Raw genomic sequence first — 65,239 nt, 5'->3', positions numbered from 1 at the left:
CGGGTATACCCCGCTTCATCAAGCAGCTCAGCAAGGTCACATTATGATTATTAATCTTCTATTACGCCATAAAGCGAATCCAAATGCTTTAACAAAAGTAAGTCTTAAATTTTATTATCAAGCTGCTAATTTACCGCTTTTTTAAGAATGTTTTATAAAATTATTGTGTTGCAAAATGTTATATATTAAATGTTTTTTATATGTGGACAGTTCTTTTTATTAGAAACATATCCAAGCCTTTTCCAGGTAATAGTAATTAATATATATATTTATGGTAATCGCCGGCCAAGCATGTATCGGTGCTAGTTACAGCCAGGGTTTAAAAAGCTACGGTACTGCCGTAGTATTTCGTTTTGCTGTTGCTACCACTAAGGTATAATTAAATAGTCAAGGAGAAAGCCGTGGAAAAAAACTATATAGTTTTAGCTTTAGGGTAATTCTTTAATTACTTTACAATTATTAAAAGTTACAAAAAACAAGACCACATAGGTCGAATGTTGTATGATTCTCCGAAATTCCATTAAAAGATAACTAGTGAGGTATTTAATAATATATCATATATATGTTATATATATTATATATGTATCTATCATATTATTACGTTATTTCATTATTAATTAATTCATTTTCCTTAATTTAGGACGGGAACACTGCTCTAAACATTGCAAGTAACATGGGATACGTAACTGTAATGGAATCCCTTAAAATTGTTACTTCAACATCCGTTATTAATTCAAATATTGGTGCGATTGAAGAGAAATTCAAGGTAATGGCTCCAGAGGTTATGCATGAAACTTTACTTTCCGATTCCGATGACGAAACTGGTGATGATCTTTTGGACCATAATCATTACAAATACATGGCAACTGATGATTTAAAAGCCCATTACGGCCAGGATCACAAAAACTTCGATACTACAAACACTGACCACGATCTAACTGACGTTCCAGTACTAATTGAGAAAGGTAAATTATTCTATTTATGTATATCTATTTATTTCTGACCCCACCTTATATTTGACAAACAAAATGTTGCCGTCGACAACAACAATTATCGATTGGCAGGGGGGTAAGTACGTCGACAAAAGCTATCGCAAAGGTTGACATAATGTAAATAATACAATTTAATGCAGTAAAAAAGTAATTGCGAAAATCGGAATTAAAACTGTATAAAGGTGGCAACTCTAGGTTTTCTCAAGCCCTCCTATTTCTGCCTTCTGGCTTCAAAACCAGCAATTGTAAATATAAAAGATGGCAAAAATTGTGTGTTTTCGCACATAAAACTAAATTTATTTCAATAATGAGCTTTAGGAAGTGAGGAACATTATAGTCGAATGAAGAAGTTATAGATAACTAGATAGAACATTGTAGTCTTTACCATTTTGAAGACTGTTGGGTAGCAGTTCGGGTCTTTTGGTGGCGGAGCGAATTTTGTTTTTTTGTTTATAGCTAAGTAATAAAATGATAAAAAAAAATCAACACAATGTTTATAAGTGAGGGAGTGACAGTTTTGAACGGCTTATGACCGCTGTTAAAAATATTTGGTCAACACAGTTATTAGCAGCTTCTCTAGAGCGGTAAAGTAAAGTTGTTTCCTCTATAAACATGGTTTATAATAATGACATTGTCAGATAAATAATTAAATATATGTTTATGTACGTAATGTAATGTACGTAATATTGTGTAAAACATGAACAGTGTTAATTCTTGTTTTACATATCAATATAATTTTGTATAATTGAAAACTTCTATTTTATTCATTCAAGAAATACTACCCAATGACGTTAAATATAATAAATCATCAGAAATGGGACACAAACCCGATAACGTCGTTATTGTCCGATCCCAAGTTCATTTAGGGTAAGCTTAAACATGGCAGTTTTAGGGATAATCACATAAAATGATTTTCTTTGATTAGGTTTCTAGTATCGTTCTTGGTAGATGCACGTGGTGGATCCATGCGCGGATATCGGCACAGTGGTGTGCGCATTATCGTTCCTCCAAAGGCCTGCGCTGAACCAACCCGAATTACTTGTCGTTATGTTAAGCCGCAAAGGGTAGTCAACCCTCCACCTTTAATGGAGGGTGAAGCACTCGTAAGTCGCATTTTGGAAATGTCACCTGTTGATGGAGTGTTTTTAAGGTAAAAATTAGAAAGATCTTTTACCAAACTTATTAATTTATTAATTTGTCTTGAAGTCCAATAACTTTAGAAGTTCCACACTATGGCACCATAAGAAAAAACGAGCGAGAAATTATTATACTGCGGTCCGACAATGGAGAAAGTTGGCGTGAGCATAGCTCATATAAAAACACCATAGATTTAAATCAAACCGAAGAATTTCATTCGGATCGCATCGTTCAGATTGTTACTCAAAATGTTCCACATTTTTTTGCCGTTGTATCGCGAATTCGTCAGGAGGTGCACGTTATTGGACCTGATGGTGGAACCGTTTTCTCTACAGCAGTGCCCCAGGTCAAAGCTATATTTCCGCCTCATGCGTTAACTAAAAAAATTCGAGTCGGTCTTCAGGCACAGCCAGTAGACTTGGCCGAATGTTCTAAGCTGCTCGGTCAAGGGGTTGCTGTCTCACCCGTAGTCACTGTTGAGCCACGCAGACGAAAATTTCACAAAGCTATTACGTTAAGCATTCCAGCTCCAAAAGCCTGTACCAATAGTATGGTTAATGCATGTTATGGAAATGGAAATTCAAGTTCGCCTACTCTTCGACTTTTGTGTTCCATTACTGGTGGTCAAACTCGAGCAACTTGGGAGGATGTTACTGGATCAACACCACTGTCATTTGTTAAAGACAGTATAACATTTACCACCACAGTTTCTGCCCGTTTTTGGTTAATGGATTGCCGTAATATCGTAGACGCAGGAAGAATGGCCACAGAACTTTATAGTCATTTGGCCAAAGTTCCTTTTCTTGTCAAGTTTGTAATATTTGCAAAACGAACTTCTAAAACGGAAGCAAAATTTTCAGTATTTTGCATGACGGATGATAAAGAGGATAAGACCCTTGAGCAACAAGAATATTTTACAGAAGTTGCAAAAAGCAGGGATATCGAAGTATTGCAGGATCAAACTATATATCTTGAATTTGCTGGTAACATTGTCCCCATTTTAAAAACCGGCGACCAGCTGTATACCAAGTTTCAAGCTTTTTGCGAAAACCGGCTTTCATTTAGTGCTCACATTAAAGATCAAGAATTTCCACAAGGTCGCATCTGCTTTATGACCGACCCGATGGCAGGTCCGGATGAAATGCCACTTAAGTCGCTTTGTAGTCTGAATGTATCAGTGGATTTTAAAACTATATCAAAGCATCTTGAAAGGGATAACCTGTATAGTCTAAACGATTGTTTAAAAGTGCATGGAAAATTAAATCCAAACGAAGATATTAGATTTGGTGTAAAAGAACAAAATATTAAAGGAATTGATATTGCTAAATCTGGTATAATGTCTAGTGACATCGAACTGATTCATAGGGCTGATGTAATATTAGGCGATATATGTAGCCATTTAGGAAGTGACTGGCCTCTGCTAGCCAATGTATTGGGTGTTTCCGAGTCCGATATAGAGCGTATTAAAACTGATTTGTCATTAGACGACAGCGTAAAGCAGAGCATGGTAATGTTAAAGCTATGGCTAGAACATGGTGGCATTTTCACGAGAAATGTACTAGCTGATGGGCTTTATAAAATTGGCCGCGCAGATATAGTGGAGAAAAGCATTAATAATGCACAGTTTGGCACTGATAACCCGGAACAGCGTTCGCCCACTGCCAGGACTGAAAACCTAGCCGATTATGAACAGCAATTCAAGCAGCCTACAGGTCCTTAGCCAGATCCTTCTCGAAGGAAGACGGTAAGTTTATTTTTAAATACAGAGACGATAATAAAGAAGTAAAGGCAAATTATGTTTAAAATATATAATATACTACAACGCAGGTGTCACAAGGAGTAAAAACCAATTAATCTTAACCTAAACTGAAAAATACTTATGCAAACCTAAACACTTGAGAACGAGGAGAAACAAATTTCAAAACCAGGTAATAAAAGGGTATGACAACATTAAGTCTTATTAAAATTAATATTATTTTATTTCAGGGAAATATGGATATACCTGACAAATGAATCAGCGGTAATCCTTATTCGAAATAGTCTATAATTCAATTAATCTACACTAAAGTCAACCGTATACTTTGTTTTTAAATATACGATTATATTCTTTTTGTTTGACTATCAAAAATGTTGGTCCAGTGTATTAGACTTTATATTCACATTGAAATTTTTAATAAAACTATATTAACCGTGTTAAAATCTAGGGTTAAATACTAATACCTATTAAATAAATTGTTAAATCATTTAAAGTTTTAAATTTCATTTAGTAATGCACATAGAGCAAAGAGGGGGAAGTTCCAGTTGTTGTTTTCATAGTTTCGTAGGATATTGGAAGTCAACAGATTTTCTAATTTTGTCGATAAATAGTTTTGTGGAAATTGTTATACTCGTTACTCGTAGAGTAAAAGGGTATACTAGATTCGTTGAAAAGTATGTAACAGGCAGAAGGAAGCGTTTCCGACCATATAAAGTATATATATTCTTGATCAGGATCAGTAGCCGAGTCGATCTGGCCATGTCCGTCTGTCCGTCCGTCTGTCTGTCCGTATGAACGTCGAGATCTCTGGAACTACAAAAGCTAGAAAGTTGAGATTAAGTATACAGACTCCAGGGACATAGACGCAGCGCAAGTTTGTCGATTCAGGTTGCCACGCCCACTCTAACGCCCACAAACCGCCCAAAACTGCCACGCCCACACTTTTGAAAAATGTTTTAATTTTTTTTCATTTTTGTATTGGTCTTGTAAATTTCTATCGATCTGCCAAAAAACTTGTTGCCACGCCCACTCTAAAGCCCACAAACCGCCCAAAACTGCTACGCCCAAAAACTGTCCTTCGCTTTTACACTAGCTGAGTAACGGGTATCAGATAGTCGGGGAACTCGACGATAGCGTTCTCTCTTGTTTTAAGATATTTTTAGGGGTAGTCAAATTTATAACTTTTATCGAACTTTTCTTAAATATATGTTGTGTATTGTATTCTGCACATTAACTAAAAGTTTTCGTTGTTCCCAATTAAAACAGCTGGCTGCCGTGGGTGGATTTTTAAGGTTCCTCGGTAGATCAAGTATTGTTCCGCGGTAGTGTTGGGGGCTATTTTAAAATATTTCTATTCGTTACTATATTTTACATTTTCGACAGTGCACATAGGGCCAGCGAGCCGATTTTTTGACGAAAATTCAAATTTTTCATAGAAAGTAAACCTGCTTTAATAATAAAATTTGAATATACTTCATCTAAAATTAATCAAAAGATTTTAGTTGTTTTGATGCATCTCTAAAATTTTGGCAGCCCTTCTAAGTCAGCTGCGAAACTAAAAAGCGCAGGAAAAATTTGGTTGACTTGCGAGCGTGCCAAAATTTTTGTGGTTTAACCAATTTTCACAAAAATTATGGAAAAGAAGGACCAAGGTATGTAGAATATTTGTTTTAAAAAAATTTCGTTCATATTTGTTAAAGTGTTTTTTTTTGTGTGCTTTTATTTGTGTTGTCCAAAAATAGAAAAAAGCTAACCTGCTAACCCGTCTATAACTAATTTTGTGCCAAAAAGTAATTATGTGTCATTATAGTGTATATAAACTAATTTTAAAAATCTTTTTTGCTCCTTTTTGCTCCGATGTGTATAATTCTGTATATAACAGCTTTGGTTGAGTTCGCCTATGAGCAACTGCTTCAAATCCAAAGCCGTCTACATCAAGACGAGTTGGACGCCCACCTAAGCTTCTAGCTGAATTTTTAGGTCTTGATGAATTCCTCATTGCATATTTGAGCAATATTTTAATTGCTATTTCTTGTGACCTACCAATTGACCCAACACAATTTAAAAAATATTACCAGAAACCATAACTCAATAGAAGTCCTTGTATCCATGGTTTCCAATATCGGCAACGGTCCATAAAGTGTTAATGCACGGCTACCAAATAATAGAAGCATCAAACTTTTCTCAGAGGCTCGCAACAAATACTATAAGAGTGACAGGAGCTTACATGCTCGAAAGAGTACACGGCAGAACAACATGGCAGACGTTTTCCACAGAGCAATGGATTCCTCAGATCCTCCAGCAAAATAAACTACGCCTACCAGCAGACGTAATCGAACTTTTGAAATTACCAAACTTGCTAAATTTTGTTGACATGAACAATAATAACAATGTTCCCGATTTTGATGCTAACAATAGTAATAGTGATTCAGATTCGGACTCTGAAAATTCGTTTTCAATAGATCTAGATGTAGAACACGACTTTTATGAACATTTTTACATGTAAAATACTTATTTATAGTCATTTTGAATGCATTGTTATTTTTTAGTTATTAATATTAAAGTTGTGATAAAATAATTCATTTAAAACATTTGCTGAATTTAACGAGTGAATTTAAGAATAAGAGGAAACCTATATCATATGGGCGGCTAGGGAAGGCGTGGTCAGATCGGTCTGAAATTTTATATGTACATATATGTATATGCATTTTATATGCATCGACACTATCATATGTACGAAATTTCAAGAACCTAGCTTTAAAACTTTAATTTTCGTCGAAAAATCGGCTCGCTGGCCCAATGTGCAGTGATCGGATTTCCCTTTCAGTGAACTAAATTTTACTTATCTGCTAGAGATGTTTTATAAAAATTCCGTTTGTTATACCCGTTACTCGTAGACTTAAAGGGTATACTAGATTCGTTGAAAGGTATGTAACAGGAAGTATGTAACTTATTAGACAGGAAGCGTTTCCGACCATTTAAAATATATATTCTTGATCAGGATCAATTGCCAAGTCGATCTGGCCATATCCGTCTGTCCGTCCGTATGAACGTCGAGATCTCAGGAACTAGGAACTCAGGAACTACAAAAGCTAGAAAGTTGTTGATTCATGTTGCCACGCCCACAAACCGCCCAATACTGCCACGCCCACACTTTTGAAAAATAATTTGATATTCATTTTTGTATTGGTCTTGTAAATTTCTATTGATTTGCCAAAAAACTTTATGCAACGCCCACAAACCGCAACAAGCTGACACGCCCACACTTTTAAAAAATTTTTTGATATTTTTCATTTTTGTATTAGTCTTGTAAATTTCTATCAATTTGCCAAAAAACCACGCCCACAAACCGCCGAAAACTGTCAGTGTCACTAGCTGAGTAACGGGTATCAGATAGTCTGGAACTCGACTATAGCGTTCTCTCTTGTTTTTACACAAAGCACCTGAATGGCATGATTGTGCCTTGAGTAATATATGGAGTAAATAATGGAGCTTACGTTTAAGCAAATACAAATATATGTAAGCATAAAGCAGAATACTGTTGGGCAAAGCTACTAAGTTTCCGACGAGATAGTGTTCCAAAACAATATGGACAAACCAGCTGTCTTCGCCATTTTTATTCAAATAATTGAGAAGATAAATCTATGTTTCTTCCAATAAATGTATAAGATATGTCTTCCTGAATTGCATTTTCGTGTTTTTACCAGTCGAAGGTATTTATATAATAATTCTATGGCGTTTGTAATAATTAAAATTTGTCCGTAAAATTTTGTATTGGATCGGCTATTTTGGATAGTAGCAGTTCTCAAGTGTTGTAAATTGCTCCGTTGAGAGTTCCCAAAGACGAAAAGTTAATAAGTCCAATGTAACGTACCAAATTCTTATATGACGACGGCGTCAGCGGATCCTTCTGCTCCACCATATCTTGGCTTCGATAAGAAGGCTTCCCAACCTCTGATTCTCAGGAAAGTGGTCCTTTCATCGAACCTTTGGCTTTCACGGCTGGTTCCTAAAAATGTTCTAGTTGCGGCAGCCGATCCATGGCGGCTTATAAAATTTCTCATTTCAATGATTAAGGAACGACAAATGATTAACCATATCCAAGTGGATAGTCGTGGTGGTTAGACAAGTAAAAAGCGCGATCCACGCATATCTCCGTCGATGGCACCGTTGGAGAAACCTTAGGACCCACACAGTGGTCTCTAGCAAGCGTCCTGAACAAAAGCAGTGACACCGAAACTACCTCACGTAGCTCATCTCTAGCCGCCAGGTCTGTCGGGTAACAGTACAGCAATGGTAACTTCTCCTTAATACCAGTCCACTAAAAATACTTATTAGACAATTGGTCGTTCATGGCAATTTTCCGGGCTGGAAGAAAACTAGCACAAACCGGACCAGCAATAGTATAAATTTCTGTTACCCGTATGAGAAGCGCGTTGAACGACAGGGTCTGTAATCTGTATGAGCATACCCTAAAGTGTTTACAACAAAATGCTCGGAGCGACATTTCATAATCTCTGGGCGTCATCTCGCCCTCGGGTTGTACCTAATGAAACATCTTATTAATATCTGCGCAGCCTGCTCATTTCCTGAATCTCTTCGTGCCGTAGTATCCTAGTCTAGCGGAGTGTCTGGCCTTGTCCAATATTTTACTCAGGAGAAGCTTGCCAAATAACTCCTCTCTCAGGGTACCTATAGAAACGCTGCCTTTTGGCAATGCGCTCGTATTATTTCCCCCCAGCTACGCATCCACTGCTTTGGCCGCCCGCATCGGAAACTTAACCCTTAACTGTGGTTTGGTGGATGAGCAGTGACTTAAGGGAGTCACCCCTCTTAAGACATTGTTTGGGTTTTCTCTAGATTTGTACAAATATACGCCGTATCGGTCTCCGTGAACACACACTGGTGACCCTCAAACTCTGGAGGATTTGGCAGTGTGCGCGGTGTCCATCCGCACAACGGGCTTGGAGAAACTATCCTGTAGGACCCAGCTGGCAGTATGAGCACAATTTTGTTTTGAGGCGCAACTATGTACTCGATGCACTATGTCCGTAACGCAACTTGGTGTGAAATAAGTTAACCTTGCACATCTAGTGCCGGGTGTGAATTGTTGCATATAGTTCCACTCGATTGTGTCAATGTACAGGTCTATATACCCCTATACAAGTCGAGAGCACGATACACTTGTGCAAATAATAGAAACCGGATGATGAAAGTGGCTTTTTCCCGCTATACCGCACCAAAACAAGAAAATCCAGATATTGTAGAGTAAAATGTTATTCATACTGAACGTATGGGGGTTTCTTATTCTTCACTATATGATGTAAAAAAAATAATTTTATATTTGGCTTAAATTGGTACATCCTTTACTAACGGATGTCATGAATATTTTTTAAATAGCAATAAAATTGTTTAAAATTTTGTTTTGTTCCGTTTTACTAACCCGTCTATTTCTAGAAAACCTAATTGGTTTAATAAACAGTTGACGTTCCTAAGAAATGTGAGGTCCAGACATTAAGAAATTTAAAGATACGGTTTCGCAGTCTGTCTCTTGTAGATATATATTAAAAAATAGTCTGCTTAATGCTCAGTGTTACAAAAACTATTTAAACCGTTGTAAAATACAGTTCGCGGAGGATCCCAAGCGTAATATCACTTATTTCTGTGCTTTGTTATTTTCTGAAAATACGACGGTAGCATCGAATAACCTAATATCTATTCTTCTAGTTTGCTCTTTTGTCAGACTAAAGCGGGTTGACGATCTTGGTGTTCTTCTGGACCCAAAACAATTTTTTTTATTCATATCTGGCCCATTGCCAATAAGGGGATGTACTTGGCTTTATTATAAGGTGGTTAAATAAATGTGATGATCCTTACATGACTAAAACCTTATTAATTTCGCTAGTACTCGTAGAGTAAAAGGGTATACTAGATTCGTTGAAAAGTATGAATTTTTGGCGCGAGTCCCACGGCCACACCTCCCGCCCAATTTGCCGAGGGGCGCTCGGCTCGAATCGCGGAAAGATAGACGCAATATATGTAGAAGACAGTAAAGGACGAGGAAATATATATATACTAGTAAGATCTAAGAATTTGTTAAAAACATTAGCATTGATCGCTTTAAGAACGGCAGAGTCAGAATTAGAGATAATAGGATAGAATCTATTATAGTCAGAACCTAATACTCTGTAGGGATCATGCAACTCATAGTTAGATCTACATTGATTTAAAATTAGGGGTACGTAATTTCTAGTGAATCTGCTTGGAACAGTGAAATTTAGCCGACTAACCAAGTCGAGACTATCAACTTCACCAAGAATAAGGTTAAAAATAAAGACTGTTACAAGCATCGTTCTACGGTTACCTAAGGAGGGTAAGTTAATTAACATTAGTCTACTGGAATAAGAAGGTAATCTTAGGTTTGCATACCAATTAAGGCTCCGTAAGGCAAAAAGTAAAAAGTTCGTACTCGTAGAGTAAAAGGGTATACTAGATTTGTTAAAAAGTATGTAACAGGCATATAAAGTATATATATTCTTGATCAGGATGAATAGCCGAGTCGATCTGGCCATGTCCGTCTGTCCGTCCGTATGAATGCTGAGATCGATTCACGTTGCCACGCCCACAAACCGCCCAAAACTAGCACGCCCACACTTTTGAAAAATGTTTTGATATTTTTTCATTTTGTATTAGTCTTTTAAATTTCTGTCGATTTTCCCACTCCAACGCCCACAAACCGCCAAAAACTGTCAGTGTTGAAGGCTCTCCTGCGCACTTCCAATAGCTAAGAAACGGGTATCAGATAGTCGGGGAACTCGACTATCGCGTTCTTTCTTGTCTGGTGTATGCAGTTCACGCGGATCGCACTGAATATGTTATTAACTCTTTATTTTAGTAGATTTATGTTAAATAACGTACCTAGCCAACCGTAGAACGATGCTTGAAGTAGTCCTCATTTCTGATCTTATTCTTGGTAAAGCTGATCGTACCGACTTGGTTAGTCGGCTAGTCTGTACCAAGTAGATTAACTAGAAATTACGTTTAGCTAGTTTTAAATCACTGTAGGTCTAACTATTAGTTCCGTTCTGGATATAAAACTAGAATAAACCTAGTATCTCAAATTCTGCCGCTCTAATAGCGATAGAAACTAACTCTAATATCTTCCTTTTTCTTTACTGCTTGCCTATATGGCGTCTATTTTTATACCCGTTACTCGTAGAGTAAAAGGGTATACTAGATTCGTTGAAAAGTATGTAACAGGCAGAAGGAAGGGTTTCCGACCATATAAAGTATATATATTCTTGATCAGGACCAATAGCCGAGTCGATATGACCATGTCCGTCTGTCCGTCTGTCTGTCCGTCCGTATGAACGCTGTGATCTCAGGAACTACAAAAGCTACAAAGTTGAGATTAAGCATACAGACTCCAGAGACATAGACGCAGCGCAAGTTTGTCGATTCATGTTGCCACGCCCACTCTAACGCCCACAAACCGCCCAAAAATGCCACGCCCACACTTTTGAAAAATGTTTTGATATTTTTCCATTTTTGTATTGGTCTTTTAAATTTCTATCGATTTGTTAAAAAACTTTTTGCCACGCCCACTCTAACGCCCACAAACCGCCCAAAGCTGCTACGCCCACACTTTTGAAACATGTTTTGAAATTTTTTCATTTTTGTATTGGTCTTGTAAATTTCTATCGATTTGCCAAAAAACTTTTTGCCACGCCCACTCTAACGCCCACAAACCGCCAAAAACTGTGTTTAAGACTCTCCTTCTTCCTTCCACTAACTGAGTAACGGGTATCAGATAGTCGGGGAACTCGACTATAGCGTTCTCTCTTGTTTTTATATATGGCGGATTGACGGTGATTTCAACGTTTGTGATTTCTAATCTGCATACGAGTATATTGACTTTAGCATGTGCGGTCTTATGCTTTGCAGTCCCTTAAATTATAGTATAACAATATTTTTGGTGTAAAAATTGTTTCGGATATTTTTTGGTTTTTCAGGATTTAGACTTTCGCGACAAAACGCATCCCTGTTGCGTCATATATTCATTAACATTTCCCTTATTTTGATTAAATGAGACTTGACGGTATACCTAACTTAAAAATTCTTTTGGTACATACAAATTTCACAGTTTCAACATTATTTTTTTATTTTTCAGTATGTTTGCATTATTTTAATATTTCGTACATTAGTTATTACCTATATGTATACATTCTATTGCATTTAACTTATATTTGTGATTACCATTATCTTAATTTTAGAACTTTGTATATCTGTATAGGTTTACTACAACATTGTTAACCCTTTCTACTATCTAGACCTTGTCTTATCCTAAGAATCCATCAGTCGGTCGATAAATAATAATGATTATTGCGGTATTAGAAACGATAATTATGATAAAAATATAAATTTTTTTAGATCCATCCATAAAAGCAAAAAAATTTATATTTTTTCAACTATGAAAGGAATTTATATCTCCCAGAAAGTATATTTTACGAATATACAAATAAGTTCAAATATTCGTTGTGGGTCCACTTTATTGATTTAATGGGGTACTATTATTATAGTGTATTACTCGTGTTCATTCAAAGATTCTTAAAAAAGATAAGTTAACATCATAAAACTAGACATTTTGTAATTGTTCAATTAACTAATCAAACAAATAAAATTACGAAATCGTTTGAATAATAAACATAATTTTACAAACACAGGGGAAGCACGAAAGAAAACAACACTTTTTTCATCAATATAATATAATAAAACTTATGCTTTCAATTTTCATACATACATACATTACACATTTGTACTAAACCTAAACACTAAAGCTTTGTATAGCTATTTATGTATTGACAAATTTTCGGAGTAAACATATATAATATGTGTTGAACAGTCTTTTAAATTGGCAATGACCTTATTTATACATGGTTCTGATTAAATAATTAATACATTGTTTTGTTAGTTTGTTTATATAATCAGGACCACCAAACTACTGTAACACAGATTCTTAATGAATTAATATGTGTTTACGATTGTGCACTATACCTATGTATATATATATATAATGTATATGCATGTATATGTATGTATATAATAAATATATATATTTACACATAATTATATATGTAATCCTATAATCTTATGTAAATATGCGACTAGAGCCTTATATAAATCATCAATTAGATTTATCACAGCAGTATATTTGTTGAATTTCTGGTCTTGATGTTAATGTAATGTCCGATGATCTTTATTAATTTAACAAATATTTTTTCGATTCCATAATTTTAATTTTATTGGGGTCTCATTTTATAGCAGATTGTTTATAATACAATACAGCGATCGTTTTCTATACCACCAAACATATTTGTTGGGACCATACAAATACCGAATTATAATATATTTTTGTAAATTTCCAACAGTGGGAGATAAAGGAAAAAATTAAATTAGGACAATTTTTACTGCAACAAATTTTTTTTAAATGAAAACACTACTCAAATTAATAATTTGACTGAAAACATCTTGTTCTACTTTATGAAATTGCGTAATATCGAAATAAAATATAAATTTTCATTTATTATTTATTTGTTCGTATAATCGTAGTGAATATTTTTAGTTGGCAGTTTTGGGGTCGAAGGATTATACTATAACATGAATACAAAAGTGGCATTTATAAACGATTTTTAAAAAATTGTCAATACTTTTTTTTAGCTAAAATACATTTTTTGTTCAAAAAAGTTTTCTGCGGCCAAAACAGTGTCGGGGATAACGTAAGATAAACATTTCTGCTTGCAAAGTAAATATGGGAATGGGAATTATGATCACATAATAAAGTACATGCATATTGTGGGGTCAAAACTTTATTCTGTTAAGAATATTTTAAAAAGCAAAAAATCTAAAAAGAAATAAAAATATCGTAAACTATAAATTGTTCAATTAGGTTGAAATATAATAAATTGTCGGTAATATCATATTTAAATAAAAAACAAGAGAAAACGCTATAGTCGAGTTCCCCGACTATCTGATACCCGTTACTAAGCTAGTGGAAGTGCGAAGGAGAGTCTTCAACACTGATAGTTTTTGACAGTTTGTAGGCGTTAGAGTGGGCGTGGCAAAAATTTTTTTGGCAAATCGATAGAAGAAAAGATTTTTCAAAAGTGTGGACGTGGCCGTTTTAGGTGGTTTGTGGACGTTTGAGTGGGCGTGTCAACATGAATCAACATGACAAACTTGCGCTGCATCTATGTCTCTGGAGTCTGTATGCTTAATCTCAACTTTGTAGCTTTTGTAGTTCCTGAGATCTCGACGTTTATACGGACAGACAGACGGACGGACAGACGGACATGGCTAGATCGACTCGGCAATTGAAACCGATAAAAATTGACAAAAAAAATAATATAATTAAAAAAATAAAAATTTAATATTGGTTTGAAAGTTTTGAGCGGCTTATGGGCTTTAGAAGGGGTGTGATCACCATGTTTTTAGTTTACCAATAGAAACTGGCAAAATAAATAACAAAACAAAATATTTTTCAAAAGTGTGTTAGCTTTGGGAGGTTTGTGGGCGTAACAACATTCCGAAATAACTTTGTGCAGCGCAGGCGTCACTCAAATCTGTATATCTAATCTCCATTTGCAAGCTCTTATAGTTTCTGAGATCTCGACGTTCATGCGAACGGACAGACAATAACGGTTATGCGAATGCTAATTTTTAAATTACTAATGATCTCATTTATCAACGCCAACAAACCAATTTTTTTTTTTTTTTTGCATTATAAAACTAGTTAATTTATATATAAACTAACAAATTGTCTAAATCAAAACAAATTGTAAATGCCAGTAAACCACGTTTAAAGCAAATCTTCATGTGTTTTTTAGTTATAAAAAACTTTTTCAAAACACTTTTCAAGACTTTTTATAAAATTATTGTAGATGATGATGATAAAAAAAAATAAAGGCAACTTTTCAATTTGTTTCCTCTTATTTTCAAAACATGAAGGCATAAGACAATTTTAAACGTTTTTTAAATCTTTTTTAACTTTAAGAATTTAAAATATTGTATTATAAGAAATTTTAAAATATAATAGACGTATCATGTATTTACGTAGGCAAAAGAAAAAGCAATTAAGGAAAATATAAATACATTTTCTGCGTAATAATCAAATATATAAGGAAAATATTTAAAAACAAAAATAAAGGAATTTTTTTGTCAATGAAACTCTATATAGAGTTATTAAATATTTTCCTTATATATTTGTAAGAAAATTTAACAATACTGTTAATAACTTAAATAAAGAAAGGTTATTAAAGTCTATAAAAGCTCTCATTTATGTCTTTACTTTAGAGTATTGAGTACTCAGCATTTAAAAATTATAATATTCCTAAGATAAAATTTTGTTTACCATTTGTTCTATATTTTCGGTCTTACCTAATTAGCCTTATTTAAAATACAAGAGAAAACGCGATTTCCCCCACTACCACATACCCGTTAATCAGTTTAGTCAGTCCACTACCAGATACCCAGCAATCAGCTCAGGGTCAACATTTCAACATTTTGTTGACAATTCTATTGAAAATATAATTAAAAAATATTTTTTCAAAAATGTTTAACTGTTAATATATAGAAGTGTGGGTATGGCCAAAATATTTTGTATGTATATACAGAAACTGGCGAGTCAAATTTGGAAGCTTTGCGTGGTTTGTGGGCGTTAGATTAGGTGTCACTATATTCTCCATGCTAACACTTTCTTCTACTGTTACATATTATTCAACGAATCTAGTATACCCTATTACTCTACGAGTAGAGAGTATAATAATTAAGAATGCTCAAACTATAGCATATTATACTTTTCTTTAAATGTTTTTGTGAAATATGTTTTGTATGCGATGGATTTACATAAGGCTCTAGTATTATAGGATCAATAGGATTGTCGTCCCGGAAAACAAGATATGTATTTTAAGTACAGAGTACATATATAAACTAACACCCAAGTGTTTTGAAGATTTTTAATAATAAAACCTAAAAAATTTAAAATAACTAACACATTAAAAACATTTTATATATTAGTGAAATGTTTAACCGTGTACGACAAGCCCAATATTGAGGTTTAAAATACATTTGTACATTAAATAATTAAATGTGTAATAACTGAATGAAGACTAGTATAAAACTGCAACTATATGGATGCTCAGACCAAACTTACTGTTAAAATACTAGATAACTATTTTTTAAATTTTAGATGTGGTTTTTCATTAGAAGTTTAATTTTTACACGGAATAAAGGCTATCAGGTCTTATGGTCAATAAATTCGTATAGATTATCAGTACGTTCTATGTAAGAAAATACTTATTTACATTTAGTTTGTTATATATATTGTACACATATATTATGTAACGTTTAATTTAAAATAATAAAATATATTTTAATACATTTTTGTAATTAATCAAGGATGAATTCAAATTAAATATAAATGAATTCCCTTGTATGTAAGCAGTTACTATATTTTGCTTATAAAGATTAAACTGTTAAAATAAATAATAAATTGTTGTCTGCCGTTAACCAAAGAAAACGGTATCGAACTTGCTACGTGCAAAGGTATTTTAGAATGTATCTATTTAAAAACCATATTTTATCATTTCGTTTGGTATAGTTATGTTTTATAACCATCAGATTAAATATTTACCTTAAATGTTGTGGGATATTAAAAAATTATTTTACGGTAGAATAGTTTAAACAAACTGCTAGTATTAATTTGTGCAATTTATGTGTTCCTTTCAAATTAAATAAACATAAGACCAGAACTGAACCGACTTATTCGCCATGCTATATGTTGATTTATCTAACATCATTTATCTAAAAGTGAAATCATATACTTTGAAAATGTTACATTTTACCGTTTTATTTAGTTATTATTACAAGCAAGGTTCAATTTATAGTTTTAATGCAAATGGCGGCGTGTCCGGGTCATCCTACCACATTTTATACCGCCCACGGACTCTTTAGACAGGGTAACATTTTGTGGTCTTTATCTCCCCGAATCTAACAATATAATTTTAGTTTATTAGTAGCCATATTAAGCATAATTTAATCACTCATTGTCTTAGCATTCTATACATAATATAAATGTTTCAAAATATTAAAATGTCAAAATATATATGATACATTTTATTTAAATCCTGAGGCTAGACTCACGCTAGGGGGAAGAAGGGTGGCGTTATGATTTTAGACGTTAAAAAATGCTGCGTTCTTTAATAAAACAGTCAATAAATGACAAACCATCAAATTACCGACTAAAAGAGACTAAGTGATTTGTTAATCGTCGAAATCTGGTCTTCTCAGAGTTTTAATGCAGGAACTATTTATATTCACAACATGAAAAGTAAAAGAAAAAGTTAATTATAACAAAATTTAAAGCAAAATAAAAAGAAGTATACAAAATTGTTTTATTGATATAGCCATAGAGCTTTGAAGTCTATACCCCTAGATGAAAGTACTATTTGATGTGGTGTCAAATGCAATACAAGTGTTTATGTAACCTAATGTGTATTGTCTGTTTATTCTATTTGGCACGGCCTAACTTGAGATTTGACTCATGTTTCTTTATAGAAATATCTAAGGGTGGCTTCTTTTGGAGTCGTTTTTAAATATTTTTGTGCACAAATTATATGACTCAGTGTACTTTATTGTAATGTTTTTTATTAAAAAAACAAAAACCAAATATTGCGATGTAATTCGTGGCACTAGTTTTGATGGCCTCCTGTTTCATAAGATGGCTTTTGGCTCTCGAGAATAATAATTATTGCACGTATGTTTTAATATTAATTATTTTCTCACACATAAACAATAAAATTTTATGAATCAATTCTACAAATCCACTGCAATCCGTTATGAAACGCTAATAACGCCGTTATCGGAAGAGCCAGCACTAGAAGTCTTGCTAGATGCAATTGCCTGCGAATCAGATTCTTTATGGCATTCACTGCTATTTACAGAATGACTACTTACGGACAGCATTTTCTGCTCACTTCTATTGGGTTTTTCCGTACGGTTATTTAATTGGTGATGAAAATGTTGGTTTAAGCTGCTATTTAAAAGCGAGTGATTTGCGTGGTAGCCGTGCACTGCTACATGTTGAATAATGGATGTAGCAGCATGGGCAACTATAGTCTTTGACTCACTAGCTTCAATCATTTCAACATTTTGATATTCACGTCTTTTAGTCAACTGATTGATGCTAAGGGGATTATTAATATCTCGTGGGTTAGCACCAATAGGGTTTCGGGATGTGTTTGGCATTATAGAATTATTTAAACTACAGTTACCAATTGATGGCAATGAAAAGATAGGATTATTGCAAATTGTGGGATGAGGCTTAAAAAATGGTTCAGATTTACTGGTGCTAGTGCTAACTACTAGAGGACTTAACCCCATTCCCAAGTGACTAAAACGATTTCCAAGCATCATGGCTCGTTCCTGAGAGGAACCTGGACACGGGCCGGTCGTACACGTAACTGGCGAAACTGTACTTGACGTATTTGGGGTTGTACTTATGCTACTGGTTGAGCCACTGCTCGATCCCGAGTTTGACACCAATGTGGACCGTTGCTGTGCAGTTGTCTGGTCTGAGCTGACGATTAAAAGTGCATTAGAAGTAGCAGGAAATACAACATTGCTTGTCGAATTGGCATTCATGTTAAGTGGGCTCATTGTTGTCGATGGGCTCTGTAAACTGGACAATCCACTAAGACACCCAGGGCTGGGCATGGATTGATTTAGGGATTCTGAGTCGTCATCTTCTATTTTATTGGTTTCGTCGGCGCTTCCACAACTTCCTTCCAGTTTTTCATCATCGAAGTCATCTTCGTCGTCATCACTACCGTGTTCATCAAAAACACTCCCGTCCTCGGCGGGACCATTGTCGTTCAGGGATTCCATATAACGAATACATTTCTTTTTGCGCCTATGTGAAAACGAAAATGAAAAAAATGTAAGTTAAATATAAAAATTATGTTTATATATAATCAACAAACAGTGCCAAGTATTCGCATTCAGTATACAAATATTTAAATATTCATGCAGCAATGATTTCAGCCTCAAGAATTACAGAACAAATCAACAATTTTGTCTTAAAAACAGCATGCCTATATTGTTTTGTTTCCAGTTAAATCTTCTCTTCTTTATTACCGCCTCGCGAGTCAGGGAGTTTCTTGGCCGACGATCTTCCGCGACACCAACACAGTTAACGCCACAGTGTGGCGTCGGGTGCGGTGTGTGGTTTTAAATTACTTATTACAAATCCGACGAAAAAGAAGAGTATAGTTACAATACAGTTATAAGTAGCATACATAAAATTTTTAGTTCCCAACTCATTAGCAGTCATCTGATCCGATACATATATATTTAAATATTAATATATACATATTTGACTTCAAACTTTGTATAATCAAAGGTCTAATGACATAATTTTCAAGATATGAAATATAAATTTTTAATCATCCCTTCATACAATTGTAATTATTTTTGCACACCTTTTTTTTACTATCAAATTTTAATACATTTGTTAAAAAAAGAAAGAACCAATCATATACGCTAGAACAAAATGTTAGCAATTGTAGTTCCTGTTACTTTGCTACTATCTTTTGGAGCCATTTTGTTTTATTTTAAATATTTTCTGGATGTATATATAGATAATAAAATAAATTTACATTGATATTATGAAAGCGTTCTCTGTCCTTTTAGTAACCATAATAGCAGTACACAAATTACTCTGTTCGTAATTGTGTCAGTCCAAATGAATGTTAGAGATGAAGCCTACAGATTTTATTAGTCTACGCTGTGCAAGTAGGTTTTTACTTTTTCAAAAATGTTCGAATCTGACTATTCAGTAATAAGTTTTGATTATTTAAAGTCGATTTTAGGTGGCAAACTTGTGTGCAAAAATTAGAGACGGTGTATTAATGAATAAGTCAGTCGTCTAGTGTCATTTTTGTAACTAGCGTGTAATCAATTAACTTATAACTAAACTAATAGAATGCATACGCATTAGGAGAGTGTGCAATGTGCAAAAAAAGAAATGCATTTCCAAATGCTTCCTTTGTTTTTCAAAAGTATTTTGTCCAAGTACCATGGACTAAGAACTGTGGCAACAAGTAAACAAAAATGTACATTTTATTCCCTTTTTTATGGGTTTTTTTAACGAGCACAAAGGGCACGCAGCTTTTGAAATGAGTATATTTTGTATAGTTTATAGGTTTATAAGCTGAACAAATTTTGACTGACTTTTTTGACAATCAATAGTTGTTTTTTTAAAATATTTAGTCTTTATTAAGGTTCTGTTTCGACTAATTACAAAGTAGTCATTAAACATCCTTATTAGTTTATCATAAGGTAAAAGGAAACCAAATATAATCGGAATAATATCGTGACATATAAATTCATTAAAATGTTGTATACATTATTTAATGTCCATTAAATGTCTTACAAAAATTCACAAATATTACCACGTAGGGGATATGCTAGGATATGATAGGATCGTCCGGCTTTGCAGGATTATTTTAATGATTATTATTGTTATTATTATTATTAATTATTGATTTTCTAAATATTTTAGTTGATTATATATAACCAGGTTAAGAATCCAAAATCAAAAGCGACGAAACTATGAATTCTTCTCTATTATTTTCATTTAAATTTATCACATTCTACCGATATTTATAAAATTAAATAAAAAACCCGAGTTATTTCAAAAACAAAAACGTTCATTTTTGTTTACATTTGGGATATTTAATCCATACCGGGCCGACTATTACCTGCAATAAAACGACTTTTGGGAGTTTCATGTCGATAGCTTTAAAACTGAGAGATTAGTAGAGACGGACGGACGGACCAAGGGACGGCTTTATCGACACGGCTGCTGATACTAATTAAACTTCTGATTTAAATCAATAATACCATCTGCAGGGGTGTAAAAAAGAAATTAAAAACGTATACAGTGTTTTTAAATACAAGAAGGAACATTAAAGTACAAAAAAATTTCTGTAACTATAGTAATTATTTAAAATGGATGTAAGTCAATTTAAACGAACAATAACGATTTATGACCACCGGGTTTAAAAATTGTACTATTGGTTAAAAAAATATCAGAAGTTTGACCTTTAGATTATTAGATAGAAAAACTAACCATCATTAAAGATAAAAAACAAGAGAGAACGCTATAGTCGAGTTTCCCGACTATCTGATACCCGTTACTCAGCTAGTGCACTGCGAAGAAGAGTCTTCAACACTGACAGTTTTTGGCGGTTTGTGGGCGTTAGAGTGGGCGTGGCAAAAAGTTTTTTTGCAAATCGATAGAAATTTACAAGACTGATACAAAAATGAAAATATATTAAAACATTTTTCAAAAGTGTGGACGTGGCAGCTTTGGGCGGTTTGTGGGCGTGGCAAAGTTTTTTGCAAATCGATAAAAATTTACAAGACTGATACAAAAATGAAAAAATATTAAAACATTTTTCAAAAGTGTGGGCGTGGCAGTTTTGTGCGGTTTGTGGGCGTTAGAGTGGGCGTGGCAGCATGATTTGACAAACTTGCGCTGCGTCTATGTCCCGGGAGTCTTTATGCTTAATCTGAACTTTCTAGATTTTGTAGTTCTTGAGATCTCGACGTTCATACGGACAGACAGACGGACGGACAGACGGACATGGCCAAATCGACTCGGCTATTGATCCTGATCAAGAATATATATACTTTATATGGTCGGAAACGCTTCCTTCTGCCTGTTACATACTTTTCAACAAATCTAGTATACCCCTTTACTCTACGAGTAACGGGTATATATGTCTGCTTGAAATTATTTCGAAAGAAAACATTAAAGTTTTACAGTTTTGGAAAACATATTTGCAAACATTTTTTACAATAACAATTAACAGTTCAGCACTTTTTTAACATGTGCTCTAAATTAAACTCGAAGGAAATTTTCCCTTCGCATTATTTTGCCAAAGGCCCATCTGTATTTCTCAAATTATGTGTCACGACTGTCGTGCATGTCGGACGATATACAGTTTACAGATTACGTGGGGAAATTCATAGTAAGAATTTATTTACCCCATTATTTCTGGTGTAAGTCAAAAATGTAACTTAAAGACAATTAAATATTATAATTGTTACAACATTGAGAAATAGGAGTTGAAAGCAACTATGAGAAGCAAACAAAAATGCATCAAAAACAACACAAGTAAACTTAATAAAAACAATTTTGTATATTTCACACATTAAATAAATCAAATAACAATGAAGTCCAGTTTAAAAACGTATATCAGGGTTAAACAAAACTTATTAAATGCGCAAAAAAATAAAATATTTTATTGTATTGAATTATTTATTCTTTAATAACAAGGTGAGTACTTGATTATACCAGTAACTGATCACTTTCTATATATTTTGCCTCTGCTATGCCGGCTGGAGCCATAATAGTAATCCTCTGATGCTGTTAAATATATCGACACTAAGACGAACGGAGAAACAGAAAAGCTTGGCTAGATCTACTCGATAAGGCAAGAAGCAAATTATTTACATATTGTTATATATGGAAAGAAATTTTTTTATTTTCATTGGTCATCTTTAATTGAAGTCAGAAAAAACTTGATTAAATCTAGAAAAAAAATAATAATCATGCAATAGGTAAATGTATATAGACCTTTAAGGTTATATATACACAAACAAGAGCTAATTTGTAAACCCTGATATGCATTTATTTTAATTGTTTGAATTGTTATTTACGGGTTTGGATGTTGAAGCATTTTTAAGATGTTAAAACTGGTCATCATTTGTTTAGTTTATTGATTCCTGGGTCTTCAGATGTTTTTGTTCCGTTGCTGCTTTCATTTATTTGGATCTATAAATTTACATATGTCGGTGGTGCCTGAGGTGACAATTGTTGTGAACATGCGCTTGCTGCACCACCTCCTCCAGCTGTTACTGTTATTCCATTTAAAGATGCTACTGCGTTTCCATTACTGGTAGCCATCAATTGTACATGTGTATGAGAAGACGAGGTGGATGATGATGAGGAGGACGATGATGACGAGTTGGGCAACATTACCGTACCCCCACTTACAATAGGTGCCAGCATGCCAACACCAATGCTGTTGACTGCTACATTACTGGTGATGCCAACGCTGCTGCCATTGTTGCTTACGGATGAAATGACACCCAAATTGGGACTTAAATATAGGTCAGGTAAGAGTCAATAAAAAGTCGAAAACAATGTAATTAACCGTCATTATTAAAATGGGGAAGATATGTAATTAGAGACATCAACTATATACAATAAAATTTGATCACACAAATTATTTTACGTAAAAACTTATAAAATACACCTTATTTTTAACGCCCCTACTCGTGGATTATAAAAATAATAATAATAAACATATTTTGATGAGAAACAAAATATACAAGAAAATAATTCTGTTTGTCAATTTTATTTGCTTTAACCTGAACAACACTTTTAACTGCCACGTATATCACAAAGCTTTATAAAGTGCCATCTTCTCTAAAAGTAAAGTTTAGAACTCTCAATTCGTAAATTTAAGATTAAATCTGGCATTTTGTATTCCTATACCACAAAAACCTTTTTTTCATATATTATTTTACTGCTGCTTATTTTTTGAAGTGTGTTGTTTCTATGGTCAGCAGATAACACCAGATAAAATAAAGCTTCATGCGCCTACATTTTGGTTTGATTAACCAGGAACTGTACTTTTTACGTTAAATTGGCTAAACCTTGATTGTCATAAGCACATGCCATTGTAGTAACTTTACTAGTGCCACGAAAATAACGATTAAACAGAATATCGTCAAAATGAGTAAAATAAAACTGTATGTATTTTATTTGCAATCTAAATTTTAATGTGCCTCCCGCAGTTTTAAAACAAAAAAATAATATGTAAGAAAAACGAAATAATAAAAGTTCGATATTGAAGGTCTTAAAAAGTATTAAATAAAGTTGCATATCGTGCACTTAATAATAGTAGTCCTCTTGTTTGGACTAAATCATTTTATAGTAAATATAATGGTGTGTTTCTGAGATGTTGGTTCAGTGTGTTTTTATGTGGACGGTTTCATAATAGGTCTAATAGGTGCATAATCATTTTTTAGTTAGAGTATCTATCAGTTTATATAAACAAAATTCACGCAAGTCATAAAGAAATCGCAGTATTAAGGTTAATATTGTATTAAAATTGTTTTGGTAGGATATTTGGACTTCTAACTTTTGTAAAGCCCATTTTATTCGGCTCCGATTTAAGAGGGGGCGTGGCAATTTATGGAAACAAACTTGCGCTGCGTCTGTCACAGGACTCTGCATGCTAAATCTCTTGTATAGTTCCTGAGATCTCGACTTTTATACGGACGGACAGACAGACGGATGGAAATGGCCAGATCGACTCGGCTAGTGATTCTGATCTACAATATAAATATTTTATAGTGTCGGAAACGCTTCCTTCTACCTGTTACATACTTTTCAACGAATTTTATACATCTTTAACTTTACAAGTAACGGATATTAATACGGACATATATAAATTTATTGACTTGTAATAAGTGATTGTAATAGGAAAAAGGAAGAAGATAAGTTTGTGTGTTACTATCATTAAAAAACGCCTAAATATAAAAAAAAATATTGTATTTAATTTGCACGCCACCTTATTCATTGCATTATAAATTAAACATTTTATACAAACTTTATATATTCTTCATCAGTATCAACAGCTTGAGTTATGTTTAAAAAGTCTCATTATAATTTTTAATTTTTTTTGGTAAAATAAAAGTATATATAAAGTTTCTCTAAGGTCATAACCTAATCGACGGTACGTTAAGATAGATAACGACCTACGGGAAGGCGAATTTTAAAAATATTTTAGTTTATCTTAATCACTAAGACGTAAGTAACATATTTTTGTTATTAAATTAAAATTACTTGCGTGAATCTTGTAAATCCATTTGCAATAAAATGTAAAACAATGTACACAAAAATATATGTAAAACATACCTGCACGGCTTGCACCACTGATTCTGTTGATCCAATCCGAAACGAGCGCGGCATTTTTTCATATTATTACCTACGGAAATAAAGTCAATTGTAATATACCAATTAAGTAAAATATATATTAGTGAATACATTGTTAATGCTTTGTTAGATATATGTTGATAGTAAGGTAATGGAAATACACATGATATACAAAATAAATAGAAACATATTACGATATTTTGGAATACAACATATAGTCGACTGTCTCGACTTTTCAATACCCGCACTGCACATTTATAGCAACACCTTAAAATGCTTAATCGAATATATTTTATAACAATAATTGATTATTGGAAGTGGGAGTTAAAAAAATTTAAAAAAAAAATATAAAATCATACGGACCGACGGACAGACAAGCAAACCAAATTAAAAGGCTGAATACCCACTGAAGTTCCTTTTCCAAATATTCAAAAGAATACGATATACTTTACTATACTAGTGACGGGTATATCAAAATTTTCAACTGTTCTTAAGAAAATAATATATTATAATTTCATGCAAATACTTATATGCTACTTTAAGATGTACTGATTTTTAACTTGTTCATGCGACTGACTTACTTTTGGATAAAGTGTTTTAAGTTTTTCATGCAATTCAAATTTGGTTAATAAATATGTAATAAGATTCAAAAATTTATAAGATCTATATTTATATTTTAAAAATTTAGTTTTGTTTATAGTTTTTAATTTATACCGACAAAAACGTATGTTTGTGGCTTGCCAATCGCTATAACACAATACATTTTTCAGAATTTCAATCCAATCTTAATGTCATCAGTATAAATATATATGTATGTTTATATTTTTAATTTTTGTACATTTATAAATAAAGTTAATCAGTTTTCTTATATTTGACCTTGATAATATTTAATTGATCATTTCTGGCTTCATTTAAACTGATTTAAGTTCTTAGCTAAGTTTAAGAAAATGTATCTAACCTCCGTCGTTGTTATCTTGCTTCCGCTTCCGTTTTTTGCCACGAGAGGCATTTGTACGAGAGCTCCAATCAGGATACATTTGCATGTGCAGTTGTCGCTCCCTTCGCGCCAACTCGTAATACTTCGCTTGTTCCTCACGCCCCAAGGCATGCCACTGGGAGTGGGATAAACGCGATATTTAAAATAGTATATAATAACAGTATTCAGGTTGTATTGGTATGAATTGCTACGCTGATATGTACATATATATTTAACCAGGACTTTGAACACCATTTTTACGTTATGCGAAAAACGCGGTATTTTAACTCGAGTATTCCAAATAATTTTTAGATGAGTTTTTAGATAACTTCAAATGCGCTGCGTCTATATCTCTGGAGTCTGTATGCTGAATCTCAACTTCCTAGCTTTAGTTCCTGAGATCTCAACGTTCATACGAACGGACATGGCCAGACCGACTCGGCTACTGATCCTGATCAAGAATATATATCCTTTATATGGTCGGAAACGCTTCCTTTTACCTGTTACATACTTTTCAACGAATCTAGTATAACCTTTTAAAATAAAAAAAGGTTTAAAAACCAAACACCTGCAAAAGTCCTTACAGTGAGATCAGAATATCCAAACCATTAATTATTAAATAGCTTTTCTTGACAATCTATTCTTCGGTACTCTTACACAGCTAGTAACGATTTCGTATCCATTAAGTTGCTGGTCATTTTCTGACTGTTTCTATGGAAGGTAATGTATTGTAAGTTTGATCAAACTAAACCAAAATTATATATTGTTAGAAACTGCTGTATATCAAATTAGTGCTTTTATGATCAATGAAAACCAATACAGGTAATTTTAATCCATACATTTCCGATAAGTTCAAAGACATCCCTGATATTGTGCTTCAAACCGGTCCGCCCGGCTTTACTACATGCAATAAAAGCAACAATTTTGAAACGTTTAATGCAGTTGGCTTTAAAACTGAAAGATTTGTTTACTTAAAAATGGAGGAAGGGGCAAATTGACATGGCTATATCAACTCCGCTGCTTATACTAATAATATATGGTCGCCATTATATGCATTACTGCAAACTTCTGACTGAAATTTGTCCTAGCTACTGGGTAAAACGCCTAATGCTCAGATTCTCTTTGCTTAACAGCCCTAACAATAATTTCAAACACTTTTACAGTTGCTGACGACAAAACCAAAAAACTAGGAAATTAATAAATTCCTAACCCTAGTAAAAGGCAGCAATCTCTTATAGACCAGATCCAGATCCTAAGAACTTGTTGTTCAACTTATTTTTCTTATCAACCAAGAAACACCCCAATGTATAGTTTTACCATTGATGCTAGTGCTCATATTAGTTAGTTTGCTTTTTTGATTGCAATTTAAGTTAGATTTATATAAATAAATAATATAAATATTACAATTTTTTTAATAAGATAACTGTACCATATGCTTCATTTGTCAACCGTTTACATCACACTCCATAACACCAATGCTAGCTTAGATGGCTACCTCCAACTGATGAGTTCGTTTATCGTTCTGTCAACAATTGGACCTTACAACATGTGAAAAGCTTGGACTGATCGATCTTCTTTACGGTTTCGGGCGCATGCTTTCGCCAATTCTATTTCAGATGTCCAACATAGTTTTAAAAGATTAAGCATCGATTGCTAAATAATTCAGCAACAAATGGGTCCAAATAAAATGTATAAGAAAATATTTTAATACACGATTGCCTTTGTTTTTGGTTTAAAAGTTACATTATTTTACTGCCAATTGTTCGTAGCTCGTTATTTAAATAGAATATTATTCAAAAATGTTTATAAAAAAACCAATTTTAAAAGCAGAAAGTAAAGAAATTATATACTGAATTATATTACTCTGATCTTCTTAGGACCATTTTCTCTTCATTCATTTTATTTTCTTAAGAAAGTAACTAAGACTTAAATTAAAAAAAAAGTAAACCAAAATAAAGCGAAGACAAAAAACGGCCGTGTTTTTACTTTAGTAGTAAATTTTCCAAATAAACTCTATTCATTAGTTAAACAATTTTCAATGATTTTTAATAATTTGTTTGTAATATGTTGATTGTGTTTGTAGTTTGTGTCCTTATATATATTTTTCCATACTAATAACCTAATCTTGATTTAATATCATCATCCCTTAAGCCAACAATCCATTTAAACATTTAAAAAAATAGATTATCAGTAAACAAGCGATGCATAAAAACATTTGTTTAGCGATGTTAGACGATTCACACTTAAGAACTTCCGGTATTTTTATTGCGTCAAAACTTAACTAAAAACTAAGTTTAAATTAAATTGATCATAAACCGATTTACATGAATTTTAAGATTACAAGCTATTTTACAGAGACTAACTATGATTAAACACAACAAAGCTATGTTTAATTCTACAAATCAAAGTTTATAACTTTAAAGTGGAGAACTATTTGAGTACTCTTCTTAGTTGCGAACCTTACAATATTTTTACGATTCATGTATGTACACAAATTACAAAGACATATTTTAAATTTACTGTTGTTTCTAGTTTTATTGGGTTAGTTGTTTATGTTAGATGTGTGCTATACGTTTTGTATGTTAGTGATTAAATGAAATAATATAAAAGTGAAATGCAATAAAAAGAAGGGAAGAGTAATATTTTGAAAATTTTTTGCAGTACCTCCCGAATCCGTTGTCGATCTGTCTTTTTTTCGCTTTTTCTTTTTTGACACGTAACCATAGTTATCTCGTGCGCTCCACCCCGGATACAATTCCATATGCAATTGACGCTCTTGTCGAGCTTTTTCGTAATATTTGCTTTGTTCTTCGCGGGAAAGTTCGTGCCACTACAAAAGTATTATTAATAAGTTAAGCCATTAGAAGAACGATTATTATTTTTTTATTTTTTATCTAAAAATTAACCCTTTTTATGATGTCAATATTGAATATTTGTCGTCCTCTTGAAAAAGATCATTTTACAAGCCCTACAACTTTTCTAATCGGAACGAATTGAATCAAACCTAAGTAGCTTAAACAAATACAAATCAAAACGTTTTACTAATTCTCTTACCCGTCTTCCTAAAATCTGATTAATAGCAGCGGATTCTTTTAGTGTACATTCGGCAACAACCTTAGCACGCATTTCCTTCATATAGAGCATGAACGCATTCAGTGGTTTCTTAATATGGGGTTTTTTTTTATCATTTGTGTCCTTGGAGTCATTTGATTGCGTATTTGATGGGTTTTTTGTTTCCAGGTTCCTACAAAATAAAATAAAATGATGATTACAACTCATTATTCCCATGTGTTTTATAAAACTAAACAATGCCTTTTTAATTCATTATACCCGTTACTCGTAGAGTAAAAGGGTATACTAGATTCCTTGAATAATGTAACAGGCAGAAGGAAGCATTTCCGACCCTATAAAGTATATATATTCTTGACCAGGATTAATAGCCGAGTCGATTTGGCCATGTCCGTCTGTCCGTCCGTCTGTCTGTCCGTATGAACGTCGAGATCTCAGGAACTACAAAATCTAGAAAGTTCAGATTAAGCATAAAGACTCCCGGGACATAGACGCAGCGCAAGTTTGTCAAATCATGCTGCCACGCCCACTCTAACGCCCACAAACCGCACAAAACTGCCACCTCCACACTTTTGAAAAATGTTTTAATATTTTTTCATTTTTGTATCAGTCTTGTAAATTTCGATTTGCAAAAAAACTTTTTGCCACGCCCACAAACCGCCAAAAACTGTCAGTGTTGAAGACTCTCCTTCGCACTTCTACTAGCTGAGTAACGGGTATCAGATAGTCGGGAAACTCGACTATAGCGTTCTCTCTTGTTTTGTATTAAAAAAATGGGCAGCTGGGTAATAAATAAAACATGGTTGAATTTATTCTGTTAAACGTTTTATAAAACATTTAACAAAAAATGTATAAGTTTTAAGATACTAAATCGTTACATTCTATTATACACCCACTGTAACTGAACACACTTCAAATGCCTCTCCCTGCAAAAACTTTGCCACTTATCTCCACGAATGCTTGAAGACATGCAAAAGTTATACATTTGTGGAAATATATGTACATATGTACATTCTTGGGCAGCAGTTCATCCTTAATATAATGAATTAACAAGAGAGAATTCTATACTCAAGATCCTCTATAATCTTTTATCCGTTACTCAGCGAGATAGTAGTGGTTAAATTCATTGCTTACGAAAAAAAAAGAAAACGGGCTGTGGACTTTAGATTAACATATTAGATTTTATAGGTCCCAAGAACCCGACGTTCATATGGACAGATTAAATCGGCTAGTGATTCTGATCAAGTATATATATGTATATACTTTACAGGATCGGAAACGCTACCTTCAAACTGTTTCATATTTTTCAACGAATATAGTAGACCAGTTTATTTTCGGGAGTGTGCTTGTTTTTTGGACGTGATAAAAATAATTTATGGACGGGACGGTTTCATGTGAGCTTTAGAAATATTATTACTAATATATTATTTTTAACAAATTTGCACAAATTAGGTTTCCCTGGAATACGCATGCTTGATAATATAGACGCTCATATTAATTCTATTATTATTAATTCTTATTATTCTTGATAATACTTTTTAAGGTCGGATACGCTTCTTTCAAACTGTTAAATACTATTTAACAAAGAAATTGTGTCACACTTACTTATATTATAACATATCCACGTTAAGTTTTTAAATAACCCGCTAATTATGAAATACTTTTAAATATAAGCGTATAAATATTATAGAGTGCGCAAAATAAAAAGACTACATTGAAAATTTTATAAAAAAAAAAAATCTATTCAATTTTTGTTGAAAAATCGAAGCACACCCTTTAAAAATTCGGAACATATTTATTTAATGTACTACATTTGTTAGGGGAAAACTACCTTTAGACACTTAAAAAAGGTATTTTTTTTATGTAGTAATATTCTCGTGTCAATGTATAAAAAGACAATTCTCAAAATTGTGAAAAAAAAGCCTTCCGAAACCATGTCTTTCACATTTATGTAAGTGATCACAAACAACAAATTATTCTACATAGATGTTAAAAACAAAAAATTTTTATAATATTTTTGACAGAAATTACAACGAATTTTTTTTGTGAAAATCACGAATTTTTATTTTTAGAGACTTTAAAAGACTTCAATTTCGAAAAGATGTTAGTTCATCGACGAAAAAACAACCTCTGGATTAAAAAAATTTTTGTTTTGTTGACTTTGGACTAAAATTGTCGCCAGCATCACTTACACAATTTATGATGTCAGCGTCGATAAGATATACAAGATCCTTGTAAAATTTCTTAAAACACAATTTTCACATTAGAAAAAACAATGTTTTAAAACCTTAGAATTGTTTTCATATCCCTATTAAGCGACTGCAAAAAATAACTTTATTTCGGATTTGAATGTTAGTTTTCCCCTAAGTGATCTACAACAAAAAGCTGCTTGAAATAATCATCAGTATATTAAAAAATTGGTATTTTTTAGAGTGAGCATCGACTTCAACAGCTTTATAAAGAAATAAAAGAAATAAAAAGAAATTAAAATGAGTTCTTATGTGTAACTAAGTATGGCGATATTAAATTACATGTGTTTTGTCTTGCTTCCAATACTTAAGTCGTATGGGGAATCATCTAGCATTGGAAAATTTTCAGACTTCATAGATCCGGTATTTGCCTGTAAAGTGCTTACTCGTTCTTTGAACATGTTAGTTATGGAAAGTTCCTGCGATCTTAAAGAGGCATTAGGCGAACCCAAAGTGTTAGTAATTAGGGAGGAAACATTTTCAGTTGGCGATGCTGTAATTGATGGCGATATTTTTAGCTGATTAACGATTTCTTTGTCACCGTTTCCCCTTATTGCATTCGATTTAAAAGAATTTGTAGTTAGAGTTTCAATGCGCCTTGCAAGTCTTTGTTTTCTTCGATTTTGACTTAAGCCGAAAATTCCAGAAACTATTCCAGTAGAGCATCCACTATTACTACTAGTAGATGGAGTTGAGGGTGCAGTAGAAAACTCGGGGAAAATGGAAGGATCGGTAATGATTGACACAGCTGAACTTTCGCGATTGTAATTAAACATAATAGGCAATTGTGTTGTGACATTATAATTTTCAGTAACATCTGAAATTTTTGATGCAGATGTAAGCAGGCGTGAGGTATCAGCGTTCGAAGTTGAAGACAATGAAGCATATTCTAAAATAATCTCAGCTGCAGTGCTACAAGGCTCTACCTCTTTTTTGCGGCGAAAGGTTCGACTTGTCGAATGCCAAATGCAAGTGGGTGCTGAGTCTGAATCTTCGCCATCGCTTTTAAAACTATCACTGTAGGCTCCAGGAGTGGTACTAGCAGCGCTATATTGATGCATATTACCAGATGATGCGAGTTGTAATATTATATTCTCTATTTCGACCAAAGTTTTAGGTTTTGCTGAGGTCAAAAACAAAGCGGACTCGCTTTCAACATCTAGGAGTTTAGAGTGCTCTGTAGACGATTTCTGTGGCGAAATACCACTTTCATTAGACAGTGCTATAGCAGCCAATGCCATAATAGTATGTGTTGGTGTAGGTGTATAGTCACCACCTTCCTCTGATGAGAGTCCCAAGCGTTGTAAGCTGCGAACATAATAGAGCTCAGCGCTGCTCCATTGATTATACAATCTTTTTACCTCTTCCAGTAAACTTTCAATAGCTTTCCGATTTCCATCAAGGTGCCGTCCTACAATTTCCTCAAGGGCTGAATCAGAGCCATTATTTACTTCAATGTGACTTTGACGAGCACTTAACCCTTTCCTAAATTTACCTGAGATCTCGGAGAGATTTTCGAGTTTTTTTTTAATGTCAATAAGAACGTTTTTTTGTTCCCTGATAAAATCACATGTGTGTTGTAGGTCGTACCCGTCTATTGCTTCCTTGTTCGATTTTAAGTTTGGTGAGTAACAATTGTTGTCTTCTTGCTTCTTTTTTTGTTCTGCTCTTTGGCTTTGACGAACGGTAGAAAAATCCAACAAAGGGGGATCTACACAACCTAAGCTGTTTTCGATATCATTGATTAACTTAATATTGTTATTATTATCCTGCGATGATGGGGTTGATAGAAGGTCATCTTGTCGAAGCATGGTCTTTTTAGATCCTGAATAATGAACCATGTTGGACTTATTCGACTGGGATTCCCGTTCAGCTAACTGAGACCGAAGAAGTCGAGCATATAAGAGTTGTGTGGCCAATAGCTGCTGCTGCGAGCATTGCTGCTGATTTAGCATACTATTTGTATAAATACAAGAAAACAGTTCATTTCGTTGGCGAAACCCGTCATCTTGCCAGCTTTCTATTTCTTCTGCGGTTTGCCAAGCCTGAGAAATTGTTTTTGGCGGAATTAATAGGAGTTCGGATAACGATGCCTCCATTCCGTCTGAGCTACTTGATGGTACAATAAGGATTTTTTCCAAATCATTGCAATTATTTTGTGCTATTCTGTTGTCAGTTAATTGCGTATATTGGTTACCAACAGTGACCTGGCCCGTTCGCAAATTGATTGATTTTTTGTTAAAAATGTTCTTTTGTAGTTCCTCATTGCGCCTATATTTCTGGTAATTTATTAATTCGTTTGAGTTCAAAATGCTTTCATCATTAATTGTTTCACAGTGTGGCATTATAGGTATTTGTAGTAACCTACTAATAAATTCCGTTGTTTATCAACCATTAGTAAACTTGTTGTTTTATATTTTAAGTATATTAATTACTGGATACATTTTAAGATTTTCGCTTAAATTTGTTTATATTTTAAAAATTTCTCTTAACTTTCATAATCTTAGTAGTCATGATTACTCGAATTTTATAAAGTTACCACTTCTTTAAGCACATATTATTTTTTCATAAAGGGTTCTTTGTTTATAATATTTTTTTCCAATCTTAAAAAGATTTAGACAGCGTAAATTTCTTTGATAATCCCGATATTTGTATGTAAGTTTGTATTTGTTAGGTCACAGGCCTAATCAACACTTATTTGTTTTTTAGTTAGTGATATTAACGTAACCCTGTTGTCCGCCTGTTGCAATGCAAGGCCGTGTAAATTTTTTGTTTTGCTTTTTTTTTTTTATAAATCTCTTTTACTTCTTTTGTTCAGTAGTAATATGGTCCATACTCGCTTTAACTTCTGTCTCGATTTATTTTGACACATTTAAATGTACTTTTACCTTATATTACTAAATCGATAAGCACTATATTATTATTAAGTAAGTATGGAAAAAGAAGTTCACACAGTTTAACACTTTTCTTTAATTTTTAACACATTTCATATACATTAATTTTAAGCATATACTCTGGTATTTTATCTTAGTTGTTCTCTAACGGACAAAAGGAATAGATTATTTTTTATTTAATATTTCCATGAAATTGTCTTTACAAATATTTTTTAACTATTTGTAGGCATTGCTTCTTTTAAGATAGTGCACTTATATAGATTTTCGCAAAATTGTATATACTGCCACAACAATTGTCTGATTTACTCTCTTTCGGCTTTTAAAAATAAAACTTAACGATAAAAGTATACGAAGTCTTGACAAATACGAGAGAGACAGGGACAAGACATCGTCTCCAACGAAAATAACTGCGTGAGAACCTATGCGCACACACTTTCTATCGTTAACATAATATTAATTGTAAAGAGTTTACAATTAAAACATTCTTTTATTTTAACATTCTGTTTTTCAATCCCAAAAAAAAAAAAAAGGTTAAATCTTGATCAATAAAAAAACGTCTGTGCTTTGTATACTTTCAGTGAGGGGCAAATGTATATTTTTACATGTAAAATCTCATAATTATGTACATTTTACACATATTGTACATGTAAAATCACAGCATCCAGAGCTGGTGAGCCCTTTCTTCTTCTGGGATCTCTGTTCATACAAAAATACTTTTTCAAAATTGATTCCCCTTTCATTTAAATTATCTCTTGGCTCAGATTCAAAGTTATATTCATATGTTACATTTTTAGGACTTTACCTGACAATATATTAAAATAATACATGACAAATTCGAGTGTCTTCAGATATAGATGGCGCTTCATACGTTTTTTAAAGTCATATCTACGAATATATACATGTTCTACACTTTAACCACGGTATACATTAACTTTTTGAATAATTCCTAATGGCGCTAAGTTTTTATCTTAATATAAAATAAACAATCGTAAACTTGACAATAATTTTGTAGTCCACCATCAAACTGCTACGATACCATTATAACTAACGGTTAGTCGAAATTCGAATTTTTGGGTTTTTCGAAAATATTATTACTCTGAATTATTGTCTTCTAAAACAAATTGAAAAAGTTGTACTTTAATTTTGATATAACTTTTGATTAAACAAGGCTCAATTGGCTTTTTTAACCTTTCCTAGCATAACCTTTCCTCGATAATATTTTTAAGTCTTTTTTCAATAAAGCTTATTCTCGTTTGTAAATAAAAAATGAAATACTGACAGTTTTGACAAACAATTGTTTGTTTTAAATACTTATACCCAATAAAAATTAATTGGTTTTCTTTAACCTTTTTTGAAACCGTGAGAACCAAAAATTAAGGAACATTTTTCAAAAGTGGGCGTGGCAGCTTTGGGCGGTTTGTGGGCGTTAGAGTGGGCGTGGCAACATGAATCGACAAACTTGCGCTGCGTGTATGTCTCTGGAGTCTGTATGCTTTCTAGCTTTTGTAGTTCCTGAGATCTCGACGTTCATACGGACAGACGGACATGGCCATATCGACTTGGCTATTCATCCTGATCAAGAATATATACACCTTATATGGTCAACGAATCTAGTATACCCTTATACTCTACGAGTAACGGGTATAACAAGAGAGAACACTATAGTCGAGTTCGCCGACTATCTAATACCCTTTACTCAGCTGGTGGAAGTGCAAAGGAGAATTTTCAATACTGACAGTTTTTGGCGGTTTGTTGGCGTTAGAGTGGGCGTGGCAAACATTTTTTTGGCAAATCGATAGAAATTTACAAGACCAATACAAAAATGAAAAAATATTAAATTATTTTTCAAAAGTGTAGGCGTGGCAGTTTGTGGGCGTGGCAACATGGGTCAAAAAAACTTGCACTGCGTCTATTTCTTTGGAGTCTGCATGATAAATCTCAACTTTCTAGCTTTTATAGTTCCTGAGATTTGAGATTTAAAACCCCCAAAACGTCTAAATTATACATAATATAGAATATAAAAAATTAAAAAAAAAAATAACATATTCTTTAGCTTAAGCTGTTTAATAGCTTTCGCCGTGTCCCACTCCACTAGCGTTCAGCCTAAGCAATTAAATAAAATAAAAGCAGCTCCATGACTAAAGTTAAAATATTATACGAGGCGACATACACACAGACCAATAAACAAACTAAATTTTATTATATAAAGAAGGTTCTGATCGGATATTTAACGCATATATTTAGTTCTATCGACCTATATATGTTTACGCACCAAACTCTAAAACTAAAACAAAGCATTTTTCCGAGAGTCCGACGTTACGGACATGGCTAGTTATCTAGTGATCTGAACGAATATAGTATATCCTTCCATACAGGTACTGGTATACCAATTAAGGGTAACCTATTTATGGTTTTTGATTGAACGGATTATTCCAATACAAAATATTTGCACTGCACCTGCCATATGTACCATGCATTTAATCTAAAACAGTAAATGGAATTTTGTTTTGGATACCAAGTTTTGTAACTTGGAGTCAACTAAAAGTTTTATGAGCTATTTATTGTAACATCTCTCTTGTTTTACGTATATTGTTGGAAACCATTCCAGATAAAGGAAACAACGTCGGAAAGAAGTTTTAGTAGTAGTAGTAAGTATAAAAGTAACTTGTAAAGAAGGAGCTGTGCATTTGTGTGCTTTCTTTCTCAGAAGGTAAATATAGCCCAGTTTAATTGTAAATTAAAACATCATTTTATCTATGCTAATTTACTTTAAGTAACACGAGTTTTTGTAAATTTTCGAAATTATCTGAGTCAGAACTTTAAAGTCAAGGGGTAATGAAACTCGAAATTCATTTTAGGGGTTGGTCCTAAATGCGCAGGCGCTATATCCATGAGAGGACCAATGAGAGAGTTTATATATAGTTACAGGTCTGTCTATTCATACCCTATGTATGTATATGTGTATATGCAGTGAAGAAAGCCATTGGTAAATTCAAGATGGCGGATGTAAAATTCCCACCCACTAAATTAAAACTTTAAAGCACCGTAACTTAAATAAATATCATTACAAAAATCTAACTAATTTATTGTCCTATAAAAATAAACCCAGTAAAATTGGAATGCCTAACACTCAGGTTAATAATAAAATTTTTGTTAATTTAAAAATGCGTACACAATTGACATCATACAACATTTTGATACAACGTTAGGCTAAGATATAAAGATTTTATTTTTTTGTTAAATTTGTAACTCTCTTACCTTGGATATCTATTATTCGTTGTTGGGTCCTGAACACCACATTCTTGTTTAGAGCTAACCCCCACAATAGCAGCATGAGCATTTATAACGTGGTGCGATGTGGCATGTACTGAAGGCAGAAGGCTAGGTGAAAAACGGAATGGAAAATCACTGCAAATAAGGTGTAAAAATATGTATTCTATAGAAATATGACATTAAAAATGGGACATGTAATGCCAACTTAGCCACCGCATACAAAAATATAAAAAAAATTGTTTAAATTATTGTTAAAACCGGTTATTCCGTAAGTTGGTTTACCGAGGTCAAGTATTTAAATGGTGCTACAGCTATAATAGTCGTGACTGCATATGAGTAATGAAACATCAGTAATCTTGAAAATAAATATTTAAAAATTTCGTTAGTTTTTATAACTATAACCTATAACTCTTAAAAAATGATTTTCTAGCTTATAATTTGATTAGTTTTCAAAGGAATAATTTAAAACATAATTTCTTAGTTTCAACCTTGTTATTTGTCTATGTTTCAATTTGTGTTTTAATGAAAAAACTTTATTAAACCATAGATTTTGAAAGTATTGGCAGATTTTGACAAAAGAAATAAACTCCTATTAAAAAAACAATACAATATAATACAAATTTTGATCGTTACCTAGATAGGGGGATTGCGATAGAAATTGGAAGGAAAACAATTATAATTACAACAACATTACACAAAATCGTGAATGTGAGGCTTAATCTGCGGTTTGTTTATGTATATATTTTGTATACCTTATTGGGTTGAAAAGGTTTTATCTACCCTTCTTTACTATCCAAGTACAGAATTTAATTAGAGTCTGTGAGCCAAACGTATGAAATGCAGAATTTGTGAGCCTAAAGACTCAAAACTTTAGGCCCTATTAAGACTTAATACACTCATTGCTACTTTCTTCTGGAAAAGATACCATAATTAAAAGCAAATTTTAAATTAAACTTAAATTTTTCTGAAATTATATAAGAAAATGGTTTCATTAGGGAAAGAAATAATAGCCAAGCTTGTCATTAGATCGGTATACTTAGTTTTGAAATCGCTTTTCTAATTTATCTAAAAAAAATACCCAGTTTCGCGTTACAACAAAAAATTTAACACAACAAGCCAAACGCATTACCTTTTTTATAACAATTTTAATAGCTTTGAATCAAAACAAACATGAATTAAAAAGGTATATGCTTTTTACGCTCGATTCATGTAAGCATGGGTGGCTAAATACAGTTATAATGTCCCAAAAGCAAAATATTACCTTGCAAGTGTAGTATTTATCGGTAAAGAAGAGGGATAAGGAGTTCTAAAACTAGATGCGGAGTAAACAGAAGGAGTGTGCCTAAAAATAAATGTATATTAGTTACAATTTAAAGATCATTATAACAAACATACCATGATGCCACTTGAGACATATCTGAACTTAGCATTGGGTAAGGATATTGACCTCCTGCAAATGGGTATAGCGCTGGTCGAGTTAATCCTAAAATATAAGTTTTGTTTATTTATAAACCGCGAGTTTTTAAATTTACGTAGAATTTTTTTTTAAATTGAAAGAATTTTATATTTTTGAGTCTTTTATGGGAAAATAATAATAATAAATTCTGTCCAATTTTATTTTGTTACGCGTTGAGTCCTTTATTTTAATCGAAAGCGTTGTTTGAACGAAATGATAATTCTTGTCGGCAAACGTTGTCCCAAAAACATTTTACTTTAAAAAACAGCACGATTTTATACACATTAGCTCTCCGACTTTTGAAAAAATGTGTACAGCAGGAAGAGAAAAGAAATTGCTCTGTAATCAACCGTAAAGTAGATGTGTAAATATAGGATTATTAAGCAATTTCAGATTCTGTCCCGAGCCTTTTTATTTTAATTGAAAATTTGTTGGCCTTTCTATTTCATTCCTCAGTGTTGTCTCTTATTCTTGCCCCTAAAATTTGTTCTTTTGTTGTCGTTTTCAAGTTCAATTGTTACGCGTTGCAGCAGGAATCACAACTAAGAAGGGTGACGACATGGTTACTGCAATCACCCGCGGGCTGTACCGCGTCCCATAGAAAACGGCGGCAAGCATGAATTAATCTATCGACAGAAAAAATGTCATTATTGTGTGGTTGTGCAACATGTTTTTAAGAATGTTTTCCCCTTACAATATTCCATTGAAAGGGTCATGCCCTATTAGCAATGTCCTCCCCTAACATTTGTTCTCGTTTGTCGCGCAACCCTTAAAAAGGATTTGCCAACTACTATCAATTTCAACAGGGAAACCATTTTTTGAGCTCTAAGTGCCAATACTGTTATATCATGCCGTATATGGAACAAAGCTTACTTTATCTGAAAATAATCTATACAACATCTTGATAGACCGAATTTGCAATAAAGTATATGGAGTTTACTCAAAAAATTTCATGTGATTACATCATAATACATATTATGGTTATATTTTTTTTAACCAAAAGTAATAGTTACCTGGAGATTACAGTTTTTTTAAATAATTACAATTTTTTTTACAAATTAATTTTAGTGCTTTAAGTTTTTTTAGTAGAATCTTTTATTAAAAATTCGATCAAAAAATATGAAGGACCCTTTTCTAAAGGTATGATTATAATAAAACAAAAGAAAATATAGTTTCTGGACTATCAGATACGCTTCATCAGGAAACGAAGGAGAAATTTTCAAATCAAAATATAATTAATTTAAAAAATAATGAAATAAAAAAATTATTGTTGGGTGTCAACATAATTGGGCAAAAAAAAAATAAAAAAAAAAGTTCAAAATTACTTTGTGAGTGCCTTCACCGGAATGGTTGTTTCGTAAAGACTAAAAAAATAACTTCCGTTTTTTTTTAAACATATCTTTAGAAATTGAACCAAAATTGTTAAACATCTAACTTCTCTAATGAGTAATAACTGATAAGTCCTTAGTTACCAGACACTGTTTTTCCTACACATTGATATTTCAAATTATATAGGCTCGATCAGCATCATTAGGTAATTTAGTTGTGCCCAAAATCATTTAAGTGATTATTAAAGTAAAAGGTCATACAAGATTGGTTCAAAAGAATGTAACAGATAGAAGGAATCGTTTCCGAGCCTATAAGGTACACATATCCTAGCCGAGTCGATCTATGTCAGACTGTCTATTCGTCTATATAACGCTGTGATCTCGGGATCTATAAAAGCTAGAAAGCCTGCAGTTTCTAGTGACGCCGACGCTACGCAACTTTAATTTAGACCTTTGTCACATACACAAATTGTAACGGCCAGTAGTCAACATTTTATACACCGTTACTGTAACAACCAAGCTCTAGTTATTAAGGTAAATAGTTTATGTTAATTTTAAAAAAGTTTAACAAGCACTTGTCCATTTTAATCCACAAACTAATCCGTAATATTTAAATTATCTGGAGTTTCTTACAATTGCGCCATGAGCTTTCATCCGTCTTTGTAAAAAGCTGTGCTTAGTTGTGAAACCGTAAATAAACTTTTAAACATAACAAGAAATCCTTATTTTGTTAATTTAAATTTTTTGTTTTTTAATCAAAATCTTAGGATCTAATGATTCATATTATTTCTGTGGATTCATGGGAAATTTAAAGCGGACAATACCAAACCGGCTTTTACTATAAGGTTTGAGTTGAAAAATAATTTGTTGAAAAGATTAATGGGGGTAGTTTTAGGTCATGTACAAAGTTCTTGAAACCACTTCACTCAGAGGGCGGTCGCTCTGTATTCCTAAAAAAGGAAAACGCCCCTATTTGTGTTGTTCTATTAGTTCAGCAATTAACGGCTAATGTACAGTGAACCACATAATAATGATAATAATAATAATAATAATGATAATTATAATATTAGTAATAAAAAAAATAATAATAATAACAAGAATAATAATAACACGAATAATAATAACAAGAATAATAATAACAAGAAAAATACTAATAATCTGGTGATAACATTGCACTGGAAGTAATTACTTTACTCGACCCTATCTTCTGCCTGGTTCAAGTTTTATTGTATTATTCAATTATGAATACTTGATCATTGTGAAGGTCCATAACGCCGTGTAATCCATTGGACCTCTTAAGTGCACGCCTTTTAGTTACGCTGCTGGTTCCCATTTGATCGGCAAACTTACTGAGCCCTATATCTGGGGTTCACATTCAACCCACCACAATTTCTATTCAGAGCGCACAAACAACGAAGGAAATTTGGCAGAATCATTGCTATAGGATTAACGATGTGTACAAATGAAATCGCATCATACGCAATTATTACTTCATAATTTGTATGAATTTCGTCTATGATAACTAGGGTGAGAAAGTCAATAATAATTTCGTGGGGTTACTCTTTACGAAGAAAAGAACAAAAGCATTGGCAAACCGCAAACAAAACGTAACTCGAAAGAATAAGTTGTTGGTTTTCATGTGTTTTGACATTTGTTCACAATAAGATATAACGCAATTGATAATTTAAAGATTTCAGTAGTTTTTTTTTGCAATTTATTTTTATAAACAAGAGAGGACGCTATAGTCGAGTTCCCCGACTATCAGATACCCGTTACTCAGCTAGTGGCAGTGCGAAGAAGAATTTTCAACACTGACAACTTTTCAGTTTCTTTCAAGATTTTTGGAAAAATTGAGAGAAAGTTACAAGATTAACAAATATGAAAAAAAAATATATAAAAAAAAGTGTGGGCGTGGGAGCTTTAAGCGGTTTGTGGGCTTTAGAGTGGGCGTGGCAAGATGGGTCAACAAACTTGCGCTGCGTCTATGTCTTTGGAGTCCACGTGCCTAATCTCACGTCCGTCATACGGACGGACGGACAGACGGACAGACGGACATGGCCAGATCGACTCGACTATTGTTTCTAGTCAAGAATATATATACTTTATATGGTCGGAACCGCTCCCTTCTGCCTGTTACATACTTTACAACGAATCTAGTATAAGCTTTTACTCTACGAGTAACGGGTGTAAATATACATAAGAAATCAAACGTAATTATATTTAAAAACAACACATTTTATTTTATAGCATACGAATGATTTTAACTGAAAACCCATTTTCTTGGTTTGTTTTAAATTTTATAAATGATAAATATTATATTATATTTATAATTGTAATCACAAATTAAAATAAAATTTACCAAAATATCGTAGTAGTAGTAATGGCTAGATGTCTCCAACAGCTATTAGTATAACTATATTATATTAATTCACACTTACCCATTTTAGGATCAAGTTGATATGGAGGAATTCCGCAATGCGCTGGAGGTGGTGTCGATAACGGATCAGCGTTGTGACAAAAAAACGGAGGCAGTCCAATTTTGTTGGCCTAGAATACACAATATATTACATAAAATAAATCAAGATGAGTGTAATTGAAGACACCAAAAAAGCAAAAAACATGATGTAACATGAATCACTTAACCGATGGTACGCAAACATTCAGAGAAATAGGATCTCAAAGTCTTGTTGATTTAGCAAATAATCATTCATTTACTTTTTAAAACATTAAAATGCATATTTTAAAAAAGTTTAAAAGATTTTGGCAAATAATAATAATAATAAAAAATGGTCACACCTCACGTTACTAATAACTTGAAATTAAATTCCTATAATTTTACACATATTTTTAAGCTTGTTAATATTATTTGTTTTACATAGTTTTTTTTAGTCAATAGTGTTTTAAGTTCAAGGAAATTGGAAGTTTAGCCACTTTAAACGAATCCGTCATCGCGGTATTTTATATTAATTAGTATTTTTATACAAAAAAACACAGCTTTAAAAGTTTCTTGGAAAAAATAGTTTTTATTCTATTAACATAACTGTTAATATGTTAAAATAACAATATATGAAGTGTATAAACGCATATGACCACAAAATGTAACACATAAAAACACAAGGAATATTTTAGCTTTAAAATCGGGCTTTAAGATATTTAAAAAAAAAATATAGGAAAAGTATACGTTCTGTTTACATTACATTACTTATACATACAAAGTTTTGAGCAAAACCACAATGGAACTGGAGGGACATGTAATATACTTGAACTACACCAGCGACCAGTGAATCTTTTTAAACATAATACATAGCCTTACAACTTTTTTGGCTAAACTAGTACGCTATATATATAAGAATTTATAAAGTAAATTTCTTGCAAACTCAGACGGCTATGTCAATACCCTATAAATGACTTTTTAAATACAGAACAACCACTTTTGCATTTAAATATCTTTTGCAGAGATAGACAAAATCTTATCAATAAATAATATCAAATAATTCACCCCAGATTCTCTGTTTTTTATATTGAAATTCTTGAGGTGGGCTTCCAATTGATCACTGATAATAACCATAAATAGAAACAAATAAGGAGCACGCAACCAATAATAATAACAAGCTGCGATGAGTACAGTGGCAAACGATTCAGTGAAACTGAATTTCTTTGATGTAGCCGCTGCTAAACGCATATGAAACGTGCCGCCCGCCAGTAAATGGGTTTCTACCCCCATCGATAAAACAGATGTAAACGGTGGATATTTGTTTTAATTCTTCCCATATTTGCAATACGTTTTCTTAGTTGTTTTCTCAGACCATCTATATTTAGGACTTACTAAATTATTCGTAGGGACTCACCAACTTAGAACTATTTTATCAATAACTTTACACGTCGTTTTCGTAAGAAACTTTAGAAAATATTCTACAGAATTACAAAATAGTCAGATTTAGAAATGTTTATCTTCAGATTTTGTAACTTTAAGTATCTGCATTCTCTTGTAAAGCAGAGAAAATGGCAACATGAAGTAACAAACCAAGCTTCAATCATTACACAAGTGATTTTAAAATACGTAACTTTGAAACCAATGGTAACTTGACTCTTTTTTGCATACATAATCGATATTACTTCAATCGTAATGTTCTTGGTTCTTCCTTGCTCACTTGTACATAGACTTTAATTAATGCAGATATTTCAATAGCACACATATCATTGTCTGTGCTGCTTTAATGTGTTAAGTAATAAGAGGTACGGCAGAACCAAAGAAAAACAAGAGGAACAACCACCAGAGCTAAAAGCTGGAGTCGTTTGTTATATACTCAGAAACCACCCCCAAATGTATACACCCGTTACTCGTAAATTAACAGATAAAAAGAAGTGTTCCGCCCCTATAAGGTATATATATTCTTGATCAGGATCACTAGACTTTTTGATTTGACCGTGTCCATCTGGTTGTTTATAAGAACGATACAAAAACTATACTTTCTACCTTTTAAAGTTCCCGATTTCACATCGTTCGCACGAACAGACAGACGCACGCACCTAGCCAGATCGACTCGGTTAGTAATCCTGATCATAAATATAAATAGTTTGTAGGGTAGGGTAGCGAATCCGATTTTTTTGTACCAGTTAAATACTTTTCATCGAATCTAAAGTACTCTTTTACTCTACAAGTAACGGGTATACAAATCCTGGATAATAATTATAAATATTTCGTTTTAGTGGTATAATCGGAAATATTTTATGAGTGCTAAATCCTAAAAGTAAATACGAAAAAAAATTAACAGAATAATATTTGCTTAACACAAGAAGACATAGTAAATAATGCATAAAAAATATATACATACATATATATGTAACATAAGAAGTACTTACCATAGTTACCGGTAAGCCACTGGGAGCACCATTGGCATATGAATAAGGAGAAACTAAGTAACCCATATTGAAGCTAGGAGCGTGGGTATCAAGCTTATCTAAAATGTGCAGAAAAATTAGTATATATGCTTTAAGACTTTTTCAAACTATACTAATTTTCTCCCAAAGCGCTGAAAATAAATCAATTTGGTGAACTTTGGAGTTCACATAATAATACGCACATAATATACGAAGAGTAAATTTCTTGCCCGCACTCTTACTAGCTTATTATACCCGTTACTCGTAGAGTAAAAGGGTATACTAGATTCGTTGAAAAGTATGTTACAGGCAGAAGGAAGCGTTTCCGACCATATAAAGTATATATATTCTTGATCAGGATCAATAGCCGAGTCGATTCGACCATGTCCGTCTGTCCGCCGACCGTCCGTCTGTCTGTCCGTATGAACATCGAGATCTCAGGAACTACAAAAGCTAGAAAGTTGAGATAAAGCATACAGAATCCAGGGACATAGACGCAGGGCAAGTTTGTCGATTCATGTTCATATAACGCCCACAAACCGTCCAAAACTGCCACGCCCACACTTTTGCAAAATGTTTTAATATTTTTTCATCTTTGTATTGTCCTTGTTAATTTCTATCGATTTGCCAAAAAACTTTTTGCCACGCCCACTCTAACGCCCGCAAACCGCCCAAAGCTGCCACGCCCACACTTTTGAAAAATGTTTTAATATTTTTTCATTTTTGTATTAGTCTTGTTGATTTTGATCGATTTGCCACGCCCACTCTAACGCCCACAAACTGGCAGTGTTGAAGACTCTCCTTCGCAGTGCACTAGCTGAGTAACGGATATCAGATAGTCGGGGAACTCGGCTATAGAGTTCTCTCTTGTTATACCCGTTACTCGTAGAGTAAAAGGGTATACTAGATTCGTTGAAAAGTATGTAACAGGCAGAAGGAAGCGTTTCCGACCATATAAAGTAAATATATTCTTGATCATGATCAGTAGCCGAGTCGATCTGGCCATGTCCGTCTGTCCGTCCGTCTGTCTGTCCGTATGAACGTCGAGATCTCAGGAACTACAAAAGCTAGAAAGTTGAGATTAAGTATGCAGACTACAGGGACATAGACGCAGCGCAAGTTTGTCGATTCATGTTGCCACGCCCACTCTAACGCCCACAAACCGCCCAAAACTGCCACGCCCACACTTTTGAAAAATGTTTTTATATTTTTTCATTTTTGTATTGGTCTTGTAAATTTCTATCGATTTGTCAAAAAACTTTTTGCCACGCCCACTCTAACGCCCACAAACCGACCAAAGCTGCTACGCCCACACTTTTGAAAAATGTTTTAAAATTTTTTCATTTTTGTATTGGTCTTGTAAATTTCTATCGATTTGCCAAAAAACTTTTTGCCACGCCCACTCTAACGCCCACAAACCGCTTGAAGCTGCTACTCCCACACTTTTGAAAAATGTTTTGATATTTTTTCATTTTTGTATTAGTCTTGTAAATTTCTATCGATATGCCAAAAAACTTTATGCCACGCCCACTATAACGCTTACAAACCGCCAAAAACTGTGTTGAAGACTCTCCTTCTCCCTTCCACTAGCTGAGTAACGGGTATCAGATAGTCGGGGAACTCGACTATAGCGTTCTCTCTTGTTTTTTTCTTGTTTCCCTTTTAAGCGTGAAATTTTGTAGCTATAGGGTTTTATGAACATTCTAAAATTGTTTCACGTTTTAGTTGTACCTTTTATTAATGTTTTGTCATAAGTTTCTAGCAGTATGTATTCTTAATCAGCATTAACGGCAGAGTTGACATAGACATGGCCGTCCGCCCAACTGCTTCCCATTTTATTCCTCCACGCCTACGCGTCTATTCCCCATGAACAATAAATATTTTAATCACTTTCACTAGTCTATATCTATATCTATACTTCATAAAAATAATAAAATGTCGTCTTTTTGTATACTATTTTCATAAGAGTGATTTAACAATTGAAAGTTAATGCAAATCCTAAAGGGATTGCAAGCCAAGCGGTAAATGTGTAAAAGTGAAAAACGCAAAAGCCCGCTAGTTTACAAAGCTTTATAGTCCTTGAAAATCCGTTTGATATGCAATACGATTCCGTAAATGTGCATGATTAAACGTTATTAGGCAATAAACACTACACCCTCCCCCAATTTAAAACCACTTTGTATCCAAACGTTATAATGGGTTCATTAATCCTTTTAAATAATGCAAAATGGCTGGAAATAACTTTAGTTGTACCCCCTAGTTTATCGGGAAGACAGGTTTAAAAAGCTTATAACTACATAACACCTGGGGCTAAAGACTTGCATTAATTGTCGTTAATAAGGAATTCCAAAATGCTTTCTTTTCTTTTCTTTCTTTTCCTCCGTAGAAAAATAGGTGTCAAAATCAAGTGCATTATATTTTTAGTAAATATGTTATGTTTATCAGGATGGTAAAAACGTTGAGGTAAGCTAATAAGACAGCTAACATATATTTTTCTATTACAAACTTCTGATATAAAACAAATACACCTCTTAACGAGATAAAAACCAGAGAGAACGCTATAGTCGAGTTCCTTCGACTATTAGATGCCCTTTACTAAGCAAGCGGTAGTGCAAACAAAAAATTTTTTCTGGCATATTGATAGAAATAGGTAAAATAAAGTATTGAATGAAAAAAAATTAAAAATGTATCAAAGGTGTAGGTGAGGTTTTGGACGGTACAAAACTAACAAAAAAATTTAAAAATGTCAAAACATTTTTTTAAATCGTGCGCGTTAGAGTGGGCGTGACAACATGTGAAAACAATCTTACGCTGCCTTAATGGAAGCTGTTTTCCTAATCTCAACATTCTAGCTTTCATAATTCCTGAGATGGAGGTGTTCATACGGACAGACGGACATGGCCTGTTCGACTCGGCTATTGATCCTTCTGCCTGTTACATTGTTTTCAACGAATCTAGTATACCCTTTTACTTTACGAGTAACGGGTATTACTAGTGACGTTTGCACCTTTAAACACAAAACTCAACTAGGAAAATACAATATCTGAATTCAATAGTTTTTCCTCGTTAAAAGTTATTGTTTGATAATGCCGGAGGTTTCGATTCATATTAATTTCCAGAAGGTGGTGAAACAAACAAAATAGAATGGCAAAATCTGACGTTGGTTTTTATCTGTAGTTTATTTCACTTCGTGCAGAAGATTTTTAAAAACTCATTGTTTGTATACATGTACATACATACAGTACACATACGAGTTTTTATGCATTTTTTACGCATACACATAAACGTATATAAACACAAAACAAAAGAAGGTAAATAGCGTGCCGGTGAACAATCTTCATCACCTTGTTAGCACCATGAAAAGGTGGATACCAGGATAAGTCAAGGTAGCCGGCTATTTATCCGATGCGTCTCTAACCTTAACCTTAGAACTCTACCAATCGCTCTTACCTTAGTCAAAATACTCTCTTTAACGCTAACTTTTAGCTCAGTCTGCACCTTAACACAATCAAACGATTGCTTTGAGCAATGCAGCCAAAGCATGTTTGAACATTTATAAGCTCTGTTTCTATGAAAACTTTTGTATGCTATTCTATATATTAGCATATAATCATACATCTCCTCCAAAGCGATTCAAGAATAATGTTTCAAAATATTCTTAGTTAAAAAATTGTATGTATGTAACTAAGTTAATAAAAAAAAGGCAATAGAAAAAAATAAATAAATATTGATAAAAATTAATATTTCTTGTTAGTTAGCACCGATGTACAATATTAACTCTGAGATCCTCAATAACAATAAAAGTTTAAAAAATTATACCTAATACTCTAAACGATTATACATATTGTACTTTATAATATATGTATACTTACTAAAAACAGGGCTGTGGTCCGGTCTTGCAATTTTTTGACCCTTTTCCTATGTACAAAGAAAAAGTCAAATTCAAACCATAATTATGTTCATTTACGATGTAAAGAAACATATTAGCAACATTCATATCTTGGAATTAATAATTTTTGTACGCAGCACATTTGAAATTATACTTTCCAAATACGAATTAATTAATAAACACATTTTTAATTTAAAAAAAAGTTTCAAGTCATAAAAGGAAGAAAATAGTTTTGAATGAATTCTTAAATGTATTTATTACCTCACTTTCAGTTAAATCTATTAAGCTCGACTTTTCTTCAACTAATAAGTTCTCAGATGATATTTTTTCATCCTCACGGTCTCCTTCGTCTTTAAAAATCTTCACTTCATCAGTACTACATAAATCATCTCCAGATGATCCATGCCTGCTGTGTGTATGAGGCATGTTTTTGACGGTTGGGTCGTATTTGCCTAAATTGTGTCAACTGCAAAAGTTACATAGGCTCGCGAGACTTCTTTGCACTGCATATGGTTGTACCAAATTTCATAATAATATATCATACTCCTTAAGGGCATATCTGAAAATAAACCGAAAAGAAAAAATATAATAGATAACAACTTATGGCGTATAAGCTTTCATAAGTAATTTAAAAATATTATTAAAAAACATTGACATAAAGGACAAAAAGTGGTTTGTAGTGAACAGCAAACGCTTCTACAGGACTATTTAACAAAAAAAGGGCAACTTGGAAGCTGGCAAACCGAAGTCGATTTCCACGACTATCAGATATTCATTACTCAACTAGTGAAAAAGAATTTTATTCATGGAATCCAAAAAAAATCGTTTGATTAGGAAATAGAGTTGGAGATGCATTTACAAGTAATTTTTAGGGTTGTCTAAGTGCTGACAAACAAACCTTGACTGCCAAAGTCATCTACCATGTTTTTACGTTTTGTAATTTGTGGATATTAGAGTTGGCACAGCAAAAATATTTAGAGAAAATATTCGCCATAGCATGCTATCCGTATACTCCGTGTAAAGTTTTTAAAGAATTTAATAAACAGCACAATAAAGTTATGCTCGACATGACACATTTTTTCTAATGAAAATGTTATTTTGGAAATACAAATTTAAAAATTAAAAAAGGTATACAAAAATGTTAATAAGTTAAATGAAATATAACAGAGTTATAGAAAAACATGGAGATAGTCGAGTTCCCCGACTATCTGTTACCCGTTACTCAGATGGTGGAAGTGCAAAGGAGAAATTTTCAGTTTTTGTTTGTGGGCGTGGCAAAAACATTTTTGGCAATCGAGAGAAATTTACAAGACTAACGAAAATGTGAAAAAATATCAAATTTTCAAAGGTGTGGGTGTGGCAGTTTATGGCGGTCTGTGGACGTTAGAGTGGGCGTTAGTAAAAAATTTTAAACGATTTAGTTTATTAATTTGACATTTCGCCAAGCAAATGATAAGGATTTTTAAACAATTTTTAAGGATAGTTTTTTAAGTCACGTGTGTTTTTCAACTACATACCTCCACAAAATTTCTAAAATAGCTGTAGATACTAGACTCACATGTCTTCTACATTTCAAAAACGGTTAAAATAATCTTGTCCCTAAATTTTCATTGAAATAACTATTTGTTCAACCTCCAAGGACACCTTTCTCAGATCTAAATGATTCTTTTGGATATGCATGATATACATATGTACATAACACTTCGCATTTCGATTTCGGACGCAGCAGGATTTATCTGCTACCTGACTGGGCCGGCGGAGATTGGAACAAAAAGGATAGGTCGTCAGAACGTGATGCGGGAAATAGCTAACTACATACTAGTTTAGGGTAACAACTTTTTAGACGACGCCAGCGGCAATAGAAAAAACAACGTAGAGAATACGTACGGCTCAAGACTAATGACACAACGAGTTTCTATTTAGAGACGAGATTGTGGCGTATCAACAGGTAGAGACGGAAACGAAAGTCTAAACAAAAAAAATATATGCGTAAAACAGAATACAGAAAACTGTATTTTCAGCAAATAAACAAACAAACATCAGGGTGTGTGTGAGTACTGTCGGCTCTCTGCACTCGAAGCAGAGGATCCGATCCCGTGTTTACATATACATGCAGCGGTGTACGCGTGTGTACATATATATCTCATGAATGTCTATATGAACACGCCAATGCAGTCCTCTATGATTTATAACTTAATATTTAAGTTATTAAAAATATTCAAGTAAATGAGAAAATAAAATCTGGAAGGTAAAGGGTTTCCTGAAGAGTGAAAAAGTGCGCACGTTTGGGGCTACGTTGTAAAACTTGAACCGATGGCGGTGGATGTTGTTATATTCGAACTTGGGAAGTGGCACTTACAGCGATTCTTAGATTATCCAATCCGAGAGATTTTAGCAGTAAAATTATATTTCTTTATACATCAGTTTTACTAGAAAGCTCTCCACAAAGCCGCAACACTCAAAATTTTAAAAACTTTGCAGCAAACTTTTCTGTTATTTCTAACACACTGTTATATGGGAGAAAAATACTCATTGAATATGGTTTCAGAATTAAAGCGACACACGCATTAATTAATCAGACACAATATTTTTGTATGTGCATACATCCATACGCATACATTTTATTAACACACTTGCACGAGTTTTCATTCTTGGGCCAGTCAACGAGTAACGAACGCAGCTTTGATCGCTGCTCTGCCAGCACACGAATACCGATAAACACTCATATATATTTGTTTTTGGCTTACATACACTTATACGAAGACAGCAGGTTATGCATATATGTATTTATTCATCAAAGCACAATTGCGCGCACCCGCGTCGGGCAACTGATATATGTACACATTTTGTACTTGACATAAGGCGCATAATAAAATTATATTGAACCAGGCACAAAACAAAGAATATTACTATAAAATAATTCCCGCTTCAAAAAGATATCAGATTTAAAACGGTTTACAGAGCCGTACCACGTCTGCGTTGATCGAATTTTTTTAAAATTAGAGCTGGAATAACGACGATGGCAACTGTCGATAAGCAGGCGTGCATCGATGTTCTGCGTCGGCAATTCTCGATATTTTACTTACATCGATTGACTCGATGCGCATTAAATCTACAAATATTCAAAACACGAAATTTTCTTTTTGACTTTCTGATAGATTGTTAAATGTTAAAACACTATAATGACGTTTGTATTATTTTCAGGCCAGATAGGTTTTTTTGAGCTAAAGGTCGATAAATACATTTCAATTCCCAACAGTGGTTTAAGCTCTTGCTTAATTTTTGAAAAGGGTTTTGTACATGATAAGCATTCAGCAGTTTTTATGTATCGATACATAGTGCACAAATTAGGATGCCACCTCTCGATTCGTTTACAAATCCCAATAGAATGTCTTAATATATACAAAATTAGAATATCGCTCGGTCATCTCCCGGTTTGTGTAGAATTCACGATTGTAGCTCTCTATATGCGTGTAAATCGGATTGCGTACCCGAGATGAGAAACCAGGATGGCAACTCTATTGTGTATGCCAATATGACGGAAAAGGGACTAGCAATTCCAATCATATATTCCGCAACTTCTGCCGTTTTTAAAACAATTTGAATATGGGGAAATTTGTGTTGCGAGTAACCTCGTAAAATTAGCGTTATTTTATCGTTTAGCGTCATGAATTTATATTTTATTTGGTGCCCAAGAAAACAACCTTTTTCTATCTTTTTTCAAAATGAATTGCAAACATTAATTAAAACATACGAAACGGTTTCAAATTCACTGGGAAGTTAATTTGAAAATAGTAACCAAGATTCCCCTTAACATAACAAAATATTGTAAAAATTTCCTTTGGTCCCAAGTAAAGCAACTGACTGGCAGAACGGAGCCATCGACGCCAAAAATAAAACCTAACCTTAGCAACACTTAACATATGTTTTAAACTGAATAATTGTGTAAATTGGAGGTTGAGTTTTTATTACATATTTACCTTCTAATTATCAATTTTTTAAGTCTAATTTACTTTTACCTAAATATTTATTAATTAATTGTTTCAGCTTCAATATATTTAGTAGAAGCCAAGCATTTTTCTATTCAAAATTCTTTTAACAATGTTGCAGATTTTGAATTATACGGTTCTATACAGTAGTCACACTATCATTGCTCATTACAACTGCGTGAACTGCCGTGCACAGGGTTACCTGTGAAAAAAGCTTCAAAAAGATTTTAAGGTAAATATGCAATGCTCCGTCCAAAAAATTTCCCCTCCAACAATTTTTTGAAATTAACATTTTTGATATAAGAAAGTTTAGTTCTAACACTTTTGGAAAACCCTGCTTGTTATAAAAAACATCTTTAAATAACTAAATTCTGTATGCCCATTGCTTCAGAAAACCTTTTCTGGTAATTTCGAAACGCTTTCTATGCTTTTGACAGGCCAACGCAAAATGTACGTTTTTAATACTTTTTAAACTTTAAAGCCTTAAAAATATATATATAAACCATTTCTACAAAGGACGCTATAATCGAGTTCACCCGTTACTCAGCTGGTGGAAGTGTGAAGAAGAAATTTTAACGTTCACAGTTCTTGGCGGCTTGTGGGCATTAGTGTGGGCGTGGCAAAAGGATTTTTGGCAAATCGATAGAAATTTACAAGACTAATAAAACTGTGAAAAAATATCAAAACATTTTACAACAGTGTGGGCGTGGCAGTTTAGGGAGGTTTGTGGGCGTTACAGTGGGAGTGGCAAAAAGATATTTGGCAAATCGATAGAAATTTAAAAGACTAGTACAAAAATTTAAAAAAATCAAAACATTTTTTTAAAGTTTGGGCGTGGCAGTTTTGGACGGTTCTATGGCTTGTCTATGTCCCTCGAGTCTGCATGCTACATATCAACTTTCTAGCTTTTACGAGCCCTGACCACTATTAATTCGTACGCTGCGCTAGCTTCGCTCAAAAGTGCGAGAAGATCAAAACAAAAACATATGGTGTAATATTATCACTAGCTAATAATCAAATGTGCACAATAACACAAAACAAAACAGAAGGTAAAACACCTGTAATTGCGTAAAATTATTTGAAGTTTAGCAACGATGGCACGTAGTAAACCCATTTGTGAAGAGATTCGAAATTTAATTATTAATTATCACAAATCTGCGGAGCCATTTGATAACATTGCTGAAACATTGCAATTAAATAAGTCGTCGGTATTTTCTATTGTAAAATACTGGAAAAAAAATTGATTGAAAAAATTGTAAATTCGACAAAAGAGGGCGAAAGTCGAAAATAATAAATCGCGACAAAAGAGCATTAGCCGCAATAGTGAGGGCCGATCGTCTGCAATCTTTTCGAAATGCTGCACCTGAATGGTCCAAAAAAATTGGGCGAAATGAATGGACCCGCACTTTGGGTTATCTACTGATAAGATACTTACTTACTTATTAGGCAAATCATATAATCATTGATTATATTATAAGTAAATTACTTATTAGGCATAGCAAAAGCCATTGCTCACACTTACACCTCACACCTATCACACTCAAAAGAAGAAGCGTTTGGAATGGACTAAGCTGAGAATATCTTGGACTCAAAGGCAATGGAATTCCATTATACTTAGCGATAAATCTAAATTCGATGTGTGAGTGGGTGATTCGCGGAGAAGAGTTATTTGTACAAAGGCAGAAGCGCACCATAAAGATTGTCTTAAAAGGACACTAAAGTTCCCTGCAAGCGTTATGGTGTGGCGATGCATATCTGCCAAGGGGGTAGGAAAACTGCATTTTGTTGATGGAATTGTTAACGCTGAAAAGTACATGCATATATTGGAAGAAAATTGGCTGCCATCAATACCAAAGCTGTCAGATGGGGAATCAAAGAGCCTCAAAGAACTATTCCAGCGCTAAAAATTAAGCTGCAAGAAATATGGGACTCTATTTCAACAGCGTACGAAATAATAGTCGTCAAGCGTTTGGTAAAAATAATAAGAATAGTGTATGTTAATAAATGCTGTTGTTGTTGTACGCTAAACAACAACCAACAATTTTTTCCTATCAAATAGAGAATAAAATTATCTTTCAGAAAAATATATGTTTGTATGTGCGCATTGCAAATGCGTAAAAACACCAGCCGTGCGAATTAATAGTGGTCAGGGCTCGTATAGTTCCAGAGATCTCGACGTTCTTACGGACGGACAGTGTCCGTTCGACTCAGCTATTGATGCTAGTATATATAATTTATAGAATCGGAAATACTTCCGTTTGCCTGTTACATTTTTTTCAACCAATCTAGTATACCCTTTTACTCTACGAGTAACGGGTTTAAAAATAATAAGAAATAAAAACAGCCACTTTCCTGAAGAACTATCCTTTTTCACCGAATAATTTTGTACACGCGTATCGAAATGCAAGAATTTAAATAATGCAACATATGTACGAGTTTTTGAAAGACGGGATATTTTAGCAGACAAACCACTTAATTAGGTAAGTTGTATTTACTATATAAGGGCATTCAATAAATAAATTTGATGTCTAATGGTTATTTTCAATTACATTTTTTAAAGATATGGCATATAAAAATAAATAGACAAAAATAATAAAACCAAACACAATAACACATCCACAAACTGGGAAATGTCCACAATTTTAAAAAATGATTTAATTCTTGGCCCGCTGCTCGCTCCGAGCGTGTTCGTTCATAAAAAAAACAGCCTTGACACACAAAAAGAGTTTCGTTATTATATCGAATAATTTGCTTCAATAAAAAAATCACTTGGAAATGGGGATCAAAATTTAAAAAATCAACAACCAATTTATCTGAATTAAGGTGGACTATACTTCGTTTATATTTTGCTTATATAAAATATATATTAATTAAAAATGGACTATACTTCGTTTATATTTTGCTTATATAAAATATATATTAATTAAAAATCAATTGTGATAAATAGGCCGGCTGCATTTGTGTGCGAACATATGGCTAATGGTGTGCGATGGTCTTGGAAAAACGGAAACATCAAATCGATAACAATAAACATGACCAAAACGTAACTTGCTTCCGTTTTTATTACAAAAGATAAAAGTGGTAAGAATAAATATTTAAACATAAAGTTCTTTTAATGAATGCACTTATATTTTAGGAAAAATCCGATAGTTTTAAAATAATACAAACCCAGACTAGACTAAAAAGAAAACCATAAAACAAAAATAATAGCTGGCGTAAAAAGCCTAAGACGGCTACTGCTTTGTTTTTTTCTTTGTTATATAAAGATTTTGTTGTTATGGTAAACGATTTTTCTCGAAAATCATGGAAAGGGTTATTCCTTTTGATTTATACAAAACTACAATCGTATTAAGTTTTTTAAGATAATAAGAATTCCCAACTTTGCCCCCAATATCAATAGCTCCATTTTTAATTAAAAACATTGTGAACGTCTACACTGCGCCACGAAATTCGGAACGACGCAGCCTAATGAAATGTGGGAAACCGATATAACACAAACATATTCTATACTACGTCGTTTGAAATTTTAAAATGACTGCCGGCGTTTACCACTACTGGTTTCCTTCTTTTCACATACGTCGTCAACGTGATTCGACCTTTTCCGGTTTATTCGTTGAACATGGCAGTCGGCAAAAATAAAGGTCTCTCCAAGGGTGGCAAGAAGGGCGGTAAAAAGAAGGTGGTGGATCCTTTTTCGCGCAAGGATTGGTACGATGTTAAAGCACCGAATATGTTTCAAACCCGCCAAATCGGTAAAACACTTGTAAACCGTACCCAGGGTCAAAGAATAGCGTCGGATTATTTGAAGGGTCGCGTTTTTGAAGTGTCTTTAGCGGACTTGCAAAAGGATATTGATCCAGAACGTTCTTTTCGCAAGTTCCGTCTGATTGCAGAGGATGTTCAAGACCGAAATGTGCTTTGTAACTTTCATGGCATGGACTTGACTACGGACAAGTACAGGTTAGTAGGCGTTATGCACAAGTTTTCGACTTTATATATGTACATACATACAAATTTAACTGCTTATTAAAATTTCAATATTGGTTAGGTCAATGGTTAAAAAGTGGCAAACACTAATTGAAGCTATTGTTGAAGCAAAGACTGTAGATGGGTACCTCTTGCGAGTGTTTTGTATCGGATTTACTGCCAAGGATCAGCAGTCTCAGCGCAAAACATGTTATGCTCAACAATCGCAAGTTCGAAAGATTCGTGCTCGCATGACCGACATTATTACCAACGAAGTTAGTGGTGCCGATCTAAAGCAGCTAGTTAACAAACTTGCTCTGGACTCAATTGCGAAAGACATTGAAAAAAGCTGTCAGCGCATATATCCATTACATGATGTTTACATTCGTAAAGTCAAGGTATTGAAGAAACCGCGCTTCGACGTCTCAAAGCTTCTGGATCTACATGGCGATGGTGGTGGCAAATCCGTGGAAGCCGTTGTTTCCTCCGAGGGAGCCGTGATCGACCGCCCCGAAGGTTATGAGCCCCCAGTACAGGAAGCTGTTTAAATTGAATATGAAATGCATATTTTGCAATGTATTGCATTCAAACATAAAATACATTTCACTACAAATTGCATAAACTATTTGTTGACTTGTTATATTAGATTGTGGGCTTCTGTAAAATCTTCCGTCTTTTAGGCATACGTTTGTTCCAGCCGTCGTTCCAGAATGTGGTATGTAAATATTACATTTTGCGTTAAGCCTCTACTTACTTGTACATTATATAGGCTCTGTTCCGAAACGATCGAGATATATTCAAAGAAGCCGAAAATTTACAGGTATGTTCAAAATTTAATTTGTAAATTCCAACAAGAATAATATGTGCAATAAAACGAGTTTTTGAAAATTTGTTTACTATATTTTAACAATCTGTTAACTGTCTTATTTTAAATTTTTGTCGCCCTGATTCAACCTTTAAATTATTGAAAGAGTTTGCTGGTACATTGGTACCATTGTAGTACAATTGGTAAAAAGTTTAATCTAAAGAAAACATTTTTTTTTTTACTATAATTGTATTTTCGAAAACATTTAAGCAGACTATTACTACTTTATATTTTCTTTATAACATTTATCCTCGAAAGTATGTTTATGCTTAGGTTACAGTAGTAATCGACTATTCACACCTTCGTAACTAGTTGCACCCTTCTTAGTTTTTTCAAAGTAAAAATTTATGTTTTTTCGCAAATCTTATTTGCAAATAAAAGTAACTTTTTAAGACTTAGAAATGGATAAATCGGAAATAGTTGCATATATTATATTTGAGAAATTATTATGATGTTATTTTTCGTCTCTGTCATTTCATGATGAAAACTAAAGTGCTGAAATACCTTTTCTGAAATATGTTGCTTTAAATTAAATTCTTTCATTTTTATAACTATGTTTATGTGTTTGTCTTTGTAGGTTTGTCGGTAAAAAGTCTATGTATACTACATTTCAAACACCTTGGATACCATTCCCAACAACGAAGTCGACTACGATATATACACGAACTAATTAAAATAATCAGTGTGAATTATCCGAATGATTATAGGCAACTCAAAAAGTGAAATTGACTTACAAGGAAAGATGGTAAAAGTAAACCGGTATAAATTTTAAATATTTGATCAGATTTTCCACAAAAAATTAATAGAAAACAGCTGCTGATACTTGTCGAATTACTATGCTCGTTGGTGAGGTATGTAAGCTATCTTATTGTTTTCAAATTATCCAACGTAGGTTCAGGCTTTTGTATAGGTCTTAGAATATTATAGGAAGCGGTGATATTTAAAACAGTTTTTAGCAAGATTATTGTCATCATTGTGAACATGACATTTGGATAAGGGTCATAAGTTTTGAAGAATACATTTTTACCCAATAAAGTAATATATGTACCTTCTTTATTGGTATTAAGACTCAGCTGTCTAGCCACTTGTCCGATTCTTTGCTACCGTGTTCTATGATTTTCACAACACAAATGAAATTTACATGAGCGTAAAGTTCACATGTGACAGCCGGTATAAAATGGGATTTTAAGTTATTTTCGGCAGGACAAAAAATTTAACAAATCTGTCAAAACCGATGATTCTATTCCATAACTCCGTTAAGAATATTTTTGTTTTAATTTATTAAATTCCGGAATTTGAACAATTTTACTGTACCGCCGATTTATACTCAGACGTATCAACTATTAAAGTCGGCGGGATCCTTCGACGAAAACTTAAAAACTTCTCGATTCCACACAATTTTCCTTCCGTTTCTGCTGCTGTTACTTTTAAGTTGTATGATGGAAACTGGCATCTCATCGATCTCGTTGATTTCTCAATATCCGTGAGGGCTAGATAATGTATAAGTTTATATATGATGATTCATAAAAATAACTAAATGAGATTCGTTATGAAATATATTGATTAAAGTGTTTTCGAGTCTATATATGGAACCGCCACCAGATATTACAATCTCGAAAAGAGTATTTTTTTTTTTCAATGGATAGTGCTAGTACCTTTAAAAAAAAAACCCAAGAAAACTGTTCTACTTTTTAAATAATATATAACGATGGCACTCGATGGTACATAATATTGTTATTTTATTCACTTGTTTGTCTAGTACGGTATATTTTTCTAAAATAGTGGTAAAAAAAAGTATTTGCATGTTGAGATACCGCAGAAAATCATTAAATATAATTTTTCAATGTTTTGTTTTTCGGAAGTTTGCAGGGTAAGTAAAATAGATTACGAGTAAATTTCAAGGAAATCGAAATTAAAACCGAGCGGTATTTGTAAAACCTATTAAAATCGAGAAACAATTTTTTCTGGAGCCCATATAAAAAAATCTATAATAAATGATATTTCAATATTGTATTAGTTTATTTCATTCTTTCCAAAATGCTTTAAAGTCGGATTTCTGAAAGGAAATATACAAAACAAGAGAGAACGCTATAGTCGAGTTCCCCGACTATCTAATACCCGTTACTCAGCTAGTAGAAGTGCGAAGGAGAGTCTTCAACACCGACAGTTTTTGGCGGTTTCAAAAGTGTGGGCAGTGGCAGCTTCGGGTGGTTTGTGGGCGTGGCAACATGAATCGACAAACTTGCGCTGCGTCTATGTCCCTGGAGTTCATACGGACGGACAGACGGACATGGTCATATCGACTCGGCTATTGATCCTGATCAAGAATATATATACTTTATATGGTCGGAAACGCTTCCTTCTGCCTGTTACATACTTTTCAACGAATCTAGTATACCCTTTTACTCTACGAGTAACCGGTATAATAAATAAATATACAAAAAAATGTGTTCAATTCTATATGTGTACTTTTCGTTCACTATATGTTCTTGTTATTTAATAGCATTTTTTCATTCTATTGATAATTAAAAAATAAACGGAATAAGAAATTATAAATTGGTCCGGCTTTTACTAGATCATTTCGACTCCACCGGGTAACCTCATCAAACAAGTTTTGGGCTGAAGACTTAGATACAATAATAGTCAAATTCCTTAAAGATTCTGATTTACTTTAAAATGGGTATCAACACAGTGTGAACGTTTTATTTAATATCGATAGGAAACTCTGTTTAGTGTGGAAAGTTTTTAACAAAATGGGTAGTCGTCGATACACCTATCGATCGATCTTAAAGCGCTTCCGTAACCGATAACAAAATTTAATTTTTAAAATTACATTATCATGAAATATAAATAACAATTACAACTGAAAAAACTTTAAAAGTTACAATAAATTATTTTAGGAGACTCATTTCATAAAATTTGGAAAATTGTGCTATTATAAAATGTTGTTTTATTGAAAAGATTACAATTGTGAACGTTCTGCGAAAACTTAAAAATTTCTTAAGATATTGGGGCAAGCAGTTTTTTTTGCCAAAATTTTTGGTGTATATAGAAATTAGGCATTAGAGAGTAGACATCCTGCGTAATAATTATTGGCATACTGATCAAAATAGGAAAGAATTAATCAAATGAAAAAAAATCAAAACAAAAATAATAACAATAAAATAATAATTAGTTATGTTATACAAAATTTATTTCTGACCCCACCTCAGATTTGACAAACAAAATGTTGCAAAAATTGATAGATTTGGCAAGGGGTTGATAAGTACGTCGCCAAGAGCTATCGCGAAGGTTGAATCAAATTATAAACACATAAAATATAAATGAATTTATTAATTAATTTAAAGGGGGCCCAAAAGAGTTGTTTGTAAGTAATGCTATTTAATTTTATTACTTAAATGGTCAGACTGCAGTAAAAAGGCGACAGCTCTAGATTTTCTCAAGCCCTTAAATTTCTGCCTTCTCCTGGCTTCAAAACAAGCAATTGCAAATATAAAAATCATTTGATTTATTTGATTTTGACAAAAAAAAAAAATATAAAACGGGTGTTTAAGAATCAAGAAGCGATGAGAAACGAAACATTCTTATAGCAAACATTTTGCGAAAAACAGAGAACCTAAAAACGAAATCAAAAGATTTGGCCCAAGCCGAATTCGAAAAAAAAATTACGACTACCGGAGCAAGCTTGTATATAAACGTTATCTTTGGTCCCATTTTCATTTCTATGTTTTGAATGCATTTGCTTATTAGAAAATTACTGAAAAATCCCTGTGGGCCCCACTAAGCATCGAGAGTGTGCTGCCCCAGGAGGTTACCATTTAACCCGTAGAATTTAATTTTATACAAAAATCGGAAGATTAAAAAAAAAGGTATTTCAAAATGAATGCGTTTGCTCCATTTGTTAGCCTATTTTTCAATCTATTTACAACGTTTGTTTTACTGTTACTTAGCTAGTTGGACTGCGAGGGCAAAATTTCTATAAATGGTCGACCGAAATTGGCAAAAAAAAAAACAAGCAAACAAAAAATCAAAACATTTTGCATACTTAATCTCAGTTTGCCTCTAACTTATGCCCTTTTTAATCCGTCACTAAGGTAGAGTACAAGATCCATCATGTAATACAAGCCCATCGCTTTTGAAGAGGGAGCCCTTCCGACTTGGAGCAATAATATAAGTGATAAGAATATATCATACATAATAATGTGCAAAAACAGCTGCCAGCTGTAGTAAAAGCGATATCAATGTTTGTAAGTTTTTTGTGTTAAATTTAAAATATAAACTTTAAGCTTTAAGAATATATCATATATAATAATGTGCAATAACAGCCGCTAGCTGTAGTGAAAGAGATATCAATGTTTGTAAGTTTTTTGTCTTAAATTGAAAATATAAACTTTAAGCTTTAAGTTTTAGGTATTGTTGCTTAGCTCGCCTTTGATTTATTTAGCAACATTAGGTTTTTAAGATCTTAATGCACTTTGTTTTTTTTTTGATTACTCAACTTAACGAAAACATTTGTTGGCGAACGTACCATTTACTTAAATTTTAGTAGATCTTACATACGATCTAAATTTACATTAACAATTATTTTGGGATCACCTTGTATTTTATGACCTTCAGTTGTTGATTTTGGTTGTAGCTCCATATATATTTTTACAAATAACTAGCTTTTCTTTAATTTTGTTCACCTCACTGCTCCTACACTTCCCAATTAAACTCGCAATATCCGATCGGGATCCGAAACCAGCAAAACCGAAACCCGAAGCAAATACAGTAGAATCCGGTTATATCGACTTTCAAGGAACCGACGATTTACCCGGAAAACGCATTAACAGAGGTGGAAAACAAAAATTTTTTTGTTTATTTTATGGTTGCCATATTCGTAATATGTTATAACAGAAAACAAATGAATTTTTTAATCAAACGAAAAATTTAATAAATTTTATTAAACAACATGCTTTTTCATAAGGAAAAAAAGCCGAAAGAACAAGATATATAACGGGACATCTCATGGAATATAGGCATAAGGTTTGCACACGCACGCTGCAAAAATTTTTGTAACGTCGGTCACTGATTTTTACATATATTTCGAACAGTGTCGTTTGATGCTTAAATTAGTTGGCATTATTTTGCTGTATTTTTTGTTTGGCGCGTCGCAATACCCTGTTGAATTATGAAAAATCCAGTCGGTATAAGCGGTTTGTCGCTATAAGCGGAGACGTACTGACCGGAGGTCCTTCATATAACTTTATATGGGGACCAACCAAGGCATCGAGTTTCCGTCGCAATAACCGGACTGACGCTGTAAGAGGAGTCGTTATAACCGGATTCTACTGTAGTAATGTCTATGTCTAAGGCAGTCTAAACTAACAAGTTTCCTAATATTGCAGCCCTAGTCAGTTACCACAAAATTTGATCCTATTAATATTTTGTAGATATTAATCGAGCACGAGTTTTTAACACGTATTTTAATATAGCGTACATGCATTACCTCAAACTTCGTTTTCAACAAGTGTTATGTTAATGTATTTTAACTGTAGTTTTCTGGCCACAAATCAACAGTTAAGATAAATTATTTTTTCCCACATACAAATTATTACACTCTCCTGATGTTTTATTATTACAACGTGGGCGGCCGTTTCCAGTGATATCTGATTTTAAAACGCTTTTATATACATACATACATACATGTGTACATCGTATAGCCGTTGTTGAAAGAGAAGGAAGCGTTTCCGACCATATAAATTATATATATTCATGATCGGGATCAAGAAGCCCAGTCGAACTGGCCAAGTCCGTATGGACGCCTCGATCTCAGGAACTATAAAAGGTAGAAAGCTGAAGCAAGACATGTAGCTTACAAAGACATACCCACATCGCAGGTTTGTATCCAATTGTTGCCAAGCCCACTATAACTCCCACAAACCACCAAAAACTATCACGTCCACACAAAAGTTCAGATTTTATTTGCTCAAAACTTCCACGCTCACACTTTTCATTTTAATTTTAACTTTTTTACCGTTACTCGTAGAGTAAAAGGGTATACTAGATTCGTTGAAAAGTATGTAAGAGGCAGAAGGAAGCGTTTCCGACCACAAGAAGTATATATATTCTTGATCAGAATCAATAGCCGAGTGGCCATGTCCGTCTGTCCGTCCGTATGAACGTCGAGATCTCAGGAACTGCAAAAGCTAGAAAGTTGAGATTAAGCACACCGACTCCAGAGACATAGACGCAGCGCAAGTTTGTTGATGCATGTTGCCATGCCCACTTTAACGCTCACAAACCCACACTTTTGAAAAATTCATTTTGATATTTTTTCATTAGTGGTTTTTCCTATTTCTATCGATATGCCACAGTGAACCTGTGGAACTCCTGCTTAAATGAATGTTCCAGTTAAGGAATAAACATATTGTACCACTTTAAAATTTGTCATCAACAATACACAACTTGGTAGTTATTAAGAAAAAAGAATGAAACTCTATAGTTCTTTGGCTGATTAGTTCAGATTGATTACAATTTGTTTGTTTACATTTAGAAATTGGTAAAAAAAAATATTCAATTAAAACATATATGTATATGTAGGTACAACAATCATCCACAAATTATGCGTCCCTAGCTGCTGAATCAAAAGGACTTTGCTAAGGACACAAATATTATATATAACTATAAAACGCGTTTTATCTGTTAAATACTGTTTAACGAATGTAGTATACCAGTTAAGTACCGTCAGTATTAGTATACCCGTTTACTCTATGAGTAAAGTTGTTTCACTGACCTTAAATGGTTGACAATAACTTAATCTCGAAGACAGGCGCTTTGTTTCTATACATAAATGACAGAAAAATCGTGCACTTTAAAGTTAATTTATTTACTAGGCAAAATCAAACAGGCCATCATTTAGAAACAAAAACAAGAGAGAACGCTATAGTCAAATTTCCTGTCTATCAGCTACTCGTTACTCAGCTAGTGGAAGTACGAAGGGGAAAGGAGAAAACATTGACAATAAGATTTTTGTCGAGATAAATTACAACACTAATACAAAAATCAAAAAATATCAAAATTTGTGCGGGTCGTGGGAGTAAGAGTGGGCGTGGTAGCATGGGTCAACAAACTTGCGCTGCGTCTAATTCCCAAGAATCTGTTTGCCTAGTCTCAACCCTCTTAATTTTTATTGTTCCTGAGATCTTAACGTGCATACGGACAGAAGGACATGGCCAGATCGACTCGGCTATGGATCCTGATCGAGAACATACATATATACTTTATATGGTCGGAAATGGTTACTTCTGCTTGTTACATACTTTTCAACGAATCTAGTATACCCTTTTACTCTACGAGTAACGAATATAATTGTACATGATTAAGACCACAGGATAATGTGCAAGGTTTAATGTGTAATATCCTTACATTTCAAATAGCGGTATGTGTATGTGTGTCTGTACTATTAATTTA

General features: G+C 33.2%; 3 protein-coding genes across 24 annotated transcripts in view; 2 read left to right on the top strand and 1 right to left on the bottom strand.

Moving 5' to 3' along the window:
* The window catches only part of LOC6523696 (ankyrin-3), a 12,498-nt gene extending 8,141 nt beyond the window's left edge, over positions 1-4,357 (top strand). For all 3 annotated transcript variants that reach the window (XM_002099538.4, XM_039377149.2, XM_039377150.2), the window contains 7 exons: positions 1-97; positions 641-965; positions 1,766-1,859; positions 1,918-2,142; positions 2,199-3,873; positions 3,957-4,057; positions 4,116-4,357. The exon at positions 1-97 is cut by the window's left edge and continues 845 nt beyond it. In XM_002099538.4, coding sequence (XP_002099574.1) covers positions 1-97; positions 641-965; positions 1,766-1,859; positions 1,918-2,142; positions 2,199-3,849 — 2,392 coding nt within the window. In that variant the 3' untranslated portion in view covers positions 3,850-3,873; positions 3,957-4,057; positions 4,116-4,357. The remainder of the gene's footprint in view (positions 98-640; positions 966-1,765; positions 1,860-1,917; positions 2,143-2,198; positions 3,874-3,956; positions 4,058-4,115) is intronic.
* Positions 4,358-16,760: 12,403 nt separating this feature from the next.
* On the bottom strand, positions 16,761-51,961 carry LOC6523695 (protein pangolin, isoforms A/H/I/S). Of its 20 annotated transcripts, none has more exons than XM_015191241.3 (13): positions 51,327-51,959; positions 49,229-49,526; positions 48,951-48,996; positions 45,061-45,158; positions 42,636-42,744; positions 38,809-38,896; positions 38,675-38,755; positions 37,399-37,548; positions 28,983-29,172; positions 28,593-28,758; positions 24,935-25,004; positions 17,896-18,850; positions 16,761-17,841 (listed from the first exon to the last, which is right to left on the bottom strand). In XM_015191241.3, the coding sequence occupies exons 2-13, from the start codon at positions 49,391-49,393 to the stop codon at positions 17,776-17,778; spliced, it is 2,184 nt and encodes a 727-aa protein (XP_015046727.1). In that variant the 5' UTR covers positions 49,394-49,526; positions 51,327-51,959; the 3' UTR covers positions 16,761-17,775. The 20 variants fall into 20 exon arrangements, 16 of the variants coding, with proteins under 16 accessions (XP_015046727.1, XP_015046730.1, XP_015046731.1 ...); XM_015191244.3 differs by having other exon boundaries at positions 16,761-18,850; positions 51,327-51,474; positions 51,719-51,959; XR_006245271.1 differs by lacking the exons at positions 16,761-17,841; positions 28,593-28,758 and adding exons at positions 22,666-23,108; positions 25,911-26,064 and having other exon boundaries at positions 18,695-18,850; positions 51,327-51,961.
* Positions 51,962-56,533: 4,572 nt separating this feature from the next.
* On the top strand, positions 56,534-57,547 carry LOC6523694 (40S ribosomal protein S3a). The gene is made up of 2 exons (XM_002099536.3): positions 56,534-56,916; positions 57,005-57,547. Exons 1-2 carry the CDS (start codon positions 56,576-56,578, stop codon positions 57,468-57,470), a joined length of 807 nt encoding a protein of 268 aa, XP_002099572.1. The 5' UTR covers positions 56,534-56,575; the 3' UTR covers positions 57,471-57,547.
* The last annotated feature ends 7,692 nt before the right edge of the window (positions 57,548-65,239 follow it).

This window comes from Drosophila yakuba, chromosome 4 (genome assembly GCF_016746365.2).
Source record: "Drosophila yakuba strain Tai18E2 chromosome 4, Prin_Dyak_Tai18E2_2.1, whole genome shotgun sequence".
In the NCBI taxonomy this organism is placed as follows: domain Eukaryota; kingdom Metazoa; phylum Arthropoda; class Insecta; order Diptera; family Drosophilidae; genus Drosophila; species Drosophila yakuba.
The sequence above is the reverse complement of the archived record's forward strand: the minus strand, read 5'-3'. Positions and strand labels throughout refer to the sequence as shown.

Coding starts and splice junctions, on each gene's coding strand:
- LOC6523694 (XM_002099536.3), top strand. CDS start 56,576: ATGGCAGTCGGCAAAAATAAAGGTCTCTCCAAGGGTGGCAAGAAGGGC. Junction 56,917..57,004: donor TTGACTACGGACAAGTACAG/GTTAGTAGGCGT, acceptor AATATTGGTTAG/GTCAATGGTTAAAAAGTGGC.
- LOC6523695 (XM_015191237.3), bottom strand. CDS start 33,591: ATGCCACACTGTGAAACAATTAATGATGAAAGCATTTTGAACTCAAAC. Junction 28,759..28,982: donor ATCAGATTTTAGGAAGACGG/GTAAGAGAATTA, acceptor ATACTTTTGTAG/TGGCACGAACTTTCCCGCGA. Junction 18,851..24,934: donor CAGTGGTGCAAGCCGTGCAG/GTATGTTTTACA, acceptor GTTTTCACATAG/GCGCAAAAAGAAATGTATTC.